Below are 70,145 nucleotides of genomic sequence, written 5' to 3'. Positions count from 1 at the left end.
CAAAGATTTGAAATACAAAGAAGCAAAAAACACTCAACCAGAAAAGAAAAAAGAATCCAAAAAGTTGAAGATAGTGTAAGGAGCCTCTGGGACAACTTCAAGCGTACCAACATCAGAATTATGGGGGTGCCGGAAGAAGAGAGAGAGCAAGATACTGAAAACCTATTTGAAGAAATAATGACAGAAAACTTCCCCCACCTGGTGAAAGAAATAGACTTACAAGTCCAGGAAGCACAGAGAACCCCAAACAAAAGGAATCCAAAGAGGACCACACCAAGACACATCATAATTAAAATGCCAAGAGCAAAAGACAAAGGGAGAATATTAAAAGCAGCAAGAGAAAAACAGTTAATCATCTATCGGTTGCCTCCTGCATGCCCCACAATGGGGATCAAGCCCACAACTCAGGCATATGCCCCTACCGGGAATCAGACCATGAGCTCCTGGTTCATAAATCAATGTTCAACCACTGGTCCATACCAGCCGGGCCTAGGGTGTGTTTTTTGGCCCAGAATATGGTCTGTCTTGGTGAGTGTTTCACATGCAAATACCTTATAATAACAAAACATTCCTAATGCCTCCCTCTCATCCTTTGTCATTCATTTCATCCATACATAATAATACATGATCAAATATGTTGTTGCTGTTATTTTGAACTAATGTTATTTATTAGATCAGTTAAAAATAAGAAAAATAAAAGTTTTTTATTTAACTTTACTTATTCATTTTCTGATGCTCTTCCTTTCTTTATAAAGATCTGAGCTTCTAACCTATATTATTATTTTTTCTGTCCAAAGAACTTCTTTTAACAGGCAGGTAGGTCTAGAGGCAATGTATTCCCTCAATTTTTCTTTGTCTGAAACAGTTTTAATTTCTCCTTCACCTTTGAAGGATAATTTCATAAGGTACAGAATTCTCAGTTGGCTTATGTTTTTTTTCTTAAGCTTTAAATATTTCACTCCACCCTCCTCTTGCCTGCTTGACTTCTGAGGGGTTAAATGTAATTCTTATCTTTGTTCCTCTATAGCTAGGGTATATTTTTTCTCTGGCTTCTTTCAAGATGTTTTTTTTAACCTTTGATTTTCTGAAGTTCAAATATGATATACTTAGGTGTAGGTTTGGAGGCATTTATCCTATTGGTATTCTCTATGCTCCTTGGATCTGCAGTTTGGTATCTGACATATTTGGGGGAGAATTTTTTAGTCATTGTTGCTTGTGTTCCTTTCTTCTTCTGTGTTATGAATATGTTACACCTTTAAAAGTTGTCTCACAATTCTCATATATTCTACCTGCTTTTTTCAAGTTTATTTTTTCTCTTTGCTTCTCAGTTTTAGAAGTATCCATTGTCATATCCTCAAGCTTAGAGACATTTTTCCTCAACTGTGTCCACTCTATAAATATGCCCATTAAAGAATTTTTTTATTTCAGTCATAGTATTTTTATTAACATTTCTTTTTTATTCTTTCTAAGAATTTCCATCTCTCTGCATTTTCCATTTGTTCTTGCATATTGTCTACTTCTTCCATTAAAGCTCTTAGCATATCAATCACAGTTTTTTAAACACCTGGTCTGATAATTCCCACATTCCTGCCATATCTGACTCTGGTTCTGATGTTTATCCAGTCTCTTCACACTATGTTTCTGGCCTTTCCGTATGCCTTGTAATATTTTGCTGAAGGGTGGACATATACTGGGAAAAGGGATTGTGGTAATGAGACCTTTAGTGATGAATGTAGTGGTCAGGCGTGGGAGGAGGGGAAGCATTCTACAGTCCTATGATTAGGTCTCAGCATTGTGGTCAGCCTGTGCCCCGGTGTGTGAACTTACCAGTGCTTCTAAGTGTGGGGGCCTCCCAATGACAGGTCCCTCTGGAGTTTTTAACTTCTTGTTCATGCTGAGTCCCCAGCAATTTGTCGATTACAGTTCAGTTTTTCCTACCCCAGCACTGATTCACACAGAGGTTTGTATCCTGGAAGCATTGCAGGTCCAAGGTGATGTTTCCTTAAATATTTTTTACTTACTTACTTACTTATTTATTTATTTAAAATATCTTTTTATTGATTTCAGAGGAAAGTGGGGGAGAGAGAGAGAGAGAAACATCAATGATGAGAGGGAATCATTGATTGGCTGCTTCCTGCATGCCCCCCCACTGGGGATCAAGCCCACAACCCGGGCATGTGCCCTTGACTGGAATCGGACCCGGGACCCTTCAGTCCGCAGGCCAACGCTCCATCCACTGAGCCAAATTAGTTAGGCCTCCTTAAATACTTTTAGACCTTACATAAGACTTTCTCCTTTTAGGGGTTACAAGTCACTGTATTGGAAAGGAGAGAGGCAAGTTAATATATGGCTTCCACTCAGGAAGTACGGTCCTAGGGCACCCATGGAAATAAAATGTGCTTTACAGTTTGGGGGTTCGCTCACTGTGACCTACGTCAGTTGTAGAGCACAGGTTATCAGAGCCTCCAAAGAATGTGGAAAAGAAAATGTGGTTTACAACTGGGGGTTCACAAAGTGATACACCAGTCGTAGGCCACAGATTTGCCTACAGCAAATGCACTGGCTGGCTGGTAGAATGCAGCAGAGCTTCCTCGTGGCAGAGCAGCTTGTAGCACAGCTTACAGTGGCTACAGAGCTTTCTGCTGCTCTGGTCCTCACTCAAAACAAGCAAGCAGGCCGCATCGGCATGGCTCAATAGTTGAGTGTCTACCTATTAACCAGATCACAGTTTGATTCCAGTCCAGGGCACATGCCCAGGTTGTGGGCTTGCTCCCTTGTGGGGTGCGTGCAGAAGGCAACGGTTCAATGATTCTCTCTCATCATTGATGTTTCTATTTCTCTCTCCCTCTCCCTTCCTCTCTGAAATCAATGGAAGTATATTAAAAAAACAAAAACAAAAAACAAACAAGCATGTTATAAGGGATTTTGTAGCTGGGTATGTTGCCTCCAAATTACAAAATAGTCTGATGAGCATTGTGCATTTGCATGCTAGGTGGTACAGCTGCAGCAATTGGTCATTTACCTTGGAGCCGAACCCCAAGAAACTTTACTGAGATGGTTGTCCCTCGATTGTTTGAGGGCTTATCCACCACCCTCCACTTTGCATATGTCTTACTAAGGTATTCTAAACTACATGCTTGCCAGATCCAATAGCATCACCAGCCTAGTGGACACTTGTGATGTTTTCTGGAATGCCAAAGCAATTGAGATCCCTAGAGACTATATTATGGCAGAAAGCATGATTGACAAAGCCCCGAGGTGAGGCTGTGAAGCTGTACCGTTGGCCCTGCCAGATGAAGGCACATGGCTCTGGGATGCCTTCCACGGTGGCGTGGAGGGAAACACTTCAGCCAGGCCAGTGGCTGCATCCCAAGTGCCAGGGCGGGTTTATGTGCTCCAATGGAGATGCTCCAGCTGGGACAGCAGCTGCGCGCAGAGGCACCGCAGACATCTAGGAGGCTCACAATCCTTCTGCAAAATGGACGACTTCTGCACATTCCAAAATGGTGAGTGAAGTTGGGGTGTGCGAGGTGCTTCTTGGACGTCTTCTATGGTGGCATTAATCTCTGCAGTTCCCTGGGAGGTGCAGTTCTCTGCTTCTGGTTTCCTGTCTTGTTAGGGAGGGGAAGGCCCAGGGCCTTCCAGGTAGCCCTTTCTGCTCCATGGCCTTCCTCTCTTAGGTCAGAGAGCCCACGTGGGGACGCTGCCAGTTTCCAAGTACCTGCTCCAGTGATACACTCAGGAACTAGGAATACAGATGCCCAAGTCTGTGGGCCAGTGGGCCCTGGGTGAGTTGGACTTGAGGCAAGATGGCCTGCCCAAAGGGGTGCTGAGGAAGCCACTGGAAACAGTATCAGAGAAACCATGAGCCACAGGATCCAGACAAGAGGAGCATGGGGGAGCCAGGGAGAGAAGCCCGTCCCGCCCCTGTCATCCTGCCAGGGCCCTCCACGTACACAGCTTAAGCCGTGCCAGCTGACAAGGGAAAGACAGGTCAAGGGCACATCTCTGCATTCAGAGAGCGGGCAATGGAAAGCGGCATTTCGGCCGAGAGGCAGCTCTGGGTAACTGGCACAGACGTACGCACGCTAGAAGGCGGGAGACACATTCCACCCAAACCCAGGAGCCGCCCTCCGCAGACTTCCCGGACATTCAGCCGCCAGGCACATATTGAAATTTTCCCTCCAACGTGAAGGACAAGTTGCTGGACCTCGTCCTACTGACTGTGAAAAGGAGGGGCAGGCCTGAGCTTTCAGGGTAACACGCGGTCGTGCCTTACGGTTCCCGGTACAGCCCTCTGTGCCATTCTCCACGCCACGGCCTGTGCTGCCTCCAGGGGAAACCTCCCTGCCTATTCGTCTTCTCTCATGGTCCGGCCCCTCATTAGAGTCAGCTCCATGGGGACCCTGCTTGCTCTCCAGCGTCCCCTGTCCCTGGAAGATGGTTTGACACGAAGTCGGTGCTCAGTAGATGTGTACCGAATAAGCCCTGGTTTTACTTCAGAAATGACATCATCACTCTGCAGAGGAAAGGCCACAGTCCCAGCCAACTAACGGGGTGCTCCCGGGGGGCTTCGGAAAAGGAAGAGTGATCCCGGACCAGGGTGAGGCCAGTAGATGGGAGATAGTTAACTTCTGAAAAAGGGAGAGCACCCCAAGGCAAATTCAGATATTGTTATTTCCACCACCAGGTGGCAGTACATCCTAATCTCAGGGACGTTATGTAATGGACCAAGCCGACCTCTTCACATGGGTGAATTTTCTCTCATGAGTCCATCCAACCATCAACCTATCCATTCATCCATCCATCCATTCGTTCATAAACACATCATTTCATCCAATTAGCCGCCCACCTGTCCATCTATGTATTCACACACTCATACAGTCCTTCAAAAATAAGAAGCCCGGGCCAGGCTCTGGACAGATACGGCAGCTACAGATTGGAAGTCTTCCCTGCACCCTCCGAGTTTCCACTTCTAGTTGGGGGAAGACAGATGGTAAATAAGGAAACACACCAAGGAAGATCATAGGTCCGGGGAGTGCCAAGAGCCATGGAGAAGATTTAAAAGGATGACGTCAAGGCTGGAGGTGGGGGACCGGAGGGGCAGTAGAGTGGGCAGAGGGTTCTTCAGATATGATGTTCGAGAGGCCACTGGGGAGGGCCATTTGAGATCAGACTGGGAGAATGAACAAGGGGTCGCCAGTCTTGCAAAGTCGAGGGGATTTGGGTCCCTCTTTTGAGGCTGAGGGAACAGCAAGGGCAGAGGATGCAGAGAGGGAGGAGCCTGGTGTGTCTGCAGCACAGACGCGCAGTGTGGCTGCAGTGGAGCAGGTGGCTATGGGCGGCGGGACAGCTTGGGAACTTGTGTCAGGAGCACTTGGGGAGGTTATATGAGCTGTTTCCTCCTCCCACTGTTTTTGGACTAACCGTGACCTGACCTGATTTTTTTAAAATAAGTGTCAAGCACAGGTTTTTTACAAATATTTTTTTATTGATTTCAGAGAGAAAGGGAGAGGGAGGGAGAGAGAGAAACATCAATGATGAGAGAGAATCATTGATCCGCTGTCTCCTGCACACCACCTACTGGTGATCGAGCCTGAAACCTGGGCACGTGCCCTTGACCAGAATCCAACCCAGGACCCTTCAGTCCACAGGCCAGACGCTCTATCCACTGAGCCAAACCAGCTAGGGCCGGACCTGGATTTTTAGGTGTAAACCCAACCAGGCCAGTGGGTGCTGGGGGACCTACCAGTACTTCCCTAAGAAATGTGAGACCAGGAAAATGGACCTGCCACCAGGGGGAGTCTTGAGAGATTGGTTTCCCAAAGGCTGTGCAGAAGTCAGGCCCAAAGGCACCTGCCCCTGGGCAGCCGAGGGAGAGGCCTCTGTGCCTGCATAGGCCGCTGTGGCTGCATAGGCCGCTGTGGCCTGATCTTTGCATCATAAGACAGGAGACCTGTGACCAGCCTTCCTCACCGGAGTGTGGTACTGGTGCACAAATCACTCTCATTCCCCTCGGCTGCCCTGACCCCACTCTGATGATCTAGGCCTTGGAGAGAGGCAGCATGGCCAATGTTGAGAGCACCCACTCAGATGCCAGCTGACCTGGGTTGGAATTCTGCATTCCTCCTGGCCTCAGGTAAGTTATATCTGTTCTCTGCATCTTGGTTTCCTCTTCTGTGAGCGTGAGGGTTGGTTTGTTTGTTTGTTTTTCAGTGAATTTTCACCAGTTTTTGTTTGGGGCTGTTTTATTGTGTGGACCATCTACACTAATAAAAGAGTAAGAGGCTAATTGACCATACCTTCGCGACACCCACCAGCCAATCAGGAGTATGCAAATTAACCCAACAAAGATGGCGAGTTAATTTGCATACACAGGTGCCGAGTGGCCGGGGGTGGGGTGGAGTGGGACGCTTGCATCATCACCATGGTGACAATGCAGGCATTCTGCACTGCCTCAGCTGCTCTAGGCATCTGGGCAGCATGGGAAGGAGGAAAGCTGGCTCCGGCCAGAGTGAAGGCAGTGCCGGCAGCCAGGGGAAGGAAGACCTATTCTTGCACGAATCTTCGTGCATCGGGCCTCTAGTATTTACATATTTGGATAAGTACACAAAATACCAGTGCTGTTAATGGCCTTAGTGGAGGCTCATGCTGAAATTTGCCAGTAAAACAGAGAAGGTTAAAGACTGGCAGGTACATCATCACATCAGTGCTGTCAGTATAAAGTTTTGGGGCTAAAGGAAGCGGGGTATTTTTAGCACAATGCTCTTGATAATCTATGTGCTTGGTGGCTGTGCTGCTGACTCAGCTGTAATTAAAATTCTCATCCCATTGGAGTGTCTAATAGAAGCTTCCTCCTTCAATTGGCAGACCAGTCTGTGTGCGGCCTCCACTTTCCGTCCTCGGTTCTCAGGGTTCTCTCCAGCTAGTCTTCAGCTGATTATTCCGTAAGTTTGGGTTTTTGCCAGTTACCAATGGATTGCCTCTTGGTACCAAACTCTCACTTTCTGTCTGCTCCGTGCAAATGGAGCTGGAACCTTTCAATAGTTTTTGTTGGCCCCTGGCACTGAAGCACTGTCAGGAAAGAGCACTGGAGTGACAGCCTGGGAGAGAAGGGCTCAGCTTTCCTGGTTCCAGGGGCTCACATGTAGGTTCCTGCAGCACTCGTGGCTCAGCACACATGGATCAGCACACATGGCTCGGCACTCGTGGCTTGGCACATGTGGATCAGCACACGTGGCTCAGCACTCGTGGCTCGGCACACGTGGCTCGGCACTCTTGGCTCGGCACATGTGGATCAGCACACGTGGCTCGGCACATGTGGCTTCATTAGTGTCCGGCTTCTGCAGTGTGGGGGGAAGTGCAATAAAAGGAATTATTAACTATAACAGGGTAAAGGTATCGCAAGAGACTGGCTGGCAACAAGTAAAGAGAGATCAAAGAAATATAGGGATTGCAGGTAGGAGGAACAACGATTACCCCTCAGGCTGAGATGGCTCACCCAAGGAAGACCACCTCCCAGCCCCTAGGGCTGAGATCCAGAGCTTGCTGGAGAGGGCCTAGCGTGACTCACTGAACTGGCAAAGAAGTTGCTCTGCTGTTGTCCCAGTGGGACTTGTTGGCATCTACCCTTCCCCACAACCAAAGAATTTGCTGGAAATCTCCCCTCTGGGGTGCTGGGTAAAACCATTTCTCTACAGGGAGGTGTCTTGCTGGAGGCACCCTGGAATGGAGCTACTCAGGGGGCTGGGCGAGACAGCGACTGTAGGAGGTAGGCCAGGGAAGCCATCTGCCCTGCAGGAGCTTGGAGCCAGACAAGCCACACACACTGCAGGGTCTGAGGACAGGAGCAGCCACCCACACTTCAGATGCCAGAAACCGAAGCCTGAGGAGCAATGGGAGCCCATGGGCATTATTGGAAACAATAGAGCAATTAGCCTGCAATCAGTGGAGGCTAACAGTTGGGTGTGACACCAACAGAGACAGACAGTTAACAGACAGACCAGGGAAAGTCAGAGAGAGCCCTAATGAAAACAATGTCATCCCGGCTGTCTGTACTCCCACCGAGGCTGACCACCCCCGAGGAGAGACATCAGAAGCCAGCTGCATTGTGGGAAATAGACATGACTAAAATAGTCCTTCCAAGTGGCTAAGAACAATGAGTACCAAGCCCACGGAGGAGTGGGGAGAACCAGCACTGTGACAGTATAATATCTAAAATCTCCAGTTTTCAACAGCAAAAGAATTAGGAGACACACAAAGCAACAGGGAAGTGTGATCCACACAGAGGAAAAAACAGACAACAGAAACTGCCGTGGAGAGGATCCAGATGTCAGACTTAACAAAGACTTCCAAGCAGTTGTTACAAATATGTTCAAAGTGCTAAAGACTGGCATAAAGAAGGAAAGTTGGATGACAATATTTCAAAGAGAGAATACCAACAAAGTGATACAAATTATTTTTTTAAATGACCAAAGTGATACTCGGCCAGTGTGACTCAGTGGTTGAGTGCCAACCTATGAACCAGGAGGTCATGATTCAATTCCCAGTCAGGGCACATGCCCAGGTTGTGGGCTCAATCCCCAGTGTGGGGGTATGTAGGAGGCAGCCGATCAATGATTCTCTCTCATCATTGATGTTTTTATCTTTTTCTCCCTCTCCCTTCCTCTCTAAAATCAATAAAAAAATATTTTAAAAAATGACCAAAGTGAAATTATGGAATGGGAAAGTACAACGCTGAAATAAAATATTCACAAGAGGGGCTCCACAGTGGATTTGAGCCGGCAGAAGAAAGAATCGGCAAACTTGAAGTTAGACTGATGGAGAACATGCAATCAAAAGCATACAGAGGAAATGTGTGAAGAAAAATGAACAGAGCCTCTAAGGACAGTGAAACATCGCCCTTACATGCATGTAATGGGAGTACCAAAGGAGAGAAAAAGAAACAGGAAAATAGTCCAATAAATAATGGCTGAGGACTTCCTAAATATGATGAAAAACATTATACACATCCAAGAAGCTCAGTGAACTCCAAGAGTGATCAATGGAAGGAGAAGGATTCACTGGTAATTTCTCTCAAAGAACAGTGAACTCAAATCCTTCATAAACTCTTCTGAAAAATAGGACACTTCCCAACTCATTGTGAGGCCAGTATTACCCTGATACCAAAGACAAAGGTATCCAAAGAGAACTGTAGACCAATAGTCCTTATGAATATACTTAGAAAAATCCTCCATAAAATACTAGTCAACTGACTCTAGCAACATATAAAAGGGGTTAATTACCAACTGGGATTTATTCCAGGAATGCAAAGTTGGTTTAACACATGAAATTTAATTCATGTACTAGACCTACCATATCAATAGAATACAGGACAAAGATCGCATGCTCTCCCAGGGGACAGAAGCCAGGAAATGGAGAGTGAACAGAGCTTGATTCAAAGAGGTCAGCAAACCTTTTGCCATGTTGTATTCCAGAGAGGAAGGAGAAGAGGTTGAACCTACTGGAGAATAAGAATATTTGCTGAGCACCTACTATGTGCCAGGCACTGCGCCAAATGCTCTAAGAATATCATCTTATTTACACGTCAGTAGAAGCCTGTAGGGTATGTGTTATCCTCATGGAACAGATGAAGCAACTGAGTCTCAAAGAAGGGAAGCCCTGGACTAAGCATTGGAGCAGGGATTTGATTTAAGTCGTTTGATCCTGAGTCCACAATCTTAACCAATATTCTTCCTTCCTCCCAATATAGGGACCCAGAGGACAAACAGGACAAGGAGAGCTCCGAGCTTTGGGGTTTTCACCCAACCCATTCTCTTCCCATGACCTCCACCCCATATGGCTTCACTGAGGCTATGGATTTAGTTTGGGTGGGACTTCAGACTGCAGGGAGCTGTGAGGACAGCAGTGGGCATATGCAATGTCGTCCTGAAATTTCCAAAGCCCGAGGAGATACAGAAGCATGGGTCCTGTAGCACATCAGGTGCGGTGGCTCCTGGCTAGAACTCTAGGTGCTCAGGGCAGTCATGCAAAGGATAACCCATTGCCATTTGCTGAGGACTGCCAAGCACGTGACCTACCGGTAGCCGGTGGAGCTGAGCACACAAATACGAAACTGATTCTGCAAGATGGGTGCAAGGTTGTACCAGCTTCCCCAGATCACTACAACGTGGTTTCCTCCAAGTGAGTGAGGCTGTGTGTTCATTTCATGCAGGTTCCCATAGCAACATAATAATAGCAGCAGCAACAACAACAATGATAAATAAGGTCCAACCTTAGTTTCTTGCTTACTATGGGCAGGCGCAGCTGTTCAGTACCTTACCGGCATGGTTTATTTATGCTTGAGACCACCCCAAGAGGTAGATATTGATGTCATTCCCACTTTACAGGGGAGGACCCCAAGGTCCAGGTTGCCTAACCTGCCCACATTTACAGAGCCAGAAAGTAGAAGGACTCAGCCCATCTACTCCGTGATGGATAGACAGACAGGACAGATGAACCAGTGGACAGACAGGTGGAAGGAGGCCAGGGCCCACACGAAGTATTCTCTGAAGCTGGCTCCACACACCTGAGCGGGTAGGGGGGGTGCCTCTCTGGAATTAGACACTGGGAGACCAGTGGGGCATCGTTGATCACAGTGGGGTTCAGAACCAGGTTCCAAACCACGGACACCGGAGGGAAAAACAGCCCAGGGCATTCTGGGTGGCAAGTTGATGCTTCCTGCATCCAGCCAGTGAGGCTCTGTTGTGTCTTCATTTTATTTTTATTTTTTTTTATTTTTTTTTTTAAATATATTTTATTGATTTTTTACAGAGAGGAAGGGAGAGGGATAGAGAGTTAGAAACATCGATGAGAGACAAACATCGATCAGCTGCCTCCTGCACACCCCCCACTGGGGACGTGCCCGCAACCAAGGTACATGCCCTTGACCGGAATCGAACCCAGGACCCTTCAGTCCGCAGGCCGACGCTCTATCCACTGAGCCAAACCGGTTTTGGCTTCATTTTATTTTTTATTGATTGCAGAGAGGAAGGGAGAGGGAGATAGAAACATCAATGATGAGAGAGAATCACTGACTGGCTGCCTCCTGCACACCCCCCACTGGGGATGGAGCCCGCAATCTGGGCATGTGCCCTGACTGGGAACCAAACCTTGACCCTCCTGGTTCATAGGTCAACACTCAACCACTGAGCCACGCCAGCTGGACTCCTGTTATGTCTTGAGGACAGGACGTCCTGCCCAGCTCGGCCTCACCCTGTTTCCTAAGACACCCTGAGTCTCCTGGGGACTCCCAGCACAGCAAGCTGGGGCCTTAGAATCCCAGCCGTGTTGGGGTGATGTTTTGAACCCCGTTTTGTGGGTGAGAACACTGGGGTCAGGGAGGCTGAAACCTGCCTGGATCTCACCTAAGGCCCCGGGCAGCCGTCCAGGGACGCCCTCCCCTTTGGAAGGGTCCTGGGTCCCTGCTTCCCCGGCTGGTCCCTCAGGAGTGGGGCTGCCTTCCCTGGGGTGTGCCCAGGCTGTGTGGTTGTTCCTGCGCCCCCTCCACGCACCCCACACAAGGAGAAATTCTGGGACACCAACTAATGGGGAAAATGAGGTGCGGACTGAGCCCCGCCGGGATGCCCTGGCCTTGCGGGACAGTGGGAATCCTTGTCCTCGTTCGCCCTTCCCACCCCACTCCCTGGACTGAGCCCAAGCTCCCTGCGCTGTAAGTCCAGCCCATGACCCAGCCCTGGAGCAGACCCCTTGGGGACACTCCCTTAGCCAAGAATTCCAAGCATTCAGGGGGCAGGGCCCTTGAGAAAACAGACATGTGACTTGCTATTTGGGCCAAAGCAGCGTTTCCATGCCTGGCCTGGGAAAGCTCACACCCCCAGGCCCATGGGGCGGGGAGCGGGGAGGGTCGGGCAAGGGCGGAGGCTCCCACCCACCTGTCTCGCCTTCCAGTGTCTGCTGGGAAGATCCTGAGCAGCGTGCAGCCGAGAACCCTCCCGGGGGGCGGGGGGGTGAGCTGCCCTTCGGAGGCAAGCAGTGAAGAGGCAGTTTTGCTTCCAGTGGAGGCTTGGTTGGGTTTCAAAGTCAAAGGAATGCCCTCCTTACTGAGTCTGACATTGATTGAACAGCCACACGAGGCTTTCCCAGCACCAGCCTGAGCATTTACAAACACCGAGGAGTGGTAGCACAGGGGACACTGCCCATTTACAGGTCAGGAAACTGAGGCACAGAGAGGTTCGTTAACTTGCTCAAGGTCACACAGCAAGTGAGTCACCGAGCAGGAATCTAAACCCAGGGAACCTGACCCAGAGGCTGTGGTCTGACCACAGCGAGATCCTGCCCTCCCTTTAATGGGGTGTCAAAGATGACACGGAGGGGGGTCCTTCCCATACTCTGACCACAGTGAGATCCTGCCCTCCCTTTAATGGGGTTAAAAATGACATCACAAGGCTACCACCCTGTTTAGGGTGTGACAATCCACCCTACAGGAGGCCAGAACTCTTGGCTAATATAACCTTCCATGCTGTCTACCAGGTGAGGGGCACTTATCGGGTCCAGGCCTTTCTCTGAAGGCTTTACCGACAACATCTCATCAGGTCCTCACCCCGCCCCCCCCGACGTAGACACCACAGATGCCCCTGTTTCCCAGGTGTGGAGGCCAAGGCCCAGGAGCACTGAGAAACGTGAGCCAGGTACGGGGGAGGGCAGGTGTGTTCATTTCCTACAGCTGCTGTAACAAATTTACCACCCATCTGGCTTCAAACAACAGAATGTGTCCCCCCGTTCTAGAGGCCAGAGGTGCGGCAGTCAAGGTGCGGGCCTGCCACGCTCCCTCTGAGGCCGGGAAGGAGAACCCGGGAAGGAGAACCGTGCTCCGGCCTCTGGCGGCTCCGGTGGCTCCTCCGCTGTGGCTGCATCACCCAGAGCGCTGCCTCTGTGGTCACGTGGCCGGACCCTCATCTCTGTCTGTCTCTCTTCTTTTATAATGACACAGGTCATTCGACTGAAAGTCTATTGGGATCATCCAAGATGATCTAGATTCTTAATCACATCTGCACAGACCTTTTCCCAAATTCAGTCACATTCTAGAGATTAGGGTGCGGATATCAATTTTGGAGTGAAGGGTCGGTGGGGGGGGCAGGGGTTAACCTTTCAACTCACTATGGTAGGAGCTGAAGCAGAGTGCCACCCGGGGAGTGGGGGCTTTTAAAAAGCATAGGGCTGGCCCGGCCGGTGTGGCTCAGTGGTTGAGCATCGACCTATGAGCCAGGAGGTCACAGTTCTATTCCCAGTCGGGGTACCTGCCCAGGTTGCAGGCTTGATCCCCAATGTGGGGCGTGCAGGAGGCAGCTGATCAAGGATTCTCTCTCATCATTGATGTTTCTATCGCTCTCTCCCTCTCCCTTCCTCTCTGAAATCAGTTAAAGAAAAACATATTTTTTATTTTTTTAATATATTTTATTGATATTTTACAGAGAGGAAGGGAGAGGGATAGAGAGTTAGAAACATCGATGAGAGAGAAATATCGATCAGCTGCCTCCTGCACACCCCCCACGGGGTATGTGCCCGCAACCAAGGTACATGCCCTTGACCGGAATCGAACCCGGGACCCTTGAGTCCCCAGGCCGACGCTCTATCCACGGAGCCAAACCAGTTAGGGCTAAAGAAAAACGTATTTTTTAAAAAAAGAAAAAGCATGCCGAAACCGGTTTGGCTCAGTGGATAGAGCGTCGGCCTGCGGACTGAAGGGTCCCGGGTTCGATTCCGGTCAAGGGCATGTACCTTGGTTGCGGGCACATCCCCAGTGGGAGGTGTGCAGGAGGCAGCTGCTCGATGTTTCTCTCTCACTGATGTTTCTAGCTCTCTGTCCCTCTCCCTTCCTCTCTGTAAAATGTCAATAAAGTATATTTAAAAAAAAAAAAAAAAGAAAAGAAAAAGCATAAGGCTGAGTGGGGAGCACAAGTGCCCAGGATGCCAGCCCCAGTGAGGGGCTCTGCCCACCCCAGCCGGAACTTGAAACACACAGACCTACCTCCTCAAGACGCCTGGTCACAGGAGAGCAGCATAGCCTGGGGCCTCTAGGTGTTGGGGACAGGGAGCCTGGGTGGTCTGTTCATCCCCACCCCCTTTCCCTGCCCTGAGCAACCCACACGTCCCTGATGCTGCGGCACCCTGCCTCTCTTTCCCGCCTCCTTTGTCTCCGTTGAATCAATAGTCATTTCATTCATTCCTCAAGTCCCTCCCCAACGACCTCCTGCACACCCCCACTGTGCAGGCTCTGTGCTGGGCGCTGCGGACAAGACGGCTCAGACATCATCCCGGCCCTCTCGCGGGTGAGGGAGGCCAGCATGTGAGTGCACGTGCAGCACCAGGCTTCTGGCCCCCCACAGCTGTCTCCGCTGGGTGCAGGCCCACAGAGTGCAAGTCGTGGGAGCCAGGCACAGCGCTCCCTGCGGCCCTGTGCAAAGTGGACGTGCATTCCCCTGGCTCAAAAATCACGAAGGATCTCAAGACGCAACAGCAGAGCATTCACCCAACGGGGGACCTTCTAAGTGTGGGGCCCGCGTGTCTGCATAGGTCACGCACCCATGGAGCCGGTCGGGCCCACACCTCGAGGGAGCTCCCGATCAGATGCAGGATTTGGGCAGCTGTTTGCCCTCTGCCTTCAGTGTCTCCATCTGTAAATTGGGTTTGTCCTTGCCTCTTACATCAGGTTGTTCTGAGCATGGGGTGAATGATATTGATAAACCTACCAGAACTGACACCAGGATAGAGTAGATCCCCAATAAATAATAGCTATTACTGTTGCAATCGGTTTAAAGAAAGGGAGAAGGGCCAAGGGGGGAGGGGGAGGAGACAATTCCAAGAGTAGCTTCATTAAAAGTGGGGGTGAGCCAACGGAGCTTTGAAACACAAGCGTGTGCTCCCCACAGACGGAGACGACCGAGGATCTGTGCTGACGTGGAGGGCTGCTGCGGCGATCGACTCGCGTCGCACTGTGCTTTACGTGTGTGTTCACAGTGGTTTATCTCCTGGGCACTCAGCCTCTGGCCCACAGACTCCTACACCTCTGGCTGGGTGACCTCCGCCATCCACGCCCAGCTTTCCTCATCTGTAAAATGGGTATAATAACAGTGCACGCCTCCACGCGTTGTTCCGAGGACTGTGCGCGGAATGCCCTGAGCAAAGGCTGGCACATAGGAAGAGCTTTTTTTTTTTTTTTTTTTTTAATATATTTTATTGGTTTTTTACAGAGAGGAAGGGAGAGGGATAGAGAGTTAGAAACATCGATGAGAGAGAAACATCGATCAGCTGCCTCCTGCACACCTCCCACTGGGGATGTGCCCACAACCAAGGTACATGCCCTTGACCGGAATCGAACCCGGGACCCTTCAGTCCGCAGGCCGACGCTCTATCCACTGAGCCAAACCGGTTTTGGCTAGGAAGAGCTTTTTACTTTAGTTGGAGGAAGGGATCATCTAGAAGTCTCTGGGACGGCAAGAATGAGCTAAGACCAAGCGGAGAGGAAATTTACAAAGTCACTGGCCTGTGTGTTCCTCGGCTACAGCTGTTATCACAACATACCATAGCCTGGGCGGCCTACACAGCAGAAATGCATGTTCTCACAGTCTGGACGCTGAAGGTTCTAGATAAAGGCTTGGTGTCTCCGGAGGCCTCTCTCCTTGGCCTGTGGCCTCACAGGGACTTTGCCCTGTGCACGCACCTCCCTGGGGTCTCTTCGTGGCCAAATCTCCTCTTCTTATCATGACACCAGTCGGGTTGGGTTAGGTCACAGCCTTGGGCAAACTACGGCCCGCGGCTGTTGTATCCGGTTCTCTTGCTCTCCCCTCCGCTCCTTTACTTTGAATTTATATTAGTTCACACAAACACTCCATCCGTGCTTTTGTTCCGGCCCTCCGGTCCAGTTTAAGAACCCATTGTGGCCCTCGAGTCAAAAAGTTTGCCCACCCCTGGGTTAGGACCATCCTAAGAGCCTCATTTTGACTTAATCACCCTTCTCAAGGTTTTGCCACCAAATACAATAAGATTCCGGGGTATTCGTGATGAGGGTTCCCAAGTGTGGATTTAAGAGCATAACAACCTGTGCTCTCCAGAAATGTCAAGGTCATGAGAGACGAAGAAAGGCAGACGACCAGATGAAAGCAGTCAAAGGAGGCTCGCCGATGGGGTTCCCGGGCTCCTCTGGACTGGATCCCGGACCAGAAAAAACGTGTTTGTCTTTTGTTATGAAAGACGATTGTGACACAACTGGCAAAATCTGAATAGGCCCGTGGATTACATAACAGTATTCTATCAATGTCCACTTCCTGATTTTGATTCTTAAAAAAAAGTGCTGTCGTTATGTAATAGTGTTTGTTTTTGAGACATATACGCTCAAGTGTTTGGAACTATGGAGCAATCCAGTCTGCAATGTACCCTCAAAACAAGAAAGATAGATAGATAGATAGATAGATAGATAGATAGATAGATGGATGATGGAGAGACATAGCAAATGTAACATGTTAACTAACACATGAGTGAAGACCACACTGAAATTCTTGTTTCCATTTTTTTCACTTAAAAAAAAATCTTTATTGTTGAAAGTAGTACATACTAGTAGGTCCTCTTTCCCCCCCCCCCCCCCCCATTGACTTCTTCCAGCCCACTCCCATCCTGCCCCCTCCTCCAGGCCCTCACCACCCCATTGGCTGTGTCCACAGGTTATGCATCTATGCAGTCAAGTTCATTGGTTGATCTCTTCCCACCCACCCTCCCCTGCCTTCCCTCTGAGGTTCAACAGTTCTTGGTTCAAATTTTGCAACCTTTCTGTAAGCCTTTTCAGCCCTATAGTGTAAAAACTTTTAAACTCTGGGCTATGAAAACCTAGGCAGGAGGTAACCATCCAGGGGCAATGTAGTGGGGATGGGGAAGGAATGTCAGGCAGCCCTTTCGGTCTTACAACAGCCCTGCGAGGTACTTAATAGAACCCTCGTTCTCATCTTAGGGAATGGAAGCACAGAGGAAGGGACTTGCCCAAGGTCATTCCGGGCACCTACACCCAGGCCCGGCTTCCAGGTAGGGCATCCAACCTTCCCACCCACTCTGTCCCACTTTTGCCACCAGCCCCCAAAGCAGCCCCAGAGAAGGTCCAGCCCCTGGGGAGGTGGGTACTTACCACTGCATTTACAAACCTGTGGTTTCCACTGCGTCCCGAAACGCCAGGGCCCGCCTCAGCCCCTTCCCGCCCCACAGACGTGCAGCGCTCAAGTTAGATGAAATAGAGACCCACCGTGGTCCGAACAAAGTGTTTCTATAAACTCATGAAAAGAGTCCTTATTAGCACGGCTCAGGCAGGAGGCAGGCGTGGGGGCCGTGACACGCTGATCATTTCTGCAGACTCCTGGCAAGCAGCGATCATTAGCAGATTTTGTTCTGGGCAGGCTCAGCGTCAGCTCCCCGATATGGGATTTTACGGGATTTGCGCGCAGAACTTGCCTACAAAGCAAGGTATTATAGGACGGATTAGGCAGTTCCAAACGCAAAGGTCTGGCTCCCCCTGCCTGGTTTTTTAGCACATTTTTAAAGAGGCCCATGGTCAGGGGCTCTGTGGCCTCACACCAGAACCCCTGCCTCCTGCTGACTCTAAAACAAGCAAACTTTACAAAAAGGTCATTGAGTGGGTTTAAAAAGATGAAAATCACCTCTTCCACCATCCAGAGACTGCCACCGCCAACACTCTGACGTGTTTCTTTTCTGTCTTCTTTCTGTGTGTACACACATGTGCGTGTGCGTGTGTGGGGAGGGAGTGACAGAGAGAGAAAGACAAAGAGCCAGAGCAGGGAGAGAGGGAAGCAGAGAAAAGGGCTTTGAAGGAAAACAGAGCCAACTTTGAATTCCATACCTGCCACTCAGTGACTCCATGACCCTGGCCACGCTGCCTGACCTTCAAGTCCACAGATCTAAATGGGGAACGTAGAGCCTGCCTCAAGGGGACCATTTTGATTAAATGAGATTAAATTAAATGAATCCGAAGCATTTAGTGAGTTGCCTGACACGCAGTGAGTTCTGGCCAAATGGTAATGAAATAAATATGCATATATACCATAGCCTTTTTCTTTCCAAAAGGGGGATCATACTGGCTCTACGAATTTGTATCCTAACACTTTAAGGGTTTTACTGTTAAGACTGTGGGGAAATAGAGCTCTTTCCCAGGAGCTAAAAAAAAAAAAATGTATAACATTCCCAATTGCACCCTGCTCTGTAGCCTACATTTTGAATGGTAAATATTGTGAATATCGTGCACATGTTTGGGGGGGGGGGCTTGTTCTTGCTCTTTTCCTTTGTAATCGACAGCCCCAGAGAAAGCTCAGCAGGCACCTGATGGGCAGCATCACCATGGCCAGGAGGCCTGATTACTCCGCTGTGTCCAGCAACGCCTCTTAACACTGCATGTGTGGACAAGGTGCTCTGCTCTGGGCCTCAGCTTCCCCATCCGTTAAATTCAGACGGCACCTGTTGTCCCTCAGCAGGTGGCTGGGGTGGCCACAGGAGATAATCCACATGAGGCACGATGCCTACTAAGTGCTCCCTGGAAGGTAACATAACAATTATTATTCAGTTTCTTACATTTAAGAGACATAATCGCCATATTAGGAACATGCGCACTTCCGCTCGTCTGTTTCCTACTTGTTTTTGTAAACTGACGGATGCAATAGGCAATGAGACACTGAAATCATCGCCCACGGCGGTGGGGGGGGGGGGGGCGTGGGGGGGGGCTTTTCAACAGTGGAGCCAGGGCTGGCAGGCCAGATGTGGCCAAGGAAACGGGAGTCCAGAGGATCCAGGGAACATGAGCAAAGCTAAGGGCCTCACGTCTGCCTGCACCCGAAGGCACGGACTGGGCCTTCTTGGACGTCTCTGAGAGCCCTTAGAGTAAATGGCAGAAATGTAATAGATGTAGGGGTGTCCATTATTGAGAGGCAATGAAGGGGAGACCCAGGATCCCAAGTCAGACCCCAAGAGTTCTACCTCCTGCTTGAGTGTGTACGAGCCTGTGGCCTCCGGGGGCGTCTCAATGTCCTCCTCTGTTAGGACCAAATTATCATGTTTGAGGAGCTAGAAACAGCACCCAGAGTGTGTGAGCTCTCAGTGAATGTCCGCTAATTGTGATGACTTCAATCTCCTGTTGGACGCTCATGTCCATTGCTTCCGGTTTTCCACTTCTCAGTGGACTCAGTCTTCCCCGTGACCCTCTGTTGCTCACAGCAGACGGTGACTTGGCGGGTCCCTGTGAACACATTTCCAGAAAGTGGCAAGAAACAGAGGCTGCTTTCCCGGGGCTCATGCTTCACTGACTTCTTAGTCTTGATCGACTAATGTGTGATGTGCCAGGGCAGAAATTGGCAAACTGCAGTCCACAGGCCACGTCTGGCCCCCTGCCCTGCTGCCCCTGCCTGGGGTTCGGGACAGCCATGGGAAGGGAACCTCAGGTGCGCGGCACGCAGCCTGCAGAGGACGGAGACATAACTCCACGGAAAACGCTCCCCTGTCAGGGAGGATTTCATGGTCTGAAAGGAGCCGTTCTACTTGCTTTGGGTCTTTTTAAAAATGCGTCCAGTCCTATTAGCCTATATGTCCTCACCAAGGAGGAAAGGGGCCTTCTGGCAAATGTTCTGGATTAGAAAGGGAAGGTGTTTTATGAGGTTTTTAAACATCTCCAACCTTGGCAGACCCATGTCCCCTCCCCATGGGGACTTGCCACACGTCTGAAGCCTGTTTCCCACTCACTTGCCACACGTCTGAAGCTGTCTTACACAGCTCATGCCCTGCCCCCAGGCGTCCATCTCCACAAAGATGTCTCCCCGCCCCCCACCCCGCCACTCCCCCCCCCCCGCCCCCCCTGCCGCCGCAAGGTAGCCCATCTTGAACTTCAGGGAACACTGCTCTCTGCTAAACCAGGAGGCTCTCCAAATCCAACCCCCTCACTTAACATTGCCAGCTTGTTCTGCCCGGGCAAAGTAGCCAGCTGTCCCATAAAGCCGTGTGTGTGTGTGCGCGCGTGTGCGTGTGTGTCCAGGTGCCCTGTCCACCTGCTGTGTACCTGGGAGTTGTGGCCATCTCTCCCTGAACATCCCGGGCCGCTTCCTCACCTCTGTCCCTGCGTCCACCCTTGGTCCCCCACAGGCTGTTCTGGACCCAGCAGCAGCTGAACATGGCTTCTAGAACACGGATCTCCCCACCTCCTCTCCGTCACACTGGAAATGAAACCCACAGTCGTCCCCGTGGCCTGCAGGACCCTCCCTCAGCACTCCTCCAACTTTAGTGTGCACAGAACTACCTGGGGCGGGGAGGTCAAAACAAAATGCAGACTCAGACTCTGGAGGCCTGGGCTGGGGCCTGGGATTCAGCACTTCTCACACGGCATGCCTGGTGCTATGATGCCGCTGGTCCAGCACCACACGGATGCCCCTGGTCCAGGGCCACACTGAGCCTGGAAGCCCTGGGAGGGGCCCCGCCCACCCACCTCCTGCTCCCTCGAGCCCCGTCTGGCGGCTCCAGCCCACCACACAGCCTCCTGCCGTGGTTCTTCCTTCCCCTCCATTCGGGGGTTCTTTACTCAGATTTCCCCAGGTTTCATTCCCCACTTCATTCAGGTCTCGCCCCAATGTCGCCTCAGAGAGGCCTTCCCTGGTTTACCAGCTGCCCAACCCACCCCCATCACTCTGTCCCCCAAACATCCCCATCACCCTGTCCCCCAAACACCCCCATCACCCTGTGTCCCCACATCATCACGCTGGCCCCCCAGGACCCTATCTCTCTGCGCCCACCTGGCACTCTTTGCCTCCTGCCAGTGGAGATGCCCGCCCCGTGAGGGCAGGGACAGTGCTGTCCCTCCCACTGCTGTCTTTCCAACATCTGGAAAGGGCCTGGAACACGGCAACCGCTCAGTAAATATGTGGTGAATGAATGAATGAGTGAATGAAAGAGTGAATGAATTGCCAGAAGTCAATTCCAGCATGTCATAATTGCAAGAGTTTCATCAAAAGGTTGGTGGAACTTGGGGACTCAACAAGGGCTGAGTCACATATGTTATCACCTGTTGGGAATGGCTAAAGGCATTTCCTCAAACCTGAAAAGGATGATTGCTTGCTGCCAGACATCTCAGGGCATCTTAATCTACGTTATTGCCTCCTCCTGGCCAAACACCTGAACAGCCGAAGGCAATTCCCCAATCTGACAATGGACTCTGTACCGAAACCCTACCCTTTGATGTGTATATCTCCACCTTGCCTTAGGACAAATTGTGTTAATAAAAAGCAAGGGGTCCTGAGACAAGGAGAACTTGGTTTCTTCAGCCAAGCTCCTCTGTGTCCCTCCCCCTCCCCCGCATATGCCTTTCAAAATTATGTTTCGTCTCTGGACTCTTATTTAATTTACGCACAGCCCCATTCTCCAGATTCCTGAACTCTTCTAGATGCCGGATCAAGACCCACCGGCGTTAAATGGCGCCCAACGTCCGGCAGAATGAGTGAATGAATGAATGAATGAATGAATGAGTGAGTGAATAAATGAGTGAATGCATGATGAGTGAGTGAATGGAGATACGTTTGAAAGATGTCACTGCCTTTGCTCAGACGTTTTGTCTCAGTGACTCAGTTTCTTCACTGGGGCAACAACAGATCCGACTTCACTTATGAAAACCAAGTTGAACACAAAATCGCCAGTTGTGAGAGGTGAGCATTAACCCACTGCATGGCCACACACCCACCAAACCCCTCTGCCCCTCACCTCACCCCACCCGCCCAGCCCTAGTCTGAAAACCAGCAATGACAGTGTGGTTATGCTGGGAGGGCAGGAAGTACAGGGCCAATAGGAGGGACCCTTGGGAGGCCTGGGACAGAGACACTGGGGCCTGAAGGGAGGGGAGGGAGCTGGGAAGAGCTTCCTGGAAAACAATATCACGAGCTAAAGGAAACCTTGCAAGATGAACAGGGGTTACTTGACCAGAGAAAGGTCCTGGGGAAAGGGTGCTGGTGGGTGTGGGGTGGCAGGTAGCTGCTGGTCGGCCAGCCCCGCATCTCTTTGGGTGTGGGGGAGGCAGCTCCCCAGCAACATGCAAAGGACCTAGCCTGCAGGGCCCACCCTGGCATTTCCTGAGCTCTGCTAACCATATTGTCATTATTCTCCTCCCTTGACAAGCTGGGATTTGAAGTAAAGCTGCTGGAACCCCAAGCCAGAACTACCCCATGTCATGCTAACACAGCTGGCCTTATCGCCCTAGCCTCCCAGCCCCTAGGGGGCTGCCCAGGTGAGAGTGCGATGGTGGTGTCTGACTGACTGATGGAGAGGCTTCCTTGCCTCTCTGATCCCCGCATGCACCCTTCCCTCCTTCACACTTAGGATGTGTCCTGTGTGCAGGGCTGGAAATAAGGAGGGGCCATGGAGAGGCAGCACTGGAGCTTCCAGAACAATCACCTGTCCTCGGATTCCTGCCCCCTCCCCCCACTCCCGCCAGGATGCTAGTCCCGGAAGTCTAGGCTGGAAGCCCAGGAACCTGCATTTTGACAAGCTCCCTATGTGTTCTGAGAACAACGCAAGCAGACAGAGCTGAGCATTTGACCAGGGTTCAAGTCCCACCTCCCTCTCTCAGCTCTGAGATCTTGAAGGACTGTCTTCACTCTTCTAAGCCTCAGGTAAGTGAAGTTCTGTAGAAGGCAAGGCTTGAGACCCATTCATTTCCAGCTCTCAGCTGAGACGGTAATAAGGAAAGTGCCTGGTTAGAAGGCTTCACATGTGTGTTTGGCCCTGGGGGTGCGAGGAGTGGGGTGACTGGTTACAGCCTGGTGGCCATCCAGGGCCAGTAAGTTCCCTGCAGGTCCCAGGTGGCTCTCTCGGGGCGGGCGGAGGGGGGCAGCTATGATCCTGGAACTGGCTGCCTGGCGAGGAGGCGCTCCCGCCTGCCCTGCTGAGTCCTCACACCTCCCTGGGCCGGGAGAGCTGAGTCATGGAAACAGTTAGCTCCCTCAGGCTGCACCTCACCTCCCTCCTCCTTCAAGCCCACAAAGGCTCCTTTCACGTTTGGGGGGGGAGGAGGGAGAGAGGCTGTGGGGCCCTCTCCCCAGGCTGGGATGTGAAATTCAAACTTCACCCTGGAGTTAAATTCCCCACCCCCTGCCCCAAAGGAAAGTAAGGGGGGAGGGGCTACGAGGAGCAAAGGACCTGGGGTGGGGGGAGAGGGTGCCAGGGGAGGGCAGTAGGCTCACGTCCCTTGCAGTTCTCACTGAAGCCAAGCCCAGGGGCCCTCTGTGCTGGCTGAGAGCTGTGCACCCCAGCCAGCACCCCTCACCCTCATCTTCTTTGAGAACTTGGAGAGGGGAGCTCAGAGGAAGTGACAGCCCCTCTCCGGGCACTGATGATGGCAGAGGCCTGAGGCTCACAGGGATACTAGGCCCACAAAACCCACACCCTGAAGGTGGAACAAGTAGAAATGAGGTGTCTGCTTCCCAGCCACCGTCCAGCCCCAACTCCTTTTCTGCCGTTGCTTTTTACTCTGATTTCACCCCAAACCTGCTGGTCGGGAAAAGGAACACCCTGTGTGGCCTTGCGAGAGTTATTCCGATTTGCTGAGCCTCCGTTTCCTCCCAATAAAGGGCGCAGAGGCACCCACCTCCTTGGGCTGTTAAAGGGAGTAAGTGAGAGTCTGTGCACAAGGCTTGATACGGTTAAAAGTCAGTTTGGGTTCTCAACCTCCTTCTCGCTCAGACACACACCCAGAGGAAATGTAGGTAGGACTCGGTGGTCACCAGGTTGGTCTGGCATCTGAACCGGTTGGAGATCAGGGGCCTTAGGTGAACTCGCTGCTGTGTGGATGAGTTACTTAACATCTCTGTGCCTCAGTCACCCCATAAAGCAGTGGGTGTGTGGGGACCTGGGGCTAAGATCTTCAGGAGCCTTTTAGGCCTGAAAGGAAAGGGATAGCTTGGTGGGTTAGCAGAAAAGTGGGAGGCGGGAGGCTGGTGCAGTATCACACCCCGGCCACTAGGAGGCCTCGAGGATAACAGATGAGACCAGGCTGAGCGCACCCTTCCAGCTCCAGACTTTCTGAGTCGTCTTCTTGGCAGGCCTGGCAGACACCAGGCATGGCGGGGTAGGAAGGGCCGGTCTCTCCAGGGATGGGATTCCTTTTCCATTTTTACAGACCTCCCTCCGAGGTAGGAGAGGCAATCACTCTAACGAAGTGCTGACTTGAGCCGTGGCCTGGGAGTTGGATGAAGGCAATGGCCTGCCTTTCGGTCGTACTTCTGGAGGGTTGGATGGAGGCCGGAGGGAACCTCATCCTGTCCCTCTCGCCTCCCTCCTGCCTGAATGGGGGGGTGGGGGTGGGAAGACAAATCAGGTCTAGATTCGGATCCTTTCCTCCTGCACTTCCTGGCAGGGTAAACCTGGCAAATGGGGAGAATGGTTTCCCGTTGCATGGTCAGTGGGAGATACAGCCAGAAGATAAGCATTTTTTAAAATTTATTTTTATTGTTGAGAGTATTATAGATGTCCCCCCATTTTCACCCTTTTGCCCCGCTCCACCTGGCTCCTGCCCACCCCAGGCCTTCATTAGACTACTGTCTGTGTCCATGAGCTATGCATATACGCATATATATTATTTGGTTAATCTCTTCCACCCACCCTCCGCCCTTCCCTCTGAGATCTGTCGGTCTGCTCCATGCTTCCAGGTCTCTGGACCTCTTTTGTTCATTAGATTCCACATGTATGCCTTCAGTGTAGGACAGTCTCTCATCCAACCCCACTCCCAAGCTCTCCCAGCTGCTTCCCGACTAAGAGTTTCCCAGTTCACCTGGAAGATCCTCCCATTCAGAACTTCTCCCCGGAACTCGAGGGTCTTTGCAGCGGAGGAGGAGGTAAACCCCAGCCAGCTCTCCCCAAATCAGCCGAGCTCAAAGACTTCCTCAAAGGGTCCTCAGCATTGGCCCAGCTGATTCCAGCGCACCCGCACCGTGGGGCGGGGAGGCCTGAACAGAACCGCTGCCCCCGATTGCAGGGCAGCTCCCTGGCTCCCCCTCACTCCTCCTGGCCTGGACCCGTGGGGGCAGCAGGAAGCAAGTCCCATCAGCACTTTTAACTGGGGCTGCTTCTTAGTGAGTCACCTCCCAGACTTCCTGCAACAGACAGCTCTGCATAGCTGGGTCCCACCCTCCAGCAGGGGAGACGGTCTTCCTGGGGGAAGACAGGAGGCCACAGGGTGGGTGCCCAGCGAGGGCAGCCCACGGAGACCCACCGAGAGAAGGGGCCGCCAGCACGGCACAGGGTGCACTGGCTTAGGACGTTTTGTTTACAGGCTTTTGTTATTAAGGAAATTGCTGTCAGTCACGGTAATTCTAGCCCAATGAGCAATAAATACGCTCCCACCTAATCTTATGGGGATTTTATTGGCACCTTGGGGGCAGAGTTCCTTTACCCTGCCCACCTTTGCTCCTCACAGCAAAACCCTGCTCCCCAGCTGTTTCCCGCATCAGCGTGAGGCTCCCGGCGCAGCTTTAGAAAGTGCACGCTAAGTGAAGACAGAAGACGTCTGGGCAAAGGTCGGGAGTGGCTTCCTGGTCCTACCTGCAGGCTGGGGGGTGGCCAAACGGCCTGAAATAAACCCTGGGCGACCTGGTTGGATCAAGGCATGCGCGAGCTCCCCCGGGCCTTCCCCGAACGCCGGGGCAGTCACCTGGTCCCCAGGCACCCCCGCTCCGGGAGACCGCGTCCGGGACCAGGAGGAATGTCTCGACGAGGAAGCCGGTTCGCAGGAGTCGGTTCCAGCGCGTTGGAATTACAGCTGCGAGCTCTCAGAGGCACCGCCGGCAAGCCCCGGCTTGCAAATAGGGGAGCCAGTCCCCGGGAGGACTCGCGTCGGAGCGAACCCGTGTGCGCGCCCCCGCGCGCGCGCGCGCCCCGCGACCGCGCAGGGGGAGGGGAAGCCGCGGCAGCCAGTCAGAGGAACGGGAGTGAAGCCTCCGACCAACTTTAACTGTCAATCAGACTTAATGGGGTATTAAAAAAAAAAATGGGGGGAAAAACGGCCGCCCTCTAGTCCCGCGCGCTGCAGCCCCAGGAGCGAATGAATAAGGCGGCGCAGACCCGGGTGTCCGATCCACGCGCGCTCCGCACCCGGGCCCTCTCCAAGTTGGAAAGGACAAAAAGAAGGCAATAAATGCTAACGAGGGAGAGAAAGGGAGCCGGATCGGGCGGCAACTCCCAGCCGCGGCTGGAAGAGAGGGAGGGAGCCGGAGAGAGCGAGCGCGCGCGAGGGCGAGCCTTGCACGTAAAGAAACTGACACCCGGACCCCCCACTTCTGCTGCACGTTGCTGGCAATCAGAGCGCGTTTAAGCAATTTCCTGAGCCCAAGAATAGCAATGAGTCGGGAGACTTTCGCGGGCTGAAATTGGGAGCTCCAAGCACTTTTCCCCCCACTTTTTTTTTTTTTTTTTTTTTTTCCTGGAGAAGGGGTGGGGAAGCGCTACAATTTGGAAACAGCTTTTTTTTTTTTTTTTCATCTTGCACTTTGAAACCGCGGGACTGTAGCAGGGTGCGCGCGTGTGGTTGGTGCCCTTTTTCCCCCCCTTCCTCTGCCTAAACTCCTCTGTCAGCCTGTAAACATTACCTGCGAATTCCCCAGCCGAAACGGCAGCCGGGGCAAGAAACTTCTTGTTAGAACTTCCCACCTCCGGCTTCCCCTCCACCCCTCTTACTGTCCCAACCTTCGGAGACGCTTTTTCTCCTCCCCAGGAGGATTTATCTTTTCTATTTTTTTCTTTCTTTTTTCTTTTTCTTTTTCTTTTTCTTTTTCTCACCCGGTGCTTTGCACTTGGGAAGAGGTGATTTCCAGAGTGGCCAGGTGGGACGCCTCTCTGCCCCTCATTCCGTTTATTTATTATTGTTTGGAGGTGTTTTCTTTTTCAATTCCTGTTTTGTTCGGCTCGGGGAGTTTCGCCCCCCGCCCTGCCCGGCTCCGCGGCGCGGAGGATGGTGTGGAAATGGCTGGGCGCGTTGGTGGTGTTCCCTCTCCAGATGATCTATCTGGTGGCGAAAGCGGCCGTCGGACTGGTGCTGCCCGCCAAGCTGCGGGACCTGTCTCGGGAGAACGTGCTCATCACCGGCGGCGGCAGAGGCATCGGGCGCCAGCTCGCTCGCGAGTTCGCAGAACGCGGCGCCAGGAAGGTATGGGGGGCGAGGCGAGTCCAGCGGGTGGGGGCCGGAGTTGCTTGGGACCACGGGAGCGGAGGTGGGGGGTGCGCCCACCTGCCGCCGCCGCCCGTATCCGCGCCGGGGATCTGAGAGTCGCCCGCCGCCCGACTTCTCTGCGCCACCCGCGAACGCTGAGCTAGTTTCACCTTGTAAATTTCCCGGGCCCTGGACTGTCTGTTCTGGCAGGTCCGGAGCTGATCTGCTCCCATAGGATCCGTGGCTTGGCTGGCTCTTCACCCCCACCCCGAAACTTGGGAGACTCTCCCATTTCCCACATTCCGCCCTCCCCAGGAAGGTGTTGCGTTCCCCCTCCTCGCTTCCCCTCTTTGCCACCACCGCGGCGAGTGGAGGGTGTGTGCGCTCCTGGGGAGAGCTGGGAGCCAGCGGCTGCTTGCTGGCGCTTCGTATTTTCCTTGGCAACCCGCTTCCCAGCCCCAACCTGGGCGGCTGCGGCGCTGGAGGCACGGAGAGAGAGGATACTTGGTTTGGGTTTGAAAAAAGGGGAAGTGGTCTTTGATGGTCTAGTCTGGCTTGACAGGCGCTGGGAGGCCCAGGTGTTTGGAAATCTGGAGAGAGAGGGACGGGGAACCGGCAGCTGATAAAGAGCCCTTGTTCTTACCTTCAACCCTGTCCCCACCCCACCCCCCAATACAGCCTGGGAGGGGATCCTTGCCTCCTAGCGCTGCCTGTAACTTTTTGGTGTTCCAGAACCTCTTCCTCCAGTTTCCCCAGACCTGGTGCCGGGGAGTGGGGAGGGTGAGCCGGCTGTCACCCAACTCCAACCCAAGCCAGGCTGACTCACCCAGCCCTGTGAAGAGGAAGAGCAAAAACAGGGAATTCGTTTGAAACTTAAACTGTTGAGAGCCAGGGGGGGTGAAAGGGCCAGCAAAGCCAGCTGATCTGACAGGGGGCCACATACCTAGGAGATTAAGTAAATATGTAGAAAACCAAACCTGCATGTAATTCCAGGTTGCTTTTGTTTTGTTAAATGCTGCCCTGAGATTTACAATTCCTCGGGGGTGGCTGGGACTGGGACTGAACTTTGGAGCCTGAGCTATCAGCCAAAGCTGATCACCATTTAACTCTTCCCTCACCAGCCAGCGGGGGCGTCCTGGCCGGGCGAGCTGGGGTCTGCTGTCCCGGCTCCCGCTTCTCCTTGGGTGGTTTGGACAGCTGCTTGACCTTGCAGTTGGAAGGGGAGTTTGGAAGTGTTTTTAACCCTTGGACACACAGAAAAAGGAGAAGTAAGACTTGTTCTCAGCAGTTTCATTTCCTCGGATGATGCCCCGGGGAAGGGCTCCCCAAGCCCTTTGCTGAGGGGCTCAGGAGGGCAGATGAGCGTGTCCTTGCAGGGGGACGTGGAGTTGAGGACAATCGCGTGTGATTGTCATTCCTTAGCTGTCTGCATCCCACAGAAACTTTCTTCTGACTCTCCCAGCTGGCCCCAGTCCTGGGTCTCTCACTGCTCCTGTAACTGGCTGCAGTAGGCACACGAACTCCTTGAGTCAATCTGGAAAAACTTGACTGACTATAAACAAGCCTAAATTGAAAGAAGTCGATGGCATTGGGGGAGGAGGAGGGGGGAGTGCAGAGTGGGCCCTGCAAGTTCACTCACTGGGAACCGCCCCCCACCTCACTCGGGTTGGACGGTCTCTTCCAGGGAATGAACCAGGACCAATTGGAAATATCTTAAAGTGGCACCAGGTCCCCAGAAACAGGATCCATGAGGCCCCCGAAACTCCCAGTGCCATTCACCCTAGGTTCAGTCACCAGACCTGTTGGGGTGACCTGGAACGTTCCCTGTAACTCATAATTATCCGGCCAATTACTGGAGCGACTTCTGAATGAGCTGTCCTCTCTCTGTCACACTGTTGCCGTGGGAAATTTGGAATCTCGCCTGAGCCCATCTGGGCCCAGTGAGAGGGCCTTGGGGCCATCTCCAGACCTAGGAGTGTTTGGGGGCCCAGTGGACTTGAGGACCAAGGGACAAGTGTGGTGGAGTGGGGAATTTCCAGGAGACTGCGGGGTGGGTGACGTGAACCATGGGCCTTGGGTAGGTCCTGGAGCTGCTGGAGAGAGCTGGGAGGGCAGCGCCCCCTGCAGCCTGCAGTGAGGTTAGACAGGTGGTAGTGTCAAACCACAGATGACTGTGCCTCCTTTGGTGGAAGGAGGGGCTGCCTCTGAGAGTCCTTCCAGCTTGGATTTGGGGTGGGTTGGACTCAGAGGGGGGAAGGCCCCCAGAGAGAAAGAAAGGAGGAAGAGCCGGGTCTGCATACAGCCAGCAGGTCCAGGAAAGGCCTGTTTATTTTTGGGGGCGAGTGCCTATCCAGTTTCACACAATGACCTTGAGTCAAACAGGATTTGGCAATATTTGTGGACAGTAGTGTGCCATAGGCCGTAAAGGTGCCCAAATAAGGGCTTTTCTTAAAGGGACACAAAGGCTCCAGGAATTAGAAAGGTCCCCACCATGTACCGAGGGTGCCACGGCAGGGCCAGGCAAGGTTAGGGTCTCTAAGGGGAAGGCTCTTCCTTTTTATTTTCCATGTCCTCCTGGGGTTCCTCCCATGAAAGCATTTATAGAGCTTGGGCCCATCCCTCTTCCCCCCAAAGGCTCCTGGCCAGCTAGTCAGCTGGCCCAGCCTCCAACGTCTTTGACCTTGACATGGTTTTTACAGGAGGAGGGGGAGGAGGAGGAGAAGTGGACTGTTTGTTTGGAAGCATTTGCAGTGGCTGTTCCAGCCTTGGGTCCAGTACGAGGAAGTGGCTGGACCAGAGGCCTGAGCCATGATGGCTGGCTTGCGGAGGCAGGGGCCACATACCAGGGCCTGAGCGCCCCATCGAGGAGGGGCAGAGCCGGGACTCGGGGACCCATTTCAGAGAAGTGGTGTGAGAACTGGCTTGCAGTTGCATCTGCCTTGCTACTACTGCATTGACAGTGTGTGCGTCTCTAGCCCTGTTCCTAAAGCAGCTAGCCACGAACTAGCCTCTGAGGTAGATTTGTGAATCCCATTCTCCATCACACCCATCCAGCAAATCCCATGCTCTTCTCCTTCCTGACACTGGGGCAGGCCCAGGCCCTTCTGCCCCAGGATGGCAGCCTTCGCGAGACCTCAGCAAGCCTGCTGAGTGTCTGCCAGCGCTGGTGCAGCGCTGGGTCCAGGTTAGGAGGTGGATACAATAAAGATGAATAAAGACAGAGAGACGTGGCCAGGTGCTTACAGTCAAGGCGCAGATTACGGCGTGCATTCGTTTCCTGTGGCCGCCCTAACAGATTGCCACAAACTTGGTGGCTTACAACAATAGCAACACATTCTCTCACAGCTCCGGGGGCCACAAATCTGAAATCAAGGTGTTGGCAGAGCCCCCCACTCCCTCCAGAGACTCTAGGGACAACCCTTCCTTGCCTCTTCCAGCCCCTGGTGACTCCTCGTGGCTCCTGGGTGGCGTCCTTGGCTTGTGGCAGTCTCTCTCCAGTCTCTGCCTCTGTCTTCACGTGGGTGTCTGCTTTGTCGCTCTGTGCGTCTCCGTGTCCTCTCATCTTCTTAGAAGGACACACTCGTTGGATTTCGGGCACACACTAAATTCAGTATGACCTCATCTGGAGATCCTTAACCAATTACCTTTCCAAAGACCTTAGTGGACGAAAAAGGGGCCACCTCCTAACCCTGACAAGCTCAGGGGAGGCCAGCCTGGCAGGCCCTGCAAACTCAGACGGAAAGTGACCACACAGGATGACCGGAACATGAAAATTCTTCACGAAAAGTGAGTCATGGTGGTAGTCACATCCTGGGCCTGTGGCTTCCTCGACAACAGTCTTTACCTTCACTGAGCCTGTCTGTTGTCTTCGGCATCTAAGATAACATACCTTTGAACTGTCAGAGGAATCTCCTTTTCCAGACCCCTCAGGGCTCATGTAAGCAGCGGAGCAGAGACCAGAGACCCTTCACTGTTCCCTTGTTCCCTGAACACCGTCTCTATGCGCTGTAAATACTAACTGCTAACTCTCCCGCACCCAGCAATGTCAAAGTAGGATGTGTTCCTCCATTTTTCTTTTTATCCAATCCCAGGGATTCCCTCTCCCCTTTCTTCCTCCCGCCCCTTAACCTACCAGCATTGGGTTTCACGTAACCCTCCTGTGTCTCCTCCTTTGATTCCAATGGAAAATGAGCTGCGGAACTGCCGTTCTCCAGAGCATCTCCTCAGTTCATTAAGATTTTGCTTTCTGGCCCTTGTCAGTTTGGGTCAAATAAACTCATAAAAAAAATTCTCTGCAGGTTTGGACGTTTCCTACGTCAGCACCCTATTTCCAAATAAGGTCATGTTCAGAGGTTCCAGGTAAACATGGCTTTTGAGGGGACACAAAACAGAGGAGGCCCAGTGGCGCTGTTAAACTAGCTCAGGGAAAGCTTCATGGAGGAAGTGGCATTTGAGTGAGCCTCGAAGAAGGTCAACCAGCCCAGCCGGTGTGGCTCAGTGGTTGAGCGTCGACCTATGACCCAGGAGGTCACAGTTCAATTCCCGGTCAGGGCATATGCTCGGGTTGCGGGCTCGATCCCAGGGTGGGGTGTGCAGGAGGCAGCGCATCAACAACTTTCTCTCATCACTGATGTTTCAATCTCTCTCTCTCTCTCTCCCTCTCCCTTCCTTTCTGAAATCAATGAAAAAATACATATATATATATTTTTTTAAAGAGTCAACCAGAAGGGATGTGAGAAGGGCGATCCAGGTGCAAGAAACCCCACCTGATCAAAGGCTGTGTTCTGGGCTGGAATTGAAGGAGGGGAGGGAGAAGGCAAAGAAGGAAACTATTGCAGAGCTTGGGAGGTAAGCAGGGACTTCGTACCTCACACTCAGCGTTAGCCGGTACTGATGAGAACAAGAAGAAGGAGAGAGAGGAGAGGGGTTCAGACAGGCCATCTTATGGGACGATGCAGAGTCATTGGGGCATAATTGCTGCACTAAACAACTGGCATGTGATGAAGGTCACACGGGCACGGGTGGCTTGGGAGATAGCAGTGCCATCTCCCCAATCCGCACCCCAAATGCAGCCTTTGGTGGGAATTTCTGGGAAAAGTACCAGGCTTCCATTTGGCAGGAAGGTGGGCTACCCCTCCTACCTGCAACATCTGGGGAAAGCCTTTCCGCACATAGCATCCGGTCCTGAGGTTTCAGACAATGGGCCTTACAAGTCGGCCTGTCTCCTGAAGAGACAAACACCTCCCTCTGTCTGCCCACTTCCTTCCCCTGGGGAACTAAAGCGGCCACCTCTAGGGTCACGCCCCCTGCTGCCTGGCTCACCTGGGCTGGGAGGCCAGAGGCCAGAAGGTTCTAGACTGGGCTCCGCTGAGACCCTGCTTCCGGCTGCAGCTAAGAAACACACCTGTGAAATGAGAGGGGACACAAGGACCACTAAGATCCTATTCTGCTCTAAAATCCTCATACGTGGATCGGCCATCCCAGGAAAGAAACCGATGGCCAAGCTCCCTGAGTTGCGAGGAGACTCCAGCAAAAGCAGTTTGTCCTCGTGGCTGCTCATCTCAACCTTTCTTGCTAGCCATCAGATTCCACTGAATGAAAAAGCAGCAACTCAGTTAGAAAATACACCCTCGGTGGGTAGAACACCTCCCCCACACCCGCCCCCAGCAGCCGCCAGGTAGCCATCTGCCATGGATGTATTTCTTCTCTTGGAGGAGATGTTAATATTTTCAACCTGTAGCTTTCCAGGTAATGAGTGGCCTAAGTTTTCCAACGAGCGTGTCAAGCATAACTTCCTGTTTATTATCCTAAAATCACCAAATTCTCTATTTGGGCTTCAAAGAAGGCTCCCTAGGCCCAGTAACACTGAACCTCAATCAAGAGGTCCTGCTTTGGCCGAAACCGGTTTGGCTCAGTGGATAGAGCGTCGGCCTGCGGACTGAAGGGTCCCGGGTTCGATTCCGGTCAAGGGCATGTAACTTGGTTGCGGGCACATCCCCAGTAGGAGGTGTGCAGGAGGCAGCTGATCGATGTTTCTCTCTCATCGATGTTTCTAGCTCTCTATCCCTCTCCCTTCCTCTCTGTAAAATATCAATAAAATATATTTAAAAAAAAAAAAAAAGAGGTCCTGCTTTGGCCCGGCCGGCGTGGCTCCGTGGTTGAGGCCACGGTTCCTGCTTGGGTCTAGCTAGCCCACTCCAGGCGCTTCTGAACCTTCAGCTTTCCTGAGCCCAGGGCACCCCTGCGCAGAGCCCTCCCAACCTCCTTAGCATGCTGGTTGCCTCTGGTTCATTTCCATCTTCTTAATTGTTTGAGGTATCACTGAAAAAACCATCTGGACCTTATTCATGAGAAGTTAGCTCTTGGCTATCCTTTCATTTTTTATAATATCTTTTTATTGATTTCAGAGAGGAAGGGAGAGGGAGAGAGAGATAGAAACATCAGTGATGAGAGAGAACCATTCACTGGCTGCCTTCTGCATGCCCACACTGGGGATTGAGCCCAGGACCGGGCATATGCCCTGACCAGGAATCAAACCGTGACCTCCTGATTCGTTGGTCAATGCTCAGCCAACGGAGCCATGCCGGCTGGGCTTAGCCATCCTTTTCTATCCTGGAAAGAGACCTGGCAGTTGCAATCACTGCCACTTGTCCTCGAAGACCTGGTTCCAACCTGCTGCCACCCACATCCAGCATCATTCTGGGCATCTGGGCAGGAAGGGTTCCAGACCCAACACCCTCTCCTTTGTCTTCGGGCTAAAGCAGGACCACGCTCAGAACGTGGTAAGGCGTTCTCCTTGTTGGCTGCAGAAGACACAATCTGAAGAATATCCCACGTGTGTAAGATATTTGAAAGGAAATGTCTGAGACGTTATTCAGGTGACGCACACACACAGGTCAGGAGGCAGTTGAAGGCAAACGAGCAGGAGGAGAGTGAACCTCAAATGTGCGCTTGTCGCCGGGGCCCAGTGTGGGCCTTAGAATGAGTGATGAAGAGGCGTGCATGTCTGGAGTCTGAGAAAGAGCGCGGACAGGACAGGCGAGGCCCCCGATGGGTGACGGCACTCATTCAGGCATTCAGCAGACCCGTGCCTGGACTCCGGCTCCCTCCTTTCCCGCGCGGTCTCATCCGGGGGCCTTGCCGCCTTTGTTTTCTACTTCCCACTTGCTGCGACCCAACCGGTTATTTCACGTGTCTGGTTTATTATCTGTCTGCCCCGCACCAAACTGTCAGCTGTAGGTGGGGATGTTTGTCTTCACTGCTCACTGCTATATCCCCAGTGCCTGAGGAGGGAACGTGCCCTGCCCCCTACCCTTCCCCCCCTTCTCCCCTGCCCCCCATCCCTTATCCTGCTCCCCCACCCCACCAGGCCCCCTCACACACCACACTCTTACCCCACGTTCTCTGTGCTCCTGCCACACTGGCCTCCTTGCAGTTCCCCGCATATCCTTGAGCTCCTCTTACTATAGGGGACCATAGTCCTATATGTGACTTCCATAGCATACGTGACTGTGGTACTACACGGGACTGTAGTATTGTATGTGACCGTAGTACTGACTGTGAGTGGTACTCCACGTGGCTGTAGTGCTGTAGTGACTAGAGTAGTCACGTGACTGTGGTGCCATACATGAGGATACCGTGTCGACTGGGGTGCGATATGTGACTGTACTCTATGTGAATACAGGACCGTACAGTGCTTTCGCATGTTCGCTGTATTGCCCATGCCCAGGGCAGGTACGATCAACAGCCCATTTCTAAGATGCAGATGAAGTGAGTTGCCCAGGATGCTTGGCCTGAGTTAGACTTCGAACCCCAGTTTCCCAGCTTCAAAACCAGGGCCTTTCCTGCCAGAAGAAATAACCTCAGCCGGCCGCCTACCCCAGTCGGGGTCATGGAGAGGTCAAGAGACAAGCTGTGGAATAGTGGGGCCTCGCGCACAGAGGGTTCTGCAGAGAGGGCCGATAAGCAGTAGCGGAGTCAACAGGATGGCGCAGGATGTAGTTAAAATTACTTTTACAAAAACAATTTTTTAGCCACTGAGTAGCAGTATTTGCATACAATGGCTGGGATACTTGCCAGGGGATTAAGGTAGTCATTGGTTATCAGGCTCTGCTTTAAACAAGTAACTGATAAGCAGAAAACCAGCAGCACCAGCAGCAGCGGGGTTTTGTTCACTTGACCACAGTGTAGCACCTCAAATATGCAAGGAGCCAGCTCTCAGGGACAAGTGAGCGAGTGAGCACTGCTCCTTCCAGCTAGACCCGAGGTCACCAAGTTGAGCCTCTGAAGTGATCCGAGAGCGGTGATAGAACAGAGAAGGGAGAGATCATTATAAATTAAGGGAAATCTTAGAAGGCTTCTTGAAGGAGGTGGCAACTGAGGGGGTTACAACGAGTCTTTATATTTTGCTGGTTATAGAGCCTTTAGAGGGTCTGAAGAAAGTATAAATGCCCCAAGAAGAATGCACAAAGATTCACGTTTACACTTTTAAGGGACCCCCAGCCCCATCCCCGTGCCCATCTCTGACTCCAGGTTAAAAAGGCCAGGACTAGATCTGATCAAAACCCGTCTAACTCCTTCCGGTCTGGATCTAGGTCCAGGACTGGAGCTCAAGTCAGTGGCAGGGGACTGTCTGGTGTCTTGCAGCCCAGAAGCCAGGACCAAGCCCGAGGTGGACAGTACAGATCTGTGGCCTGGTGGTGCTTCATGCCAGCAAAGGCCACCCAGCCCAAGCCTGTCGGACTCCCCTGCCACCCCTGCTTTAGGGAAGGTGACCTTGAATTCCCTTTCAGTGGTCTTTCAGGGAAGGGGCTAGAAAGCATTTGGATCAATGAACCATGTGGTCATTTTGTCCACACTGAAAGGGACCCGTGGGGGTGTTCAAGGATAACTGTCTCCTGTCTAGTAGAGACTTGGCCATCCGCACCCCAACAGCCCTCAAGGCAGACCCCAGCTCCAGCTGATGTTTATTTGTTTTATTTATTTATTTATTCATTCATTCATTCATTCATTTATTTATTTATTTTAATTGATTTCAGAGAGGACGGGAGAGGGAGAAATAGAAACATCAATGAGGAGAGAGAGTCATCGATTGGCTGCCTCCTGCATGCCCTACACTGGGGATTGAGCCAGAAACCAGGGCATGTCCCCTGCCCGGGAATCGAACCATGACCTTTTGGTTCATAGGTTGACGCTCAACCACTTGTTGATGTTTTAAAACAACATTTCCAAACTGGGTTCCAGAGCACCCGAGGGGCTCCAGGAAGGTGGACCCTGTGGGAGGGGCTGCAGGTGGGGTTCTGAGGGGCCCCCACCTCCATGGAACTAGGTTGGCTTCCATTCCATGTAATCTTATGTTCCATGTAAGATCGTGTGTGTGTTTTTAAAGAATGCCGTGGATTTAAAGAGAAGAAAGAATAGGCTGGAAAATCACTGTGTTAGCAAATCACTGCAGACACCTCTCCCTTACTTGGATCTGCCGAGGCGTCTCACTGGGTCCTCAACCTTCGACTCTTTACTCCAAGGTGAGGGAGCTGGTGGATTGGAAGTGACTCCCTCTTAGTTTGCGCCTTTGCCCCTCAGGAAGGGCCCCCCCCACTCCCACCCCAAGCATGCAGAAGCCCAGGCCCTGCTCAGCCCTCAGCCAGGGCCCCTATGCCAACACTTCGGAGCCCTAATTATCAAGCAGGCCTGAGACAACCTCCCCACGGGGACCCAGCCCATATTCAGCTCTCAGCCTTGGGAAAATGTGACGGGGCCACCCAGCCCCAAAGCCAGGGGCTGCCTTTAGGTACAGCCACCAAGCTCTTTTGAATGGCAGAGCCCAGCCAGCCTGCCAGAGCACTCATGCCCCTTGTGCAGGTCAGGGCTGCTGGGAACCAGTTCCTGATCCCACAAATCCTAGGAGGCCTCCCAGTGGCCTGCTGTGTGACCTTGGACAAGTAACTTGATCTCTCTGGGCTTTATTTGCCCCATCTGATACTTGGAGTGAGATAAATAACGTAAAACTCCTAGGTCAGCACAAAACACTGGCAAGACATGAAATGATGGCTCCATCCAGTGGGTGGCAGGGGGCCCGGTGGATACCGCAGCCCTGGCTCTGCACCTTTTGCTTGTTGAGCCAGGTGCTCTGCTGGGCACGAGGGGCAAAAGGCAGAAGACCCGCTGGCCGGACCCGCCCTGCTTCTGGGATTCCCCAGGGAGGAAGGGAGAACGCTGCCCGTGCCACAGAGGCCTCAGGAATGCCGGCTCTTGACCCTAGCCATCAGTGGGAGGGAATCCGTCTCCCACAGGGAGGGCTCACAGCCTGTCGACATGACTGGTGACAACAGCCTCTTTCTTCGTGGGCAGGGGCTGGCCAGTGCAGGTCCTCCTGTGGCCGAGGAGTGGAGGCCGGTCCAGGGCTGGGCCTCTGCTCTGTCCCTGCTGCCCACTCCCCCGACCACCTCCCAACGTCCCCTGTGTGAGTATTAGTCATTTTCATCGCTGCGTCCAAGTAGCTCAACTGGTCAGGGTTGGGCTGTGGTGAGGTCAAAGTCATGGGTTACCATGGCAGCTCACCACGCTCTGTGGCTGCTTGTTGTCTTCTCCAAAAGACTGTAAGAGCCTCAGGGACAGGGGACACGTCCTTTTGCCGAGTGTCCTGGGCACCTGGCACAGCATCTGGCACATAGTAGGCACTTTATAATCGTTTGCTGTCTGAGCAAATGCATGACCAATCCATCATGGCTACTTAGAGACCATGTTTAGTGAGCACCTACTACGTGCCAGGAACCATTCTGAGTACCTGACAGTCATTTACTTCCCCCAGTAACGGGGTACTGTTATCATCCTCGTTTCACTGGTCAAGATGCTGAGGGTCACGAGCTTAAGGACATACAGCTAGTAAGTGACCAAGTAGGGTTTGAACCCAGGGCATCTGCTCTTGAACCTGTGAGTTTTGTTGCCTCTCAGTCATTCTATGGAACAGAATAGACCATGTTGACAGCCCCGAGCAGAGTCTGGGCAGCGCATGCCTTCAGCAGCCAGGCCGTCCAAGTGGGTCAGACGACATGAGCTGCAGACTTTCTGATGGGCCCGGAGGTGTGCCTTAGCCTGGTGTATTGACTCACGTGGCTGGCAGGCCCCTGGTTGGTCTCACTTTGGGCATGGTATTGTCAGGATTCGGTCTCTCTCCCGGCAGGCCCCCTCTGCCACGGGGCTGCTCACCTCTGTCCCTGCTGCCTTAAATCCCCCCAGCTCCCATTCAAGTGGACAGAATGGTGTCCTCTGCCCCGCTGTTCCAGAGGGCCCAGGAATTGAGTCTCCCTGGCTGGGACTGCGTCAACCTGAAGAAGTCACTGTAATGGTTCCATGATTGATTGGCCAACTGTGAGTCAGAGGCTCGTCTCTGAGCCAGGGGTGTACCAGCCCCGGCCAAACCACTGTGTTTGAGAGTGGGGAGGTAGGCTTTTGTGGGTAAAATTGGGGTGCTGTTCCAGGAGCAAGGGGATTGGGAACAGAAGTCCAGACTTCCTTCCTGTGGGAGGACCAATCCAATCCTTAGGAGGGAACTTCCAGGAGATTCATGCCTGCCTGTGAGCTAGTCCCCCCGGGTCTAGTCCTGCAGACCTTGTCAGGTCATTTACTGACACTCACAGGTAAAAAGATGAGATGAACTTTTCAGAGTTGAGCTGAAACATCCTTGCCCTCAGGAAATTTGTAGTTCAAAGAGGCAAAATGGGCAGCCACTCAAAGTGGCCTAGTCTGTTGTCAACAGACCTTCTTTGTAGTTTTTTTGTCTAGATTTCAGACCACAGTGATAGGAGAGGAAAAGGAAAGCCCTGTGCTAAGTCACCATCCATGGTGGTGTTCGCTGGGTGTGAGAGGCCAGCTCTCCCTCCTTTCCTGCTGCAGGCCGATGAGCCAAGGTGGGAGGAAGTCTCTGGGTCCCTTAGAGCTCCTAGGACCCAGGGGGACACGGTCAAGCCCAGCCCACTGGCCCAGCCTACCCTGACCTCTCACAGGCCCCGAGGCAGGTCGTGGGGAGCTGGGGCCAGCGTGACCAAGGGCAGCGTGACCTTCCTGCAGACAGGCAGTCCTGCCAGGCACTCCCATGTGGAGTCAGGCTCCCACATCCCATGTCCTCACATCTCACTTGGCAAAGAGCGGGAGTCTCTCCTCACCTCTCCAGGCCACTTCCCAGAGGGGTGGGGTCCTCCAGGCCCCCAGGGGCACAGGGGCAGCCTGGACTGGGCACGCTGTGTGCCCTCTGAGGGCTCATGCCTCCTCGGCTGGCAGATCCGTTGTCTTGATCTGGGACTTTGTGTTGACAGGTGTGTTTATGTGTGTGCGCGTTTTTTTTTTTTCTTCCTCAAGGAGCCAGTATAGAATGATGATTCATATTTTGAGCTCAGAAGTCAGCAAAGTTCATATGCTGGCTTTTCCATTCACTTGCTGAGTGGCCCAGGGCAAGTTACTAGACCTCTCTGAGCCTGTTTCTTCATCTGTAAAATGAGGACTAATGAGGTCATGTAGGGAAGGCTCTGAGCACAGAATGTGTGCTCAGCACATGTTGGCCATGGTGGGGCTGTGGCTCCGATCTGACTGTCCACTCCAGCCCCGTGTGCACTTCTACCACAGTCTCAGGGGCATTTCTCTATGACAGAAAGGGCTCGTTTTAAATCCCGAGGACTGCTGTGCCATTCATTGAGAGCCTGGACTTTGGAGTAGCTCGGGTTCCTTTTTCATTATTTTTATTCTTAATCCTCACTCGAGGATTTTTTTTAAATTGATTTTTAGAGAAAAAGGAAGGTGGGGGGAGGAGAGAGATCTCTGTGAGAGAGAGACATCCATCAGTTGCCTCCTGTAAGGGCCCCGACCATGGATCGAACCCGAAACCTAGGTATGTGCCCTGAGCAGGAATTGAACCCACAACCTTTTGGTGTATGGGACGATGCTCCAAGCAACTGAGCCACTGGGCCAGGGCCATGCCTGGGTCTTCATCCCAGCTCCTCTGGCTAGAAGCCTGACCTCTCTCTCCTATAAGCTTCCTGTGGCTGCTCTAACACACTACCATGGACTCAGTGGCTGACAACAGCACACATTTACTCTTACTGTTCTGGAGGTCAGAATCCGACACAGGTTTCATGGGGCTAAAACCAAGGTGTCACAGGTGCTGGAGGCTCTCAGGGAGAATCTGTGTCTTTGCCTTGTCCACCTTCTATCAGCCGCCCGCATTCCTTGGCTCATGGCCCCTTCCTCCATTTCAAAGCCAGCAAAGCTGCATCACCCTGACGGGCTTCCAGTCACGTCTCCCTCTAACCCCCTCCTTCTGTCTCCTTCCTCCATCGCTAAGGCCCCTTGTGGTTACACTGGCCCACCTGGGGAACCCAGTGTACTTTTCTATGTTAAAGCCAACTGATTAGCAAATGTAATTCCACCTGCCACCTTAACCAACCCTTTTCCCATGTCGGGTGCCATAGTCCCAGATTCCAGGGATTAGGATGTGGGCATCCTTGGGGGAGGCCATTATTCTGCCGGCCACTCTCTCTGAGCCTGGATCTGAAGTGACAGTGTTCGTCCCACCTCCCAGGGCCCGGGAGGATTCCCGGAGACTGCTGACCATGCAGGCCAGCCGCGCAGAAAATGCTGCGTGGATCTGCCCCGAGCACCAGCTGAACACAGAGCTCTGTTCCAGGTGCGACCGAGTCACCAGGGATGGAAGATGCCACCGTCACTGCTGCAGAGCATCTGGCAATGTGACTGGGGTAGTAGGACGTCATCCGGGAGTGTTTGCCCTTGGAGAGCAAAACAGCAACGGGAAACTTTAATTGACCCCGAGCTGGGTGGGCAGCTGCTCACAGAAGGGAAAACTCTGGGTCAGCTGGAAGGCTTCCTATGGGGAGAAGAGGGGAGGTAGGAAGGGCGTGAGGGCCTTTCCTAGGCACAGGGACCAGGTGGGCACTGCAGGGAAAAACACCGGGGTCCAGGGCCCGTCCTCGCTCTCGCTGGGCAGAGGGACCAGTGGCGTCAGTAACACTATGGTATGGTGGGCGCTTTGACAGCAAACCAGGCAAAGTATGAGCACAGGCGTGCCTTCCAACCCAGTCTTAGTTTTTTTTGTTTTTTTAATCTTTTATTATTAAATCTTTATTGTTGGAAGTATTACATACTTTCCCTGTCATCCCCATTGACCTCCCTCCCCCCATTGATCTTTGAATCATTATTAAAAATCTTCCTACACACTAAGTGGCTTACAGGGATAATCTGATTAGGTCCGCAGAGCAACCCTATGAGATAGGCTCAGAGAGGTTAAAAATGAGGAAACTGAGGCTCAGAGAGGTTAAATATTTGCCCAGCATCACACAGCACACACACACACACAGTCATGGGATTTGAATCCAGGCACTCTAGCTTCTGGGGAAGAAAGGCAGGTGATGGCTAGGACTAGGGTCTAAGGCAGGGGTGGGCAAACTTTTTGACTCGAGGGCCACAATGGGTTCTTAAACTGGACCGGAGGGCCGGAACAAAAGCATGGATGGAGTGTTTGTGTGAACTAATATAAATTCAAAGTAAAGGAGCGGAGGGGAGAGCAAGAGAACCAGATAGAACAGCCGGATCCGGCCCGTGGGCCGTAGTTTGCCCAAGGCTGGTCTAAGGAGAGGCATCGGGGATGAGGTGGATGCAGGAGGAAAACATCCCAGGCAGAGGGGAAGAGCGTGTCTGGAAAATGAGAGTTGGGAGGGGTGGACCCCTTCGAGGAAAACCAGAGTTGGCGCTGGCCAGAACGGAAGTGTGAGTGCGGCGCAATGGAGCTGGGCAGGGCCCCGCCTCGCAGAGCTTGGTGGCCATGGAGTTTGGACTTGATTTGGGAACACTAGGGAGCCAAAGCAGGGTCTCCACAGGATCATGGCCAGGCCGGCTGAAAGGAAGGGGAGGAAAGAAAGCCTGGTTCTCCGATGGGCGGGGCCGGGACTCTGGACCACTAAAAGCCACTCTCTGCAGGGCTGGTGCTAAAGGGAAACCCCGCCCCACCTGGCTTCCTGGGCTGAGGCCCATTCAGGTTTGTTCCCAACATCCGGCCCTTGTAGGATGTGCTGACCAGACCATTTCCCGCTGCAATGCTCAGTCGCTTTTCCTGAATCCCCCCCAGCCCCCTGGGCCCAGATCCCCGGACTGATAGTGGATCCAGGCCCCAGCCAGAGAGAAGGGGCCACTCTGTGGCGTTTGACCTTCATCAGTAGAGAATAAAATGATTCCTAATTAATAGCTGTAGGAGAGATAGTCACCCTGGCACAGCTTGCAGGTCATTTGAAGCTTGTCCTTGGGAGGCCAGGGCATAATTAGTGGAGGGTCTCCCTGGGACACACCAGCTCGGGGACCCCCGAAGTTCAGGTGGGGTAGGATGGGGATGCTGAAAGAGATACCCTGATTAAAAAAAAAAAGAAAAAAAAAAGTCTGTCTTTCCTCTCCCCAAACAACAGCTAAATTCTCACCTCCGCCCGCAGCTCCCACAAGTGTTGCCAGGATTGCGGTCCTGGCTCAGCCGATTCCTGGCTGTGCCCTTGACATTTCCAGGACCTCAGCGTCTCGTCTCTAAAATGGACCCGCAGCTCAGGTCCACAGCCCCCTGAGGACTCGCCTCCATGCATGCGTCAAATGAAGGGAAAAAGGCCTTGGGAGTCTGGGGGATTGGGGGACCGAGGTGGAGGCGTTGTGGGTCCACGGCAGCACTTGGGAGGCGACCACTGCTGTGATTACTGTGCCCCTCCCTCTAACGTGCTTTCGTATGGGCTGCTTTTGCCTTGTGCAGGGGTGTGTGTGCAGGCACCCCTTGCTCGGCCAGCTGCGGTCAGCCCTCCCTTTGGGGTGTGTGGCACAATGCTGCTCACACAGTGGCCCTGCTGCCCAGGGAAGGGGTGGAGCCTCATGCCCGGGCATTCGCTCTCGCTGCGTATTGCTGTTGAGCCCCCTCCGCGTCATCGCCCTGGCTGGCGTCCTGGCTTCGCGACCTGCGCAGTCACACGGGACGCTGGCTCAGAGGCGCCCTGCTTGTTAATGCCCTGCCGTTGCTGCCTTGAAAAATTCTCAATAATTTTGGAAGCAGGGGCCCAAATCTTCATTTTGCCCCATGGGGCCTTGCACATGAGGACCCACAGGCGGGTCCCCATCACAATCACAGCCATGACCCATGGGTGGCCGACTTTTTCCCTTCCAAGGTCCCCGTCAAGGGGCATTATCACCCATTCCACAGGGGAGGCAAAATGATTTCATTCATTCGTTCCCATGCGCACAGAAACCTGATTACCAAGCCAGGTGCTGGGGTGAGAGCCTCCTTCTAGGGGTGTGTGTGTGTGTGTGTGTCTGTGTGTGTGTGTGTGTGTGTGTCGGGGGAGGGGAATAGACAAACAAGCAAGCAAATGACTAAACATTTCAGACAGTGACAGCATGCTCCAAAGACAATATAACAGGGTGACGAGAGGGATTTAAATATTAACTTCAGTGAAAGGGAAGCTGGTATTGGCTCTGGTGTTAAGCTGTGCCTGCTGCATTCCTGGGGCGCTTTGTAAAGACTTGGGGTCATTTCTAGGTTCCCCCAACCCTCACAAGGGCCTGAGTTGGTGGGTTCCAGGTAGAGGAGCCAGTGTGTGGGGTCCGTGGGCCCAGGGGACTGTTTACCTCTATGTCTCCCAGTGAACCCAGAGGCCCAGTGGGGGAGGCAGGTAGGTGAGTAGAGAGCCTGCCTCCGCTTTTCTGAGCATCTCCATGTTCTCACTGCCGGCCGCACGGGAGGCTTTGATTCACCCTCGCAGCCTGGTGAGGGTTTCTTGCACTTGTGACCTTCCGCACACCAGCATCCGGAGGCCACTTTCGATTCTCCCCACTTCCCAGGGGGAGCTGATGAAGCCCAGAGATGCCAAGTGACTCATCCAAAAGTCACACAGCAAATCAACTCCAGAGCAGAGTGCTGGCCTGCCTGGCTCCAGCCGGGCTGCTTTCCACTCCCAGGGGCAGTTCAGATACGCTGGGGCCGCCAAGGGTATGCGGTCCAGGACCACGCTGGGAGATCCCTGGATAAAGGGTGACCCCCTGCTTGGTGGGCGGGGGAGTGGCTGGTGGGGCACTTTGGCATCTGCTTAAACCTGGAGGCAGGGCCCCCAGCATTGGCTTCTGAAGAGAAGCGAACTTCCGAGAGCCGAGTGGGAAGGCAGGCACTTGCCCAGTGTGGTGGGCAGAAAGCCCAAAGCTGCCCCCGGAAGGCCGGCCCGGGTTTGGAGGCCTCCTGGGGAGGCACAAGACCGGTCCCTCTTGGAGAGGCTGACCCCAGATGAGTGGAAGCTGCCAGCCCCCCGGGATGCTCCGGAGGAGGGAGGCCTGCTCCAGCTGGGCCGGTGCCCGCCAGGGGGGCGGCGGAGGAGGGCGTCGGGACGGTTCACGCCGCGGCCAGCAGACTGGCTGCGTGTTGCAATGTCTGGTGGCGTTTGCAGCATCCTGTCCGCGTGTGCAGCTGGGGTAACCTCAGGCCGGCGGAGGAGCGTGTGTGGCTCGCAGGCTGCTGGGCCGTAGGCTGCTGGCACCTTGCATCTCATTTACAGCTCTGGGTTCAGCCGCAGGTCAGCGGCGCCCGTGACATCACCGCGTTTGTTTACCGCTCCGCCGGAGGGAGGAAGCGAGGGCGGTCCCTGCGCGGGAGGGGACCTCTCACCCCCCCATCCGCGCCCCTCCCTCTCCCGCCCCGCCCCGCCATCCACGCCCGACCCCCCGCCCGTCCTCGCCCCCACCCCAACCTGTCCCCCCTCCTCAACTCTCGGCCCTCCCATCCGCGCCCCAACCCCAACCTAAACCAGCGCCCTTTACTCTCCCCCGCTCCCCGCCCCTCCCCTTCTGCGTCTAGATCCCGACCTGGCCTCCTCCCCACCTCTAATCCCTCCCCACAACCCAATCCCTGTCCCTCGGCACCCTTACCAGACGCCCCGCCCCACCTCTTCCCAGCTACCTACCCTTTCCATCCCTTTCCCATCTGCCAAATGGGATTCCAGCCCAATCCCCACCCAGGACTCCAGCCCAGCCCCGCCCCAGCCCCTCTTGGGACCCCCGCGGCCCCCACCCTCCACCCGCCCTGGGCCCTCTTTCCGAAAGACTTGCTGGAGCCTCCTGCCAGACCCGCTGAGGTTTCGCCCGGCGGCTCCTCCTGCCACCCCCTCACCCCATCATGTGAGCGCAGGCTCGCCTCCTGGCGCGGAGCTGAGCAGGCGCCGGCTCTTTGCCGTCGGGGGCAGGGCTGGGATGGCCAGTCATTGCCGTGGGGGGGCGGGGGGGACTGGGATGGCCGCTCATTGCCGTCGGGGGCAGGGCTGGGATGGCCGGCCACTTTGTTATTGGAAACTGGTGTGTTTACCAGCGGCGCTAGGTGGGTAGCTGGCCTGCTTGGCGGGCCTCCAGGCACCTCTGCCTGGGGAGGCCGCCCTGGCCACCTGGAACTGCTTCCTCGCGCAGGGCCCCCCTCCCCCTCCCTCTGGTTAAGCCGAGTGTTCTGGAAGCTGGAGGGACCTGGGATCTGAGGCATGAGGCAGGATCTCTCTCTTTCTCCCACCTGGGACTTGCCAGAGTCCTTCCCTAGAGAGCCGGCTCAGGGCCTCAGTTCCCTTCTGGCTGTTCCCAGGCCACACCCTGGGGCCCTCCTCTCAGGCAGCCCAACCCTGCAGCCTGAGGCTCCTTTTCCATCACCTCCACCCCGTCCCCCCTCACCCCACCCCAATCCGAACATCTGTCACCTGCCATACAGTTCCTAACTGGCCCCTCCACCACCCTGGTTTCCACCCCCATGGCACCCCTCACTTCAGCAGTCAGGACTGGTTCCAAAATGCCAGGCAGGGGCTGTTAGTTCTCCGCTTGCAACCCTCCGAAGGGCTTCCCATCACTGGGAGTAGAATTCAAAGCCCCCCACCCGTGGTGACAGCCTCCCACCTCCTGTCTCCCATTTGGCTCAGCCACTTGGCTTCCTTGCTGTCCCCCAACACTCCAAACTCATTCCCACCCCAGGGCCTTAGCACTGGCCAGTCCCTCCGCCTAGAATGTCTGGCCTGGAATGTCTGCATTGCTGCCTCCTTCACTTCCCTTAAGTCTCTGCCCAAATGTTCCCTTATTAGAGGCTTTCCAGGTCCCTGCCTCCATCTGAATACACTCCCAGCCCCACGAAGCTTCCTGTTCCTTCCAGGCACGTTTGGCCACCTTTCTGTACTGTGTAGTCAACTGTCCGTGTATTTATTGTCACACATCTTCCAGGTATACACAGGAAAGCAAACTCCAGGAGGGCGGGGTGGTTTTATTTCCTCCAGCAGTGCCTGAGTGTGTGGGTGCTTGAGCCAGTGAGGCGGGGGAGGGAGTAGTGATGGAGCTTGCCTTTGGCGTCCAGGTTCAAGTGTTGCCTTGAAACTTGCCTGCCTCAGCCTCACCCATGGGCTGGACTTATGGTCCCATTTCTCAGAATGGTAATACTGAAGATGTGCCCCTGCTGGAAAGTGGTCTAAACGCTGGCTCTCTTCTCCCTGTGGGGCCACCCCCTCCTCCGGCTCCCGTGGCTTCTCCCACCCCCCCACAGCTCCGATGGAGGAACTGGGACAGAGGTCATGGGGATCGGCCAGGAACTCTGACCTGAGCTTCTCCACCCCCGTATTGTGCCAAGTGCAGTCTGAAGGAGGCACAGCCCTCGGGCCAGTCTTGTGGGCAGTTGGTGTTTGTGGAAAGAGACCAGCCCCTGGGTTCCTGGCTGGAAGTGAGACGTTGGCTCTGCTCTCCCCGGAGCCAGCCTTCGAGACAGTCCCCCTGGAGGCTGTTCCAGCCGCCCCAGAGCCAAGCTGAGCCCCAGGAATCACGCCCGGGGAGGAGGTGCCGACTTAGCCCCGTTGTCACACTTGCTTTCTGAGCACCTGCTCTTGGCGGGTGAAGATGGTGTGAGGTTTTGAGGGGGGTGTCCTCTATCCTCGGGGACACAAGATGTCCATCCCAGAGGGAGGCCTGTGCCTCCGCCCTGGGAAGAGCCTAAAAGGGCAGGGACATGCCCGCGGATGTTCCCAGCAGCTCTCTGCGTAACTGCCCAGACTTGCCACCGAGTGGCCCTTCAGTAGGTGAGCGGCTAAATAAACTGCGGCCTCCACACAGTGGGGTGTTATTCCCCCGGTGCTCCAAAGAAATGAGCTATCAGGCCACGGAAAGACCTGGAGGGACCTTAGTCCATGCCTATGACTAAGTGAGAGAGGCCGACCTGAAAAGGCTACAGCCTGTGTGATTCCCACTCCATGACATTCTGGAAAAGGCAAAATTATGGAGACAATAAAAAGATGAGTGGCTGCCAGGGGTTGTGGGAAGAAGGGATGAGTAGGCAGAACACAGGGTTTCTAGGGCAGTGAAACTGCTCTGTAGGATCCTGCAGTGTGGGTGCATATGTCATGACGCATTTGTCCAAACGCACAGGATGCACGACACCCAGAGTGGCCCGTGTGAGGTCTGCGCTGAGGTGATAATGACATGTCGCTGTAGTTCCATCGGTTGTAACAAATGTACCATCTGGTGCTCGTGTTGATGGTGGGGGAGGCTGTGCCTGTGTGGGGACCAGGGTTACTAGTATGTGGGGAATCTCCGGACCTTCTACTCAGTTTTGCTGTGGCCTTAAAACTGCTCTAAGAAATAAAGTCTGTGAATAAAAAATTATTTTTGAAAGGCAAGGACAGGGTTGGGAAGCGAGTGTGGGGATGGGGGGGGCCTTTTGCATGAAGGCCTCTCGGGTAAAGGCACATGAGCAGAACCTGTGGGAAGAGGGCGTGGAAGGCGGCTGCTTGGGGGAAGAGGACAGAGAGGAGCTGGTGCAGAGGCCCTGAGGGACATGGCCCCTGAGGAGGGATGTGCGAGCCGGCCAGGCCGGGGACGGGGAGAGCTGAGGGCAGGTGGTGGGGCATGCGATGGTGGTAAACACTGTGGATTTCACTCCGGGTGAAATGGGGAGCCATTGGGAGTTGTGAGCAGGGCCACAATTGCGTTCTAGAAGGGTCTCTCTGGCCGCTGTGTTGAGAGTAGACTGGGCAGGGGCAGGGGCAGGGGCCCCGGGGGTGAAGCAGGGAGAGCCGGTTGGGCCTTTGCTGTGGTCCAGGTGAGGATGACAGGCTGGGCCCAGAGCGACAGCGCGGAGGAGGCGGGAAGTGGTCAGCTTCTGATTCCAGAGGTCGAACCGGCGGGTCAGGTGGAGGATGAGAGAAAACAATTCATGGGGGGACAGTAGGGTGTCCAGGGGGAGAAAAGGGCCGGACATCTGCTGTCCGCACCATTCCCGCCTCCCACCTACCCCCACTGTCAGCCTGTGAAGACCCCAGGATCCTTACATGGGGTGAAGGTCAGCCCGGTCACCATTCAGCAGACACTTGGTCAGCAAGAGCATGCGCTGGCCCAGGGCAGGACGGCGGCCTTCCTTCCGCCCCTGGGAGTCGGACGCCTCGCTGTCCAGTGCTTGTCATTGGCGTGCGCTTGGTTACCTGTGCGATGAATGGACATGTTCCCTGACGGGATCACCTTGCTCCTGTGGGTGGAGCACAGCGGCCCAGAGCACAGGCTGGCCTGGACCTTATTCCTGTGGCTCCCCGGGGGCTGGCTCCAGGCTGGATGTCAGCGGGAGGAAGTCTGTCCGGCTCCAGGCTGCGGTCAGGGGCCTGTGGGAGGAGATCTAATTTGAGGACCTTCAGCACAGTCCTCTCCAGCAGCCGAGCCAGCGGCCACCAGACGTTGTCAGCAGGCTCCACGGGACGAAGCCAGGGCGCGCCTACCACGCGTGGCTGCGTGGGAAAGCCCTGCCTGCTGCGTGGGCAGCTCGGCTGTGCAGGGACAGGAAGGGGAGGATGTGCGGCCTAACAGAGAGGCCCCGGAGAGGTCACCTCTGGGGAGCGGGGGAGCCATGGGCCACAGGCGGGGGCTGCGGCTGCACCAAGGGCAGAGGCGGGCAGAGGCAGGCGGAGTTTGGAAACGGCTCCCAGGAGGAAAGGGGGAAGGTTAGGAAGTCCGGAAAGGTCTCAGGGTGGTACCCGGCCACTGTCATCGGTTCTGAAGGGCTGTCTTCGCACGCAGGGCCGGTAGGCTTGTTGGCACCCCCAGTGAGAACCAGAGGCGCTAAGAAACGAACGGCTTCAGGGGAAACAAAACAAAACAAGCAGGCAGCAGGCAACCTTTAGTCTTTTTTTTTTTAAATACATTTTTTATTGATTTTTTACAGAGAGGAAGGGAGAGGGATAGAGAGTTAGAAACATCGATGAGAGAGAAACATCAATCAGCTGCCTCCTGCACACCTCCTACTGGGGATGTGCCCACAACCAAGGTATATGCCCTTGACCAGAATCAAACCTGGGACCTTTCAGTCTGCAGGCTGACGCTCTATCCACTGAGCCAAACCAGTTAGGGCAAACTTCAGTCTTTTTTAAAAAATATTTTTTTATTCATTTCAGAGAAGAAGGGAGAGGGAGGGAGAGAGAGAAACGTCAGTGCTGAGAGAGAATCATTGATCAGCTGCCTCCTGCACGCCCCACACTGGGGATCGAGCCCACAGCCTGAGCATGTGCCCTGACTGGAAATGGAACCTGTGACCTCCTGGTTCATAGGTCGACGGTCAACCACTGAGCCACGCTGGTTGGGCCAAACCGCAGTATTTTTTAGCAGCAGAACCTCTGTAGAAATGACTGGCCCAGAAGCCTAATAAAGGTAGCTCGGCTCTGGGGTACTGGGTCCCTGTCTACCAGGCCCCAGCTCTCAGCAGCCCCTGGGGGTCCTCAGCGGAACCCCCGGAGTTTAGCGTGAAAACCTCTCCTACAGAGAAATCCCCTCAAGGGGTGATCTGCAGCCCATGCCGCCCGCCCTGCAGTGGGGAAGTTCTGTCGCTGGCCTCCGCCTTCCCGGGCCGGGGTGTGGATGGAAGAGGCGGCTCAGTCAGGGGAAGGACAGGAACGGGGGGGGGGGGGGGGGGGGGGGAGGGGGGTGCGGGGAGGGTGTCTCTAAGAGGTTCTGCCCAGTCAAGGCTGAGTCTAGAAGCAGAGGCCCCGGCGGGGTCCTCCAGGCATCTGTTACCCCGATGACTCCCGTTCTGTGAGGGACAGTGGGAACTTCTGTGAGCAAGGGGGGGTCTATCTCTGTTCCTGAGTTAACAACAACAATAATAATAGCTAACATTTATCCCGTCCTTTTTTCACCCAGCCAGCCACCCTTCAGAGTGGGTGCTCTAATAACCATAATCTATAGCGCGGCCAAGTGGGTTTTCCACGCTCGTGTGAGTCCTAAGTGGCAGATCAGGGAAACGAGTCCAGGCAGCGGCTCCCGAGTTCTGGGCCACGCCTGCCCACACACGGGCACCCACCCGTGCACTTCCCGCCAGCACCCTGGTCTAGCCCTCGACGTTTGCACTCACTCTGTTGCTTGCTTGTTCTCAGCTGGCCACGGGATAGATTTTTATGAGCACCCTCCACACTGTGACCTTCCACCCCGCCCACCCTGCCTGGTTTGGGTCTCTGGTGGGTATTTCCTTTGCTTCTGAGAAGCCAGCTCAGCGGCGCTCCGGTCCAAAACACGGCGCCCCTGGGACACGAGCGGGCCTGCCCAGGACCTGCCCAGGGACCCGATCGTCCCAGAGCTGCCAATTATAAACAGATGCTCCTGGGACCCACCCGAGACCACCCGGCTCACGCCCCTGGTGGAGCTGTGTTCTGCAGCTGAGCGCCAGCCCTGAGTGTCAAGTCCAGGCCCTCGTGTGAGCCCCTCTGGGCGAGGAAGGCAAGGCTGGGTGGAGAAGGGCTTGCTCTCTGGCCAGCGGAGCTTTCTGGAGTCCTGGGCCAGGGCCATGTGGCAGTGTTGGCTGCGCCTGGCCCATGCTGGGTGCTGAGGTTCCCAGCTGAGTAGGACAACCCGGAGGACCTCGTGACCTCGGGGGGCAGGGATGCTCACAAACAGGCCCAGCACCCTGGCAGCTGTGCCCAGCGGAGGTCCGAACCAGGGTCAGGGCGGACAGTAGGGAATGTGAATTCTGAGTCACACTGCTCTGCTAATTCTGAGCAGTGTGAACTTGGGCGAGTCATTTTATCTGTCTGAGCCTCACCCATAAAATGGAGAGGGTGACCCTCCCCACGTGGGACTGTGAGGATGAGAGAAGAAAGCAGGTGGATGTACTCAGCACAGCACCTGGCCCACGGCAAGTACTCCCTAGATGTTAGCCTTGGTGTAGTGTTGTAGGGAGGATGGAAGGAGCAGCCAGAGAGGCTTCAGAACTGAAGGGGCATTCTAGCAGGGTTCTGCAGGATGAATAGGAGTCCGCAAGTATACTTGGCATTTAAAACAAAGGCACACAGCCTGTGCTGGGCACGAGGTAGGGCCACAGGGAACCCACAATGGGTGAGATTCAGTCCCTGCCTTCCAGGAGACAGGATGTAGACTCAAAACAGCGATGACAGCACACGGGGCCAAGCACACTGTGTAAGGAGCAGGTGCCAACCGGAACTCTGGAGCCCAGCACTCCCTCACCCATGCACTCAGCAACGGGAGAGAGATGCGGACAATGGATGGGAGCCCCGAACAGGCACTGCCGGGGACGGGAGCAGCAGGGCTTGGACCTGCGCTTCTGAGTTACCCGCGTGCAAAACATCTAGTTGGGGTCTGATTTGCAGGGGAAGCTTAGTTCTGCCTTCCGTTCTTAAGGTCCTAAATAAGGGCACTTGCCCTTTAGACACGTCTTGTACAGACAAGCAGAAGGAAGCAAACGGAGTCAGCCGCGATCCCACCCGAGACGACCCTGATCCTACGCGGCCTGGTGACTTCCATTAACCTGCTGAGCTGTTGGAGTTGAGCTGACCCTATATGGATAATGCCACACCTTGTCCCTGAACCTTAGATCTCTGAGCATTTCTCCATGTCGTGAGCACTCCTCGTTCTAATGGCTGCAGAGCGGGTTACATTGGGAGGCTGTGCTGTGTGTGTGTGCACTAGTATGTATGTGTTCTGTGATTTTCTCAGCTCTCCCCCCGTCCCCCCCACCCCCCGGGGAAACAATAATGAGATCGCTCACTGAACTCTTAGCTTCTGTGCGCTAATCCCCATGAGGCCGCCTGAAGAGAGGAAATGGCTCTTCTCCCACTGGGGGAGGAAATGATGGTGAAGAATCTCCGTTCCAAGCCCAGCTCTGTCCGTTGCTGTGTGACTTCAGACAAGTTGCTCAGCCTCTCTGAGCTGCAGTTTCCTCATTATACAAGGATGTAATATGGCAACCCCATACCCCCTCCCCCCCGCCCCCCATTTAATACAAGTTCCCCGTTTATTCTTTATCCTGCTCATGGTGATTTATGTTCAGTGGTTTTCTCCTTCCTCTGGGTCTTCCTCCGCTGGAACGTGGGCTCCAGGGACAGGGACCACGTCTGTTGTTCCCTGCTGGCTGCTAGGCCCCCGGCACAGCGCCCGGCCCGCGGCTGGCCCTCGGCGCGGTCCTGGCGCACAGATGGACGCGTGGCTATGGATGTGGGACGAGACAGCTCAGGAAGGACTGGGTGCGAATGAGCGCTGATGTGAGGACACCCAACACTTGGGAGCAAAGCTCTCAAAGCTCACAATATCCCACGGTGTCTCGGGGTCCAGGGGTGCCTCTGTGGAAGACGGGCTCTGGGTTTGAATCCTGCCTCCACCACCCACTGAGTGTGACTTTGGGCCTTTATTTCCTATGAAAAGTGGACAATTACAGCCTTCAGCTTTGGGCTGGCCGTTGCCTCGGGGTGGGCAGCTCTGGCCGGGGCGGGGTGGGAGGAGGGATGAGGGGGCCAGAGGCCCTGGCCAGGCAGGGCGGCTGTGGCCAGTGTGGGCCCACCACCCCCGGGAGGCCACAGGTCTTTTCCTCTTACCCCCTCGCCAGTCACAGGCGCAGGAGGACAGAAACTAACCGTCTGCCCCAGGGGGAGGGAGGCGGGGAGTGTAGAGCTGCCCTGAGCCCTTATTTGTAAACCCAGTTTAGGCATAAATCCTGGGCCACTGACCCTCCCCAGCTGCTCCCCTTCGTGGGAGTCAGTCAGGAGGAGGCCACATTGGGTTCCTCAGGCTCATAACTCTGTCCCCTGCCCAGCCTGCCTACCCCACCTCCTCTAAGACCCTGCCTCCTGCCCTCCTGGCCCTCACCCGCCTGTGGCGCTGGGTGGGCCTCTTCTGTCAGCTGTCCAGGGCAGGCAACAGGTGGTTCTGGGCAGGGGCCACCGGGTGGGCCAGCTGAGCTGTACCAGCCAGCTTCCTGGTCCGTGACTCTGGGTCCCCACAGGGGCCTGGACAGCGGACTGGGGGAGGAAAACCCCAGGGCTTGCTGGCTCTTGGTCTAAGTAGACTCTGTGTTGAGGGTTCTGAGACCCTGAATGATTTTTAGCACGTTAAGCGCCCAGCCTGTCTTGTCTTCCGGCCGGAAAGTGTAGTGTCAGCCACCGGTGTTCGCCGAGGAAGATGGGGTGGTCTCAGGCTCAGAGAGGCCCTTTAACCCAGCAGTCGCCAACCGGTGGTCAGTGAGGTCCGAAAGGTTGGCGACCGCTGCTTCAACCACCTCCCACCCCATCCCACCTGTGATCCTGAACTTTCACTCATTCGCTCAACCAACAGCACGGGCCATGGTGGGCACTGGGCTGTGAAAACGGACGAGCCGGAACCCAGGCTCCCAGCCCTGTAAGGTTGGGTGGGAGGGCAGAGAGCAAAGCTGTCACAAAGCCCCGGGGGCCGTGGGGCTCCGAGCACAGACCTGAGGAGGCCAGGCCCCGCCACCAGGGCCTCCTCATCAGAGCATCAGGAGGAAATGGCCACACCTCAGGGCCCAGCGGGCCACATCCCCCACCCCCGGGAGCATGGGCACAGCCTTCGCTTCCCTTCCTGACTCCATCTCCAGCTTGTCCTTCCAGCCACGTACCCAGGGCTGGCCTCCCAGGGCCCTGACTGCCAGTCTTCTGGGCAGACAGACCACGCCGGGGTGTTAGACCCCTGCCCTCCTTGCCATACCTGAGAACTTGGGGATCCGGGAAGAGTTAATCTGGCCCAGCAGCCTCCAGGCCCTCGGCACCCCTTTTGCAGGAACCCCATGCACACCTGTTCGTGCTGAGAAGAACCCAGGCTCCCCAGAATGAAGGGCACCCCTCTGGGATGCTGCTCTAGACCCTCAGAGGTGACTCCCAGGCATTTAGACCCCCTACACCTCCCATCAAGGCCCCCCACCCACCACTTTAAGCTTCCTCTCTCTGTCAACGTGTCCAGAAATCTGAGTACCAGACCCTAGAGAACCGCACAAGCCCCGGGGTCCTGTTTCTCTTATGAGCTGGAGGTGGGATGGGGTTAGGCAGGGACCAGAGCAGGAGGAAGGGGCCAAGGGTTACCTAAAGCTCACTGGGACATGCTCAGAAGATGGATGGATGGATGGATATGGATGGAGGTTGGGGTGGGTAGAAGGAAGGAAGGAGTGAGGGGGTGGATGATGGTGGACAGCCAGATGGAGTGACGTGGAAGGATGGAAGGAAGCTTGGGTGACAGTGGCTAAGGCCAGGGTGACCTGGGGAGTGGAGCATGCCTACACCGAATTGCCTTCCTAGAAGCGATGTGTGGGTCTAATCTGCTCCATGCCGTGACTCTCCAGCCTGTCCTGGGGAACACGGGTTAGTTCTGTTCTTAGGTCAGCAGACGAGGAAGTGTCCCTTGGAGCCTGTCTCCGTGCAGTCCGTCCGCCCTTGATGCACCGTTGGGTCACAGAGCCACGGATGGAGTCCCCCTCCCAGCCCTTCCTGGTGTCAAGAAAAATTTATTTCTTTAAAATAAATAAAGTGGTCCGACAAGGGGGTGCTTTCACACAGGGCTTTCCCAGAGATGTGTAAGCGGTTGAGAAACCACTTTTATTTTTATTTTTTTCTAAAACTAGTTCAGACGTTTTAAAAACTCAATAAAAAATAAATAAAGTTCATTGGAGACCACCAGCCACACTTACTCGGGGCCCTTTCCACTGAAGGGAAAGTTCTGAGATTTCAAGGTAAACCATTGATAAAGTGTAACTACCACCAACTGATTATCGGTGGGACTTTTCTGTCCTGTGTTTCCAAGTGCGGAATCCTCGGGGCCTTGGTCCCACCGATCGGCGCTCCATCTGCAACCCCCTAGACAATGTTTGCCTCCCACACAGCCTGTCTGTCTTCGTCTGTCCGTTGCTGGTAGAGTGAGAAAATGTGGATTTGGACACGGAATGTGTTCTTTGAGCTGGTTTCAACACGTTGGGTTTTCACATGGGGTTTATTTTTAAGGGGGCATTTCATCGATAATTTTAAAAAGCAAGGGAAGAAACACACATAGAAATGGTTAGACGAATCCCCAGGAGCCTTCATCTCTTCCTCTCTCCGATGGTCTCCAGCCCCCGCCTTCCCTCCCTCTGCGCTGACTAGGCTGAGTCTTCCTTGGGGTCCAGTCCCCCCGCCCATGACCCTTTTTGCCAACAGGGACCTGCCTCTCGGGGCCCAAGGGAAGGTCGTGAGGTGTGTCCTTCTCGCTTAGGTCAAGGTTGAGAGACAGCCAGGCTTCTCTGCTGAGCCTTTATGGCCGGCCATTCCTCAGTTTGTCCAACCCCTTTAAGAATCCATCTTCTGATCCTGCCAGGGTCCCCTCCTGGCGTGATGAGCCGAGTTTATTAACTGGGGGTGGGGGCGGGGAGGCCGTTTCCTTCTCAGCGGGAGCCTGGCCGCTCTGCACCTGGCCCTCCTTCCGAGTGTGACCAAGTGTGACCGCAGCCAGGTGGAGGCTCGGCTTAGCACAGGCGCCTCGCGGCCGGAACCTCCCGGTGCGATCTAACCGCCGTGTCCATAAACCTGGCTCCAGACCTCGCCGGTGAGAAGGCCAGCTTGTTCCCCACTGAGAACATTCTGGAACATTCTGCAGAAAGAGCTCAGTGATTGCTTCGTTGTAGCTGTGTGGGATGCCTGGAATGGGGCTGGCAGGAGGGGACCTGCTGGAAGGAATGGCTCAGTCTTGTAAATATCACGTCAATGACTGAGGTCAGAAATGGGCTCAGAACCTCCTGGCTCACTGCAGCTTAGGCTGAGTCCTTTCTTTTTCTTTTTTTTTCTTTTAAGAAGGTAGTTGTTTTTTTAAAAAATACTTTTATTGATTTCGGAGAGGAAGGGAGAGAGAGAGAGAAATATCAATGATGAGAGAATCATTGATTGGCTGCCTCCTGCAGGCTCCACACTGGGGATCGAGCCCAAAACCTGGGCAGGTGCCCTGACCGGGAATCGAGCCGTGACCTCCTGGTTCGTAGGTTGGTGCTCAACCACTGAGCCACGTCAGCCGGCTGTATCCCTTTCTAAAAAGGCATCTTGTTAATTTGCTTTGCATACTCCCTTTGGATGGAATCGGGAAGGCCAGTCCCTGGGCAGATTATGTAAATACGGAATGTCTGGCCGCCACCACCTGTTCAGTGCCTTATCCTCTCCCTCCAGATCGTCCTCTGGGGCCGCACTGAGAAGTGCTTGAAGGAGACGACGGAGGAGATCCGGCAGATGGGCACCGAGTGCCACTACTTCATCTGTGACGTGGGCAACCGGGAGGAGGTATACCAGACGGCCAAGGCCGTGCGGGAGAAGGTGAGCAGCCTGGGAGGGCTGTCCTCGCTCAGCTGAAGGGAACAGCCCCGTGGCCTGGGGCCCAGCATTGCGATGGCAGAACGGCTGTTTCCAGAGCCTCTCTGCAGACTCTCCCGTGAAGCTGGCCGAGTGTGTATGCACATGTGTGTGCATGCATGTATGAGTGTGCATGTGTGTGCTGCGGGGGCAGAGATGAGGGAGGGGTATGGGTTGATGAATGACAGGAGTAATCATCTCTTGTCCCCTTTAGAATTTAGACCAAATGTCCCGTTGCCCTCTGGGAAAAGGCTTCTCCTGACTCCAGCCGTCTATTTCGATGCTATGAGTGAGTCAGTGAGCTCCCAGAGAGCAAAGACCACCTGTTAAGCATCTGGCACACGGTAAATGTTCGTTTTTATGTAACAACTAGAGGCCCGATGCACGAAAATTCGTGCAAGAGTAGGCCTTCCTTCCCCGGCTGCCAGCACCGGCTTCCCTCCGGCACCTGAGACCCAGGCTTCCCTCCTCCAGCCGCCAGTAGGCACCGGGACCCAGCTGGCTTCCCTCCGGCCCTGGCGTCGTCAGGAAGGACATCTGGTCTAATTAGCATATTACTCTTTTATTATTATAGATAACCTCATTTGTGGTAAATGCGCTCTGTGCCAGGTATATGATGCACCATAAATTATTTCTAACCCTCAGAACTTCTCTGGTATGGTCATGAGCTCCATCTTACAAATCGAGGCAGGTGCTCAGCATGGCCGGGGGGAGGGGGCCAGGCACTGGGGCTGCCCTGACAGAGCTGCGGCCCCTCCTGCCTGCAGGTGGGTGACATCACCATCCTGGTGAACAACGCCGCCGTGGTCCACGGGAAGAGCCTGATGGACAGCGACGACGACGCCCTCCTCAAGTCGCAGCACATCAACACGCTGGGCCAGTTCTGGGTGAGGACTCCTGTTCACAGACCCAGGCCTGGGCGTGGCAGGGACAAGTGCCTTCCCTCCGGGGGCCTGGGGACCGTAGGGAGGTCGGGGAGGCTCACCAGGGCTTGGGCTCAGGCCCAGGGGGATACCCAGGGACATGGTGCTGGACAGGAGGGACGGTGGGCCCAGGAGGCGTCTCCCGGCTCCGTGGCTGCAGGGCAGGCTGCCCCAGCCCCTGCTGTCCCAGGAGGCTCCATCCCTGGGCAGTGCGTGCGTGCAGGGTGGTCTCTTCCCCCTGAGAGGGGGAGGGGGGCTTCGGGGAGGTACATCTGCTCCACACTGACCGCCCTGCCCACCCTCAGACCACCAAGGCCTTCCTGCCGCGCATGCTGGAGCTGCAGAACGGCCACATCGTGTGCCTCAACTCCGTGCTGGCGCTGTCTGCCATCCCCGGCGCCATCGACTACTGCACCTCCAAGGCCTCGGCCTTCGCCTTCATGGAGAGCCTGACCCTGGGGCTGCTGGACTGCCCGGGCGTCAGCGCCACCACCGTGCTGCCCTTCCACACCAGCACCGAGATGTTCCAGGGCATGAGGGTCAGGTCAGTGCGCAGGGCACCCCACCCCCCCGCCGTCGCCGTCCCCTGGCCAGGTCCCCTGCAGCTTGGACCCGGAGAGAGGCTTATGCACAGAGAGAGCACAAATATAAAAAGCACCAGAGCCCGTTCCCTTTGGCTTTGAGCTCTGGTACCCGACTCTGTGAGACGGGGGCCCTGTGGGAGTGTAGGGTCCCGCTTCCCAGGCCAGGAGTTCTTACACGTCCTGCTGCGCCCCGTGGCGTATCACCCACCGTGAGAAGAGAGCAGCGCTGACCCGGAGGCACGTGGGTGGATGGAAAAGCATTACGTTTAGTAAAAGAAGTCAGAGGCAGAGAGCGCGTTCTGTGTGGTTCCGTCCGCATGACGTTCCGGAGCAGGCAAAACTGGGCCGTGGTGATAGAAGTCAGAACCAGGGCAGCCCTGGAGTGGGGAGAGCCTGCCAGGGAGCACGAGAGAACCTTCTAGACCAGGGGTCCTCAAACTTTTTAAACGGGGCCAGTTCACTGTCCCTCAGACTGTTGGAGGGCTGGACTATAGTTTTAAAAAAAAAACTATGAACAAATTCCTATGCGCACTGCGGGCCCGGGACGAGTCGGCTGCTAAGCAGGACAGGCAGCGGCACCCGGCGGGCCGGACCAATGTGCTCGGCGGGCCGCATGTGGCCCGCGGGCCGTAGTTTGAGGACGCCTATCTAGACTTTTAGGAATGTTCTCTCTTCTTGATCTGGGCGGTGGTTACAAAGGTAAAAGTTAATCCCACTGCACACTTAAGTTGGATGCCTTTCATTATGTGCCAATTATAGGCGTCCACGGGAGTGGGTGCCCTGTGGGAATGGCTCACACCCCCTTTGCGATGGTAATTGAGTATGGTTTTGGGGATCAGGAATCAAAGCGCCTGGTTTTGAATCACACCTCAGCTGCTGGACGGCTGTGAAACCTTGAGCCAGTTTTGTTACCTCTCTGAGCTTTTACTTCCCTTTACTTCGTCTGTAAAACCGTGGGAATGATATTTCCTCCGCGGGATTATTAGGAGAATTAAAAGCAACACACGTAACATCTAGAGCAAAGCCTGGGGCATTCTCCGGGCTCAGTAACGAACCACAGCTCTTTCTTGTTGTTGTTAATCCTCACCCGGGCATATTTTTCCCATTGCTTTACAGAGAGAGTAGAAGGGAGAGAGCGGGGGACGGAAGGGGAGAGGAACATCAATGTGAGAGAGACACACCGATTGGTTGCCTCCCTCATGTGCCCCATTGGGGGGCTGGGGATCAAACCTGCAACCAAGGTCGCGCCCTTGACCGGGAATCGAACTTGTGACCCTTCAGTGCATGAGGCGATGCTCTAGCCACTGAGCCCACCTGCCCGCGCACCACTAACAGTAAACATCTTCCTAAGGCATCTGCTATGAATCTTCCTGGCAGGTCCTATCTTCAGTGTGTCACGGGAGTGTACATGTCCACCTGACTTGCACGCAAATGATCACCAGCCGTGGGCAAACTACGGCCCGTGGGCCGGATCCGGCCCGTTCGGCTGTTCTGTCCGGCCCGCGGAGCCGAAAGAGCGGAGGGTTCTCTTGCTCTCCCCTCCACTCCTTTACTTTGAATTTATATTAGTTCACACAAACACTCCATCCATGCTTTTGTTCCAGCCCTCCGGTCCAGTTTAAGAACCCATTGTGGCCCTCGAGTCAAAAGCATGCCCACCCCTGTCATAGACTCTGAATGTGGAGGAGGCTGGATCCATGCCCGTTTCTGCTCCGTGTTGGCTTTCCCCCCATGAGGTCTTGGTTTGGTTCCTTTTATCTGGGCATACAGGAAGTGCTCCGTAAGTGCCCATTGGGTGGAAACGCAGCAGCGGCAATCACAGTTTGAATTGGGTGCCCTGGGCACAGACCTCGCCTCCCATCTAGCTCACCCTCCAGCAGTTTCCTCTCCATCACCTTAAGGCGGAAATTCAAGGTTTTCCCAAGTCTTTTTCCCACAGTCCTGCCAAGTGTGGGTCCAAACCGCCTGGGACCACATCCCAGCTCCGTGTCACCTTGGGCAAGTCCCCTCGCCCTCTGTGCCTTGGTCTCCTCATCTCCCAGAAGGGGTTGATGAGAGTGCCCTGCTTCCTGGGTCCCCTGCTCCTGTGTGTGAATACTAGCCTGCCTGGCAGGTAGCAAGCTCTAGCTGAAGGTTAGCTACCTGGTGGGCAGGTAAGGCCCGAGGGCCTAACAGGGGTGGGCAAACTTTTTGACTCGAGGGCCACAATGGGTTCTTAAACTGGACCGGAGGGCCGGAACAAAAGCATGGATGGAGTGTTTGTGTGAACTAATATAAATTCAAAGTAAAGGAGCGGAGGGGAGAGCAAGAGAACCCTCCGCTCTTTCGGCTCCGCGGGCCGGATAGAACAGCCGAACGGGCCGGATCCAGCCCACGAGCCGTAGTTTGCCCACGGCTGGCCTAGAAGAAGAGTAGTAAAGGGTGATGGGTCAGCACCAAGCTCTCATTTCCTGAAGAAAGAAAAAAAGGAGGAAAGCATTGGCTTCCTCCCCAGCCAGGCTTAGCAGCTCCCCAGGCTGGAGGGTGGGAGGCGGGTGTTTAGGACAAAATCAATGGGTTTTCCAGCAGCAGTGCCATATGGGGGCGGTGGGGGGGGTGCTTGCTATGTGTTAATTGCCATGGATTGATCTTCTGTGTTCCAGCCACAGCAGATGCTTTAGAAACATTGCCCCCAATTAGCCCTCACCACCCCCACCCCACCCCCACCGCGAGCTCTCTCCCCATTTCACAGACCAGAGAACTGAGACTCAGAGAAGCAAGCTCGCTGCCCAAGGCCACACAGATAGAAATGGGCTGAGCAAGCTTTTTCCAGAGTGGGTGCTGCCTCCGTGAGAGTTGAAAGCCCTGTTGGTTCTGTATACCCCTCCCACCCCCACGGAGAGAAAGGAGCGGGTTCCTCCCACAGAGGTGAACTGAGGGGCCCTCAGGTCCTCCTGCAGGGGCCTTGCCTGGAAGGGCCCCCCGTCCCTGGTCCCACGGAGCTGGTGGGTCTCCCCCCTGTCTGCCCCTCCCCCCGGGAGCAGGACTGGCCCGGGTGAGGATGGAAAGCCAGACTGTCTGCTGTGTCTGTGGGGCTCCGACACCAGCGAGCTGCCTCCACACCTTCACCTCTGCAGGCCCCTGGAGGCTGGTCTTGCCGATGGCAGGGCGTGGGATCTTAGCGGAACCTGAGGAAGCCCAGGGCGGCAGCCAGGGGGTGGGGAGGTGAGATCCCTGGACTCTCAGATGCCAGCCAGTCGGCGTGGGGGGCCCAGGAGTTGCCCTTTGCTCAGGGTGACATCAGACCCAGGTGACTCATCCGCCTTAATCCTCCTGGTGCCAGAGCAGCTCACAGCCCTTTGTGGGATTGAGGTCAGAGGCAGAGGCATCAGCGCTGTGCCTCTGAGGGCAGTGAGTGAGGGCGGGGGCGGGGCCTGGGCTCTGTGCAGGCCTCATCCCCCACCCACTCCCCAGAGCCTCAGTTTCCCTCTGTGAATTGGGCTGAGTGATTCCCAGTGAGCACTTAGACCAGGCCTGGCACTCAGGGGCATCATCAGTCTATGGGTCTCAGGCCGGAAGCCTGTGCCTGGGCATGAGAAGCCCTGATGTTTGCTTACTCAATCGTGTATTGGCCCCTCTGTGAAGGTTTCAGTGCGTCCATGTGTGCGTGACCCAGCAGGCGGGGCAGACAAGGCCATGCTCCACAGAGTCCCTGCCTCCAGGCAGGGTCAGCAGGACACATCTGGGGCGGAGCAAGTCGCATATTCATCCAACCATTCAGCAAGCGTTTATTGAGCACCTGTTATGTGCGGACACAGCACATGGGGGATCCAACAGGGAGCAAGACCCAGCAAGCCTCTGCCCTTGGGGAACGCACAGCCTGGTGGGGGAGACAGGCCATTAATAAAGACACAAGCAGCCCTGACTGGTTTGGCTCAGTGGATAGAGCGTCGGCCTGTGGACTGAAGGGTCCCAGGTTCGATTCCAGTCAAGGGCATGTACCTTGGTTGCGGGCACATCCCCAGTAGGGGGTGTGCAGGAGGCAGCTGATTGATGTTTCACTCTCATCGATGTTTCTAACTCTCTATCCCTCTCCCTTCCTCTCTGTAAAAAATCAATAAAATATATTTAAAAAATAAAAATAAATAAATAAAGACAAAAGCAAGCAGGCCAGGCCATTGCAGGCATGGTGAATGCGGCGAAGCACGTTAGCAGGGGGCCGAGGTCAGAGGCCACTCCGAGTGGACCAGCCGAGACGCCTCCCTGATAGGACAGCTGGTGAAAGACCCTGAGACAGGAAGGAACTTTGGTGATAGGAACCAAAAGACGGGCCAGGACTGCTGGAGCAGAGGAGGGAAGGGGGGCGGCCAGGAGGCAGGCAGCCGCCCACCAGGAGTGAGCAGGGCTCTAGAGAACACAGGGAGCCCGGGGGACGGGGGGTTGGGGCCCTGGTGGCTGGGCTGCGAGTCCTTGATTCTCAAAGGGAGACTCAGTGGGCAGAGGGAGGGAGTCAGGATCTTCTGACACATGGGTGGGCGGCGGTGGGGAGAGGAGAGAGGTTCCCTGCAGGTCTCAGGTCTCCCAATCGCAGGTCCTCTCAAGGAGATGCCGAAGGGATGACCCAGACCTGTCCGCCGCGGGCACTTTCCGCAGCAGCACCCGCCTCCCCGGGGAAACCCACTGTGTCTCTCCCTGCGTTCAGGTTCCCCAACCTCTTCCCCCCGCTGAAGCCGGAGACGGTGGCCCGGAGGACGGTGGAGGCCGTGCAGCTGAACCAGGCGCTCCTCCTGCTCCCGTGGACGATGCACGTCCTCATAATCTTGAAAAGGTACGAGGCTGGGGAGCAGGCACGGGGCCAGGCTCCTGCCAACCGCCCATGGACCCCGCAGGGAAGAGGCCTCAGGCAGGAGACAGTAACACGGGATCGATTAGTCATGTCTGCTGTGGGCGTGGCCATGAGGAGGTGGGGACTTGTGTGCCAAGGGTGTCTTGTCCTGAATTTGGGGGCCAGGGTTCTCAAACTTGCTGGTCACAGGACCCCTTTACAACCTTAATATATTTTTATTGATTTCAGAGAGGAAGAAAGAGATAGAAACATCATTGATGAGAGGGAATCATTGATTGGCTGCCTCCTGCATGTTGGACCGAACCCAAGGCATGTTCCCTTGACGGGAATCGAACCTGGGACCTTTCGGTCTGTAGACCGATGCTCTATCCACTGAGCCCAACCAGCCAGGGCTACGACCTTAAAAGTGATTGAGGTGCCCAAAGAGCTTCAGCTTATGTGAGCTGTATTATTACTGCTTACTGTCTTAGAAGTTAAAACTGGGAAACCATGTTACAACATTGATGCCCTTGTTTATATTCACAGTATTTATTCAATCAATTCCGTGTTAACATAAATAATTTCTTATGAAAAGTAAGTACATTTTCAGAAGAAAAAAAAAGGACGTAGGGAGGAGAATGGCATTGTTTTCCTTTCTTACAAAGCTCTTTATCGTCTAACGCCGTGGTCGGCAAACTGCGGCTCGCGAGCCACATGCGGCTCTTTGGCCCCTTGAGTGTGGCTCTTCCACAAAATACCACGGCCTGGGCGAGTCTATTTTGAAGAAGTGGCGTTAGAAGAAGTTTAAGTTTAAAAAATTTGGCTCTCAAGAGAAATTTCAATCGTTGTACTGTTGATATTTGGCTCTCATGAGTTTGCCCACCACTGGTCTAACGTAATTGAAGACAACCGGATTCTTCTATCTGTTGTGAGAGGATGCGTGAAAAGGCAGATAACACCTTAGTCTGATTATGAAAGTAGCTTGGCCTCGCAGACCACCAAAGAGGTCTCAGGTACCCCCAAGGGTTCCTGGGCCACACTTTGAGAACCGCTATTCTAGTTGGCCGCAGCCTTTGGGAAGTTTAATCGAATGGGGCAGACAGAGCTTAGGATGCTGCAGGATCCACGGAAGTGTCACAGAGCTAGTCAGGTGGGTTTCCTGGGGCAGACCACCTGGGAGGTGGGCTGATGAGAGGAGATGGTCTGCCTCCAGGATCTGCCCAGCATCCCATTCCCTGGAACTTTCCAGACCTTGGGCAGCAAACCCTTCCCATGGAGCCCCAAACTGCAGGGGCCATTCCATGCCACCTACGCAGGTTTCGTGGCCACGGACTCCTGGCTCCTCTGGGCCCCCGCCACCTCCAGCCCCCAAGCCCTGGCTGGCTGCACCCTCTGCCCCAGAGGCTCTTATGGGATGTGAGGCACCCAGGTCCCTTTATCAGACACCAGCTCCAGCTCCCCTCTGGCTCTGTGTCCCATGGCTCCAACTGTGGGCACAGAAACCTCACAGCGGAGGGGGCGGCCATCAGCCCTTCCTCCTCAAACTCAAAGCCCTTTCAGAGCCACGGAGCAGGGTCGGGGCTGGGGGCACCGGAGGGCATTGGGGCCATACCGCGGCCTCCCTCAGGCCATGCTGCCTGTTGCTCTGAGATGCTCCTTGGCTGCCTCCGTGAGCCCCGAGGAGAGCAGGCTGCCTCCTTCCACCTCGGGAGCTTGTTAGCAGCCTTTCAGACATTCTAGAAAAAGGCTAGAACGTCTCAGTGCTCTCACAGTAAGCCCCCAGCCTACATTTTCTGTTCTGTCCCCTGCTACCCTCCCACAGGAAGCACAGGCCCCCCTCCTCCCCATGCCCCACACGACACCCCGTCTTCACCTTCCCCAAGAGAAAGCTTTACGGGCTCAATGCCATTGACACCGCCCCCAGGAAACCTTCCAGATTGCTCTCGCTGGAAGGGGGCCTTTCCCATGTTGCACCAAAGTGGGCGAGGGCCCTTCAATTTGATTCAACAAATGGACTGAGGCCCTCGCATGCCGGGGCCTGTGCTAGGGGCCAGACGCAGAGGTGAAGCTATCTGGGCCTGACAAGTAGACAGTAAGGACCACACCAGGGCTTGTTGGGGAAGCAGTGCACTATGGGAGCCCAAGGAGAGCCTGGGCGTGAGTGTGGGGAGTTTCCCTGGAGGAGGGGACACCTAGTCCATAAGCCCTCAGCCCCACATGGTAAATATTTGTGGAATAAGTGGCATTTGGAGTTACTTGATCTCTGAGATACCTGTGGGCCCTAAAATGCAAAGAATGTGGCTTTGAAGGTTTATTTCCCACCCTTTGCCTTGTAAGCAGTGGTTTATCCACTTACTGGAAAGCCCTTCCTCCATGGTGGGTGGGTGGGGGGCGGCTTGTGGGCTTGCGAGAGGGGGTGGGGAGAGTTTAGGGGCATCACTCTACTGCGCCATCATGTGGGGCCACAAGTGACCCAGCTGCTGGCCCCCCACGCGCTGACCGTCTTGTTTTCTCTCTCCTCGCTCCCCCCAGCATACTCCCACAGGCTGCACTGGAGGAGATCCACAGATTCTCAGGAACCTACACCTGCATGAACACTTTCAAAGGGCGGACATAAAGGCAGGACGGAGGCATGCTCGAAAGCCACGGAGCCTACTGGGGCCATGGCACCTGGACACACACCCACGCGCCTGCCCCTTGGCACACGTCTGCGGGGTGGGCAGGCCTGTCCTCTCCCCGGGAAGAATCCGGTGCCCCCCGCCAGCCCCAGGACCTTTGCACAGGACTGATGGCCCCCAGGGGGAGGCAAGAAACCAGCCAGCAGCCGCCTTGACACTTTTGTACATTTCTGGTTCTGTAGAGTTTATTGTTAAATTGCTTCTTAAATCTAACCATCCTCAGCAGTGTGCAAAGACTATTTCTAGGAGGGTCTGTGCCCAGATGATCCTCCTTCCCCTCCCAAACCCACTCATCCTCAGCTTCTGCAAACTGGTTGAACGGCAGGAATGAAAAATAAAGAGAGATGGCTTTTGCGAGTTGCTTTGTTGAAATCCTTGACCCTGGTCCTTGGTGGCAGTGGGGAAGGGACCAGCCCCAAACACAGCACCCCATCTTTTGAGAAAGAGCTGGTCTGTGTGAGGTCCCCAGAGGACAGGAGTGAAATGGGCGAGAAGAGGGCAGAGATCAGGAGGGAATTGGAGCCTGGGCATATAGGGTCCTTGCTGACTCTGCCAGGCCCCTCCCAATGCCAGGGGTTAGGGAGCATTTTGCTTCCCCACCCCCTTCCCTGAATAGCCCCCTGCGCTGCCACGGCCCCGCCCACCACGAAGCCACCAACTCAGGAGAGCAGATCAGTCTCCATTGAGCACCGGTGTCCACTGGGCATGTGCTGGGCGCTGAGAGGGGACTGTTGCTGAGAAGCCAAAACCCTGAAGACACCAGCACCACCAGGCCCACGCCACGTTGGCTGCAGGGGGTAGAAGTGAACTGGCACAGGAGGAGGGGGGTCTGTGCCTCAGGGGAGATGGGCATGGGCTCAGTCATCAGGAAAATGCCAGCCAGGAGGAGTGGGCAGAGGTGCCCCGGGGTGCCCAGGTGTGCGGTCCCAGGTGTGCGTTCTCCGCTCCTGCAGCAGCTTAACAAACCTGACCTTGGGCACAGGGACAGGGGGTCCCGGCGTCTCATCTAAGTAGCCTCGGTCCATATAGCTCCTGTGGGGAAAAGGGTTTAGGGCAGGGGAGCGGAGGGGCAGGCAGCGAGGAGAAGGTCACCAGCCACCAATTCAGTGGCGGGACTTCCGCGAGGGTTGCTTAAAGCCTGCCATGCGCGCTCACAGCCGAGGATGGCTGGTCCCGCAGCCTGGGTGGTGGTGGTGGGTCTGGTCTGTGTGCAGAAACGCCAAGTCCTGATCGCGCCCACCGTGCACCGAGCACCTGCCAAGTCCCGAGGCCTAGCATCTCACTGCTGGTTACCCACTGCCCCCAGCGGCAGCCGAAGACCGGAAACAGCTCTCCAGGACCCCTTACGGACTGCCAGCAGCCACAGTGTGTTATCAGCCAGGACGTGACCCCCAGGTCTCAGGCCACCTGCCCGTGGAGGGGGGCTGCTGCTCTGTTCTGCATCGTCTTCGTTCGGGGACCCTGGCCGACCAAGGAGCCTGCGTGGGCGTGGACGACACGGGCGTCCTCTCGTGACAGAGGGAGACTCACCCGGCCGCCCGCACACTGGCTCTGACACTCTGCCTGGGAGCAATGCATGGCACTTCTGCTCACGTTTCATTGGCCGGAGCCAGTCATGTGATCAAGCCTCCCCACGGAGGCAGCTGGGTATACCATCTCCATGGAGGGGTGGCAGGACTTCTAAATACAATACCCTCTGCCACACAGCGGGAGAAGGCGCCCGTGAGAACGGAAAAACCCAGCTGTAGGCCGAGGATGCGGGAGGCAGAGGATGCGGGAGGCAGACAACACTGAGCTGGGATGACATGGTGACCTTTCGGTGGCCCACCAGGTGCTGGGCAGAGGCCCAAAGAGGCACCGACCATTTTGCAGGTGAGGAAACAGGCTCAAAGCAGAGAAACTGTGTGCCCAGGTGTGTGCGGCTGGTGAGGACCCATGTCAGAATGTGAACCCGACTCTATCCAACCCACAAGCCGCCTCTCCTACTGCATCACCTTCATTGCGGTTCTTGCGGCCGTGTGTCGCCAGAGGGTGGGGCAGGGAGAATGTTGCTGAAGGGATCCGCCTGGCACCCTTGCCGGCCTGGCGAGGTCGAGCCTGGAGTGTCCACTCATCACCCATCTTTGGTGTCTGGACAACACGGTGGGTGCCCTGGGCTCAGCCTGCCCGCTGCTGTCCCGCACCACAGCCCGGGGCCTGTCGCAGGTTCTCACAGGGAGCCAGGCTGGGCAGGCCTGTCTCGGTGAGCTGGGATGGAAGAGCAGGAAGAAGTGGGGATCCTGCCAGCTGAGCCCTGACTTTTCTGACCGTTCTTGAGTGGCAGGCGGGCTCTGTGCTCCCAGCCTGGCTCCGGGCCAGCCTTTGGGAAGGATCTGACTCTTGGGGTTCCATGAAGTTGCACTGGGCCTGCAGGCAGGGAATCTAAGGACGCCAGCCCTGCTCAGGGCCCAGTGAGAGCAGAATCGGGGTCGTGGCTGCAGTGGGACCTCACGGCTTCCCAGGGCCCCACGGGCTTCTCCTGCCTGCCGGGCCGGCCTGGTCCCACCCTCCTCCCTCCCTCTCTGCTTGGACACTTTCAGTCTCTTTCTGGATCTTTTCCCAGAGGAACCAGGGAAAAAGCCTTGGGCAGGTTCCCAGGAGGCCCATCCTGGTCCCTCCCCAAGATGGTCTGGCAGCGTGGAGCCTTGGGGAGTGCGAGCGGAGAGCTAATTCCGTCCCCAGGCCTAGCCAAGCGCAGGAGAGTGACAAGCACTCCGCCTCCCCGAACCCCGAGGGGCAGGACAGGGTGTGCCAACCCTGGGAAGGAGGCTCGGGCCTTGGGAAATGACCCAGTTGCCATGCCAGGGCCTCCTCCCCATCGCCGAAGAGAACCAGATTGGAGGTGGGCCCCAAGCCGGGAGGCGCCGGCCCCAAGCCCTGTCCTGACGTGGGTCCAGGCGGCCGAGCTACCTGGCCTGAGCGGGGTTCCGGATGGAGTCCCGTGGCCACTGGGCCGCCCAGGGCCAGATGCTCTGAGAAGTGGACTCCCTTCTCCTCCGACTACACTGATGGCCAGAAGGGCCAGAGTGACAGAACGCTGCGGCTGACCACAGTGCCCTGCCCCCAGCCCTTCTGATGATTGACAGCCCGCGCCCCTGGGGACGTCCCAGTCTGATGGGGACCAAAGGCGGAAGCCGGTCCCAGTGCTGAGCAGCAGGAGGGCAGGAAACAATTACGGGGGTGCACGGGGCGGGGGTCATGTCAGGGTGCTGTGGGCTCTCCCGCCCACCACAGCACACCCAGAACTTCTCCGGCTTGGGGTCAGCGCTGATGTTCAGGGCCGGGATCAGAATAAGCCAGAGGTCTGCTCATCAGGAGACTGTCCACACACACATGCCTCTGGCTCCAGGCAAAGCCAGGAGGACCCGCCCGTCCACCCACCTGCAATTGTCCTGGTTGGAGTGGGAGGAAGCTGGGGGCAGCCCCTGAGGAGGGCAGAGGAAAGGGCCCGAAGGGGGTGGGGAATGGGGACGCTGTCCTCCCGCACCCTGGGCAGGCTCTGGCGTTGCTCTGGCACCTGTGCCACTGCTGGCTCTGGGCAGGCCCTTTGCGCCCAAGTCTCTCTGTGGCTCGGGGTGAAAATAAACACAGGAGTCCCCTGAGTAGTCACTGCTGGGAGCGGCGGGATGGCCACTGCCCTGCTGGGCAGCTGCTCTGCTCCAGGATCTCTCGGGTGCACGGCCAGACTCAGAGGCAGGGCCCTCAGGGAGCCCCCCAACCCATCAGGCAGGGAGGGCCCAGCAGGGCCAGCGGGCCTGCCCTGATGATGGCCTCATGCACAGCTGTGCAACCAGGGTCATGACCTCTCTGGATTGAAGCAGCTGTGGGAATATTTCTGCAGGGCTCTGAAGCCTGGATGCCCCGGCCTGTGCTCACATGGCTGAGAGCCCACCCCTCCATCCCCGCCTGCCAGGCATCCACCTGAGGCCGAAGCTCAGCCTGTCCCATCCCCGCCTGCAGGCACCCACCTGAGGCCGAAGCTCAGCCTGTCCCATCCCCGCCTGCCAGGCACCCACCTGAGGTCCCAAGCTCAGCCTGTCCCATCCCCGCCTGCCAGGCATCTCACCTGAGGCTGAAGCTCAGCCTGTCCCATCCCCGCCTGCCAGGCACCTATCTGAGGTCCCAAGCTCAACCTGTCCCATCCCCGCCTGCCAGGCACCTATCTGAGGTCCCAAGCTCAGCCTGTCCCATCCCCGCCTGCCAGGCACCTATCTGAGGTCCCAAGCTCAGC

The 70,145-nt window shown here is 55.0% G+C and overlaps 1 protein-coding gene across 2 annotated transcripts; it reads left to right on the top strand.

Annotated features, from left to right (window-relative positions):
- Positions 1 to 26,087: 26,087 nt before the first annotated feature.
- DHRS3 (dehydrogenase/reductase 3) lies at positions 26,088 to 66,244 on the top strand. Of its 2 annotated transcripts, none has more exons than XM_080656004.1 (6): positions 26,088 to 27,217; positions 56,707 to 56,850; positions 57,654 to 57,773; positions 58,115 to 58,353; positions 63,075 to 63,200; positions 65,730 to 66,244. In XM_080656004.1, the coding sequence occupies exons 1-6, from the start codon at positions 27,023 to 27,025 to the stop codon at positions 65,812 to 65,814; spliced, it is 909 nt and encodes a 302-aa protein (XP_080512130.1). In that variant the 5' UTR covers positions 26,088 to 27,022; the 3' UTR covers positions 65,815 to 66,244. The 2 variants fall into 2 exon arrangements, with proteins under 2 accessions (XP_080512130.1, XP_080512129.1); XM_080656003.1 differs by having other exon boundaries at positions 26,572 to 27,217; positions 62,964 to 63,200; positions 65,730 to 66,235.
- The last annotated feature ends 3,901 nt before the right edge of the window (positions 66,245 to 70,145 follow it).

The sequence above is a fragment of the Plecotus auritus genome, assembly GCF_963455305.1.
Source record: "Plecotus auritus genome assembly, chromosome: 2".
Lineage (NCBI taxonomy): Eukaryota > Metazoa > Chordata > Mammalia > Chiroptera > Vespertilionidae > Plecotus > Plecotus auritus.
Note: the sequence above shows the minus strand (reverse complement) of the source record. Positions and strands in the feature narration are given on the sequence as shown.

Coding starts and splice junctions, on each gene's coding strand:
- DHRS3 (XM_080656003.1), top strand. CDS start 27,023: ATGGTGTGGAAATGGCTGGGCGCGTTGGTGGTGTTCCCTCTCCAGATG. Junction 27,218..56,706: donor CAGAACGCGGCGCCAGGAAG/GTATGGGGGGCG, acceptor CTCTCCCTCCAG/ATCGTCCTCTGGGGCCGCAC. Junction 57,774..58,114: donor ACACGCTGGGCCAGTTCTGG/GTGAGGACTCCT, acceptor GCCCACCCTCAG/ACCACCAAGGCCTTCCTGCC.